Source organism: Asterias rubens, chromosome 9 (genome assembly GCF_902459465.1).
Source record: "Asterias rubens chromosome 9, eAstRub1.3, whole genome shotgun sequence".
Classification (NCBI taxonomy): domain Eukaryota; kingdom Metazoa; phylum Echinodermata; class Asteroidea; order Forcipulatida; family Asteriidae; genus Asterias; species Asterias rubens.
The window spans coordinates 20,280,403-20,351,263 of NC_047070.1; the positions used below are offsets into that span (position 1 = coordinate 20,280,403).

At 39.4% G+C, this 70,861-nt stretch overlaps 5 protein-coding genes across 5 annotated transcripts in view; 2 read left to right on the forward strand and 3 right to left on the reverse strand.

Annotated features, from left to right (window-relative positions):
* Positions 1–572: 572 nt before the first annotated feature.
* Positions 573–3,023, reverse strand: LOC117294375. Its single transcript, XM_033776753.1, has 3 exons — positions 2,579–3,023; positions 2,296–2,409; positions 573–1,764 (listed from the first exon to the last, which is right to left on the reverse strand). The coding sequence occupies exons 1-3, from the start codon at positions 2,610–2,612 to the stop codon at positions 1,439–1,441; spliced, it is 474 nt and encodes a 157-aa protein (XP_033632644.1). The 5' UTR covers positions 2,613–3,023; the 3' UTR covers positions 573–1,438.
* A 2,832-nt stretch (positions 3,024–5,855) lies between these two features.
* Positions 5,856–45,846, forward strand: LOC117294567 (adhesion G protein-coupled receptor A3-like). The gene is made up of 19 exons (XM_033777027.1): positions 5,856–6,139; positions 8,177–8,936; positions 16,080–16,151; positions 22,344–22,415; positions 24,859–24,930; positions 25,046–25,117; positions 25,587–25,750; positions 26,108–26,488; positions 29,392–29,594; positions 30,279–30,425; positions 36,059–36,153; positions 36,824–37,070; positions 39,721–39,901; positions 40,043–40,147; positions 40,985–41,088; positions 41,591–41,721; positions 41,899–42,185; positions 43,098–43,170; positions 43,393–45,846. Exons 2-19 carry the CDS (start codon positions 8,665–8,667, stop codon positions 44,993–44,995), a joined length of 4,281 nt encoding a protein of 1,426 aa, XP_033632918.1. The 5' UTR covers positions 5,856–6,139; positions 8,177–8,664; the 3' UTR covers positions 44,996–45,846.
* A 4,054-nt stretch (positions 45,847–49,900) lies between these two features.
* On the reverse strand, positions 49,901–54,697 carry LOC117295093 (dihydropteridine reductase-like). Its single transcript, XM_033777662.1, has 6 exons — positions 54,595–54,697; positions 53,460–53,649; positions 52,804–52,947; positions 51,827–51,935; positions 51,624–51,707; positions 49,901–51,305 (listed from the first exon to the last, which is right to left on the reverse strand). Exons 1-6 carry the CDS (start codon positions 54,685–54,687, stop codon positions 51,203–51,205), a joined length of 723 nt encoding a protein of 240 aa, XP_033633553.1. The 5' UTR covers positions 54,688–54,697; the 3' UTR covers positions 49,901–51,202.
* Positions 54,698–54,938: 241 nt separating this feature from the next.
* LOC117294531 (E3 ubiquitin-protein ligase KCMF1-like) lies at positions 54,939–63,347 on the forward strand. Its single transcript, XM_033776985.1, has 8 exons — positions 54,939–55,130; positions 56,255–56,422; positions 57,713–57,852; positions 58,910–59,011; positions 59,602–59,767; positions 61,033–61,175; positions 61,794–61,975; positions 62,379–63,347. The coding sequence occupies exons 1-8, from the start codon at positions 55,115–55,117 to the stop codon at positions 62,614–62,616; spliced, it is 1,155 nt and encodes a 384-aa protein (XP_033632876.1). The 5' UTR covers positions 54,939–55,114; the 3' UTR covers positions 62,617–63,347.
* Positions 63,348–66,621: 3,274 nt separating this feature from the next.
* LOC117294532 (probable ATP-dependent RNA helicase DDX56) overlaps positions 66,622–70,861 on the reverse strand; it is a 6,092-nt gene continuing 1,852 nt past the window's right edge. The window contains exons 4-12 of the mRNA XM_033776986.1: positions 70,469–70,542; positions 69,804–70,065; positions 69,268–69,437; positions 68,961–69,143; positions 68,366–68,494; positions 68,092–68,186; positions 67,440–67,709; positions 66,906–67,018; positions 66,622–66,675 (exon numbers count right to left, since the gene is read on the reverse strand). Of these exons, the coding sequence (XP_033632877.1) occupies positions 66,625–66,675; positions 66,906–67,018; positions 67,440–67,709; positions 68,092–68,186; positions 68,366–68,494; positions 68,961–69,143; positions 69,268–69,437; positions 69,804–70,065; positions 70,469–70,542 (1,347 nt within the window). The 3' untranslated portion in view covers positions 66,622–66,624. The remainder of the gene's footprint in view (positions 66,676–66,905; positions 67,019–67,439; positions 67,710–68,091; positions 68,187–68,365; positions 68,495–68,960; positions 69,144–69,267; positions 69,438–69,803; positions 70,066–70,468; positions 70,543–70,861) is intronic.

The following is a 70,861-nucleotide window of genomic DNA, read 5'->3' on the forward strand; positions in this document are numbered from 1 at the left end:
GTAACATTTTCATGACATGTGTAATTTTGTTTTGAACATGGATATGTATCAAACTAGACTCGACACCAGACGAGTGTACGTTGTAAGGTAACGTTGGCATTGTGAAGATTTAGTTTGACAGCAACAATTACTTAGCCTAGTTAAAATTTTACAAGACAGGTCGGTTTGTCTTTCTTTTTTAATCTCTCTTTTATTTCTAACGCTAAAAGTCCTTGCGAGTTTTAACGGTTTTTCCCCACTTAAATTAACAGGAATTGTGTCTGACTTACCCCAAACGAACTCTTGAAGTTCGTCGGAGTTTTGCTGGCTGTAGGGTGTGTAGTGTAGCCTGTCGTGTCTGCCGTGCGTGGCTTGCCGCCTTTTGAAAGAAACTCTGGAAGAGCGTTCGGTCTTCACAGCAAGAGATGGCCATCACGACTGTTGTCGCCCTGCGGACGGAGGGAAAGACAATACATACATGAGTGAATGTGACATGTCATTATTTAGCGTTTGGTTGTTTCATTTTTTTTCCCAGGCAAGGACTCTCCGCAAAGTAAAACACTGTTTTTAGAGGTACCCAGTAGCTACAAATAGGCAGATCACACTATTTTTCAAAGTTCTGCCAATGCCTTCAAAGTTTGTCTCATATGATTTAGCTTGATAAAAGAAACAAAGAACTGAAAAGCAAATTGAAATCCGACATTCGATTCTCTTTTTATGCAAATTTTTGTTTATTGTTTAAAGCACCTGTTTTAACCATTTACGGGCAAAAAGTGGAAAATGCTTTCTTTTCAGTTTTTCCTTTAAGTTTTCATTGTTTTTTCTCAATTTTAAACCCTGTTAGTGTTTCTTTTCTTATAGTACACAGGTCAAACCTACTTGCAAAAGAGAAATGGAGGTTCTATTACATTGAATTTTTTTTTTTACGGTCACCAAAAATGGCATATTATCCAAAATTCCATAACGGGAAACCCCAAAATGTTCCAAAAATGACTAAGTCCAGCTAATTAAATATGCGTGAGGCTCTCCTGGGGTAACTAAAGTAGTTACAGCTATGAAACTTGGCACAATTCTTGTTTGTGTATAGACATTTCTTTTAAAGTGTATATTTCAAAGTTTTACACGCCATTATGCAAATTAGCCTAATTAATTATTCATTTTGTACGCAAAATTACCTAATTTAATATGCGTGAGACTCTCCTGGGATAACTAAAGCAGTTACAGCTATGAAACTTGGCACAATTCTTGTTTGTGTATAGACATTCATTTTAAAGTGTATATTTCAAAGTTTTACACGCCATTATGCAAATAAGCCTAATTTATTATTCATTTTGTACGCAAAATTACCTTATTAAAAATGCGTGAGACTCTCCTGGGTTAACGCAAGCACCTACAACCATGAAACTTGGCACAATGAAAGTTTGTTATTTTACAGTACATTGTAGTTATTTACATGGTTTCATACATCATTCTGAGAATTCCACACAACTGCAAACCAGACCATTATACTGGTGCATCTCATACAGAGAATGAGAAACGTCAACAATTTTGCAAATTCAGGCACTTTTTGGAGGAGGTCTACTGTGGTGTGGGTTCGTTTTGATTTGGCTACATGTCGTTGTACTTTTTGGAGTAGTCCATTTAAGTTGGTACTGGTAGGCAAGTTGAGGTTGAGGGCAGAAAATATTGGTGGGAAATCATGTTTGTAGCTTTTGGTGGTCGAGTGCTCAATACGATATCTGATTGTCTCCAACAATGCTGTGGTCAGAATTCCATTCCAATGATCTGGTGAAAAGAAAAAAAAAAAATAATAATAATAATAATAAAAAATAAATTACATTTTTTGTTTGGGGCATATTTTCTCTTTTCGTGACAGTTAAAAATAGTGAGTGAAAGAGGCACATTCAAAAGGGTTAAATTAATTTTGTTAGGAATATGTAGCCACTTTCCATCACAGAGCTTTATCAATCCATAGAGCAATAAACTAGACTCCATGATCAATCTGAATCAAAACTTTGCAAAATGTAAACAAGCCGACAAACTATTCCCACGACCATACGGAGTACCAGCAATAAATGGAACAGCCTTGATCAAGACAATAGCGACATCCGATTGGTCAACCGCTTGATAAATGTGTCACGTGACATTTTTTTAGACGTTACGTTCACTGTACACCCGCCCTGAATTACTTATTTCTCTTAACTTTCCGAAATTTACTCTCTGATTTTACACAACAAATCTACACAGAGGGTAATTTTATAACGATATTATTAAAATATATTATCTTGAAAATTGAGGAAAGTGTTTATTTCTTACCTGGAACGCTGTATTCCGTAAGCAACAGGTCAATTTCGTCTGATGTCCAGCCAGAGATATGATCAACTTCGCACGCGAACGCTTGGTCATTGAACTCAACTGCTGCCGGAGGCTCTGAATTGACAAAACAAACATGTCCTATTTTAGAGCGCTATTACTGAGTGCAACGGATAACGAAATTCAACAATCTGCACATCATAACAAACTTTAGAATGTCTATTTTCATATTCTAATATAGAAGTATTCATATTTGAGATATATAGGGAAAAAACGGGTGGCTTACCTGCTCGCCGTTTCCCGCTTCTACTGGCCGCCATTTTGGAAATTTCGAGAACGTACGCATCAAGAGTAGAGTTTCCCCATCCTAAAAATAGCTTCACAGGGTCCCTACGTCACCGACTCACTCCGGAATCGTCCATTATAGAAGAGAATAGGGGGGGATTAAGCTGCGAGGTGGTATTTTTTCCCCTCCCACGCGCCGTCGCTGCGCGCCGGACCGACAAACTAAGTAACCCAAAACTACTGTAAAATCTATATTTCTTTACCAATTTGGATCAAATGAGCAGACAAACACAGGGGAAGTCTATATTTTTTAGTAATGTAATTGTTTTCTTTATTGAATTATCCAATTCTCCCTTAAACGACTTTGATCTGTACCAATCTTTTCACATTCGACCGTGCCGACCGTTGTACGTGTGAGAATATGCATGGTCGGCTGAAATGTTTACGCGCAGAGTGATCTGCCTACTACAAACCAAACATGAAAATGAAAAGGAAAACATTAATAAGATAGTAAAAGATAACACCAGGCAAATTAAAGGATACAAGCCAATTTGTAGCAAGATACTCCTTAATTGTTTGACTTTGGCCAACATTTTTTTCGGCAGGCTGACAAGGCGACACGGATTTTTAGTTCCAAACACCTTTTTTTAATAAAAAATCAAAATAAAACACGTAGTTTATTCTTACCTTATGACAAGCGAACACTTCTTGGGGTTTAGGTTGTGAAACAGCTCTCAAAACTAACGGGAAAGTAATTTGAACAAAAATCAAAATTGAACAAAAAATTTCTGCTTCAATAACACGACCGCACCCGTTGAAATCCAGCTGCAAAGTGATTTGCCCGCCCAGGGCGCCCACTCTAGCCCCCAGCAGCATGGGCGGCCGAATAGCAGTAATGGGGTTAATTTGTGCACAAACAAATGCAAATCCGGGATTCCAAGTTAACTTATCCCTCCGCTCCAGACATTTTTTTAGATTTGAGCAATCTTATTTAAAATTTTACCAAGCAAATTATGCCTGAATTATCTTTTTTGATTAAACTATCCAGAATTATCAACATATTCTTCATTCCTGACGACGGTTTATATGATTTCTGAGGTGAATTCACGGTCTAAATTTTGCTCCGCGCAATTTTCCAACCCGAAATGGTCGACCGTGATTGGTCCCGAGTGCAATGACGTCATTTTTTCACAGTTGCAGACGATAAATAAAAAAGATCCGGATTCGCGGGCAAAAAAAGCGGGAAGGAAATTTGGTCTTTCAAAGTTAATCCGAGAACAAAAGGATTTTTGCAAGGTTTGTGCGCAACCAAAACGGTCATGTCACGGACGCGTGGCTGGTACACATTAATGATATGTGTTTGTCCGTGCATCATTATTGAGGGCAGTGCTAATTAAGGTATCATCAATTTTAAAGGCAGTGAACACTTTTGGTAATTACTCAAAATAATTATTAGCATAATACCTTACTTGGTGACAAGTATTGGGGGAAGGTTGGTGGTATAAAACATTGTAAGAAACAGCTCCCTCTGAAGTGACATAGTTTTCGAGAAAGAAGTAGTTTTCCACGAATTTGATTTCGAGACCTAAGATTTAGAATTTGAGGTCTCGAAATCAACCATCTAAAAGCACACAACTTCGTGTGACAAGGGTGTTTTTCCCCTCATTATTATCTCGCAACTGCGACGACCAATTGGGCTAAAATTTTCACAGGTTTGTTATTTTATGCATATGTTGAGATACACCAAGTGAGAAGACTGGTCTTTGACAATTACCAATAGTGTCCAATATCTTTAAGATACAGGTAATCGACCTTTGTGTTGCGCAACGTCACAGCCCGAATTTTGTTTGCAACCGAGGATGGAAACCTATGGAAAGCCATAAATGCAAATCAAAAATACATAGCCATAGTTTGTAGAAATGTTACACCAACATTCATATCATGTTGATTTTGTTGGGAAAAAATCAACAAATTAATCATAAGAGATATTTCATCTCATAAATATTTACAGAAAAAAGAAAGAATTTTGTCTCAATTGTTTTCACGAGTTTGATTGTTTTGCTAACATTCTGTCGGCCATGAATGCCAACCTGTGCAGCAGGCCTACTAGCAAGTAGTATTTTGTGCTTACAAATTTGTGCTTTATTAAATTGGGCCCCGTATGCAGCTATTTGCCGATAAGATTTTTCAATTAAGGTATAGTGTGTGTTGGTGGTCGACCGTGATTGGTCCCGAGTGCAATGACGTCATTTTATCATAGTTGCAGACGATAAATAAAAAAAGATCCGGATTCGCGGGCAAAAAAAGCGGGAAGAAAATTTGGTCTTCCAAAGTTAATCCGAGAACAAAAGGTTTTTTGCAAGGTTTGTGCGCAACCAAAACGGTCATGTCACGGACGCGTGGCTGGTACACATTAATGATTTATGGGTTTGTCCGTGCATCATTATTGAGGGCAGTGTTAATTAAGGTATCAACAATTTTCAAGGCAGTGGACACTTTTGGTAATTACCCAAAATAATTATTAGCATAATACCTTACTTGGTGACAAGTATTGGGGGAAGGTTGGTGGTCAGAACCGAGGATGGAAACCTATGGAAAGCCATAAATGCAAATCAAAAATAGATAGCCATAGTTTGTAGAAATGTTACACAAACATTCATATCATGTTGATTTTGTTGGAAAAACAATCAACAAATTAATCATAAGAGATATTTCATCTCATAAATATTTATTTTGGACAGTAGCCAATCGGAGATTTCTTAGGTATGGTGTGTGTTGGTGGGGGGAGGGGGGGGGGTTAACATAGTCATTGCTCTAAGCTGGGGCAGGGGGTAGGTCTGCCTCAGCTGCGGGGGGTGGCATGCTCTTAGATAATCTGAGAACAAAACTTGTTTTTTCAATGTTTGCAGACCCAGGGGTGCGTTCGTTTAGCTGCCCTGGGTCGACCCTGGTGTGTGGCGTTTTTTTTTCCCAGGACGAACGTGGGCAATTATCTGCGCACGTTCGTCCTGGAAAAAGAAAACGCTACACACCGGGGTCGACCCTGGGAAGCTAATCGAACGCACCCTATAATGAGCCGTTTGTCTGTGTATCAATGGGGAGACCTTACATGTTATTAGACCGGCGGCGATAAACAGATTCGTACCGTTATTTTGAAATAGCGCCCTCTATTCTCAATTGAAGCACTCGTGTGTGTACTGTGTGTGTATTTCTATGGTGTGTAGTGTCGTGTGGCATGCGAAAACACACACTCAGCATGCATTGCGTCTATATATAATACATGGTGTACACAAACGTGAAATCGTCGAACGTTGCTGTTCGGAAGAGCTAACTCTGAAATTTTTGCTCTATTTTCTCATGTTAATGGCCTAATTCCACCCTGTACACGCGATATCAGTATCGCGGTGAATTTCGATAGAAGATCACATGAATGTAGTCGATTTTAAACGCCAGAATTGCTGTTGGGAAGTATCTGAAATTGTGAACGAAATTGGAGGGGCACTCACTCGCACACCAGAATCTGCTGTATTGAAGAGATGTGATAAGTGACCGTGAAAAGCAGGTGAGTTAATGCGTCTTGGTTATTGCATGGAGCAATGGTTTGTGTATGAATTGATGGTGTATGGAGTGACAGCTAGCAAGGCTAGTTAGTAATTGTAGGTATTAAGTTTGGTTTAGATTCCTAGATTATAATTTGTACTGGATCGTATGCAGTTGGGAGTGATCACTTCACTCGGCATGTTCGTGCGCAGTCAGTACCACAAAAAACACATAACAACCAATTGATTTGTATGTACAGTTAGTTAGTTAGGGCTCTCTCAGTCTCATGCCCAGTCTTGATACCTCCGCAATTTATCAAATTATTGTGGGTAAGAGTTCATGAACCTGATAGTTTTTACGTGTGTAGTGCAACCGTAGTTGCGATAACGTGGGTTACGTTATAATCGCAACTGAACTAGTGCAACCATGGCCCAATTTCATAAAGCTGTTACTACTAGTACTCTAGTACTGCTGTAGTGTTACTCACTTACTGAAGTGTTTTATTAAGCACAAAATTACAAATTTGTTTGCTAAGCAAAAATTGAATAGGACGCCAATAAGAACAATGTAAACTTAATGTAATTTTGGCTGGTAAACCGTTTCAGATATATAAAGTAATATTTTTCTGTGCTTAGCTCGTTTTCGTACTTACATGCTTTATGAGGGTAGTGATGATTCACATCAATGATCATGATAAAACTGTTCACAAACTTTTGTCTGCACAGGTTTCGATACTTGTTACAGATTAAATGAATCGTTTTTTTAAAGTACAAATTGTATTTAATAGATGTTAAATTTGCATCGGGATAAAGAATATTAATTTTTGGTTTTACCCATAAACACTGATGTGTGAAGCACTGTATACTCAGTACTTTCCCCGAGTCCTGTGAAAAAAATCACAGGCATTTTACTCGGGTGGGATTCGAACCCACGACCCTTGCAATTCTAGAGCAATGTCATACCAACTAGACAACCAAGATTGCCTGGTAGCTAGAGGCAGTTCGAATCATATGTTTAGCAGCGGGTACTGCGAACGATTTAATAGATGTCAAATTTGCATCGGGATAAAGAATATTAATTTTTGGTTTTACCCATATACACTGATGTGTGTAGCACTGTATACCAGTACTTTCCCCGAGTCCTGTGAAAAAAATCACAGGCATTTTAATCGGGTGGGATTTGAACCCACGATCCTTGCAATTCTAGAGCAATGTCATAGACAGTGCTACACAGAATACAGTGCTACACACATCGGTGTATATGGGTAAAACCAAAAATTAATATACAAATTGTATTGTTTTATGCCCCCACTTTTTATTGTATCAAAGATGAAAATTCCAGTCCTCGTGCTGGCTGTTTACACTACACATGAACCAACTGATAATTTTCTATCGCCCAACAAGTTCAGACACATGAACCTGAGTGCGATGGAGGGCAGAGTTTTTGTGATTGATTTCACATAGTGTGTTTCATATCTTGCAGCGAGGGGATCATACTCCCCAGGGAGCCGAGATGGTTTAATTTAAGGAAATGAAATAAATGGCCCCATTGACAGGGGTTATAATGATGTTTATTGGCTATGAGTGTCATACACGTACTTGGCAGACCTAAGATATGAGTACGAGTGAGCACTGTTTTTATGTCCCTTACATATTATTAGTAGGAAGTATTTGATGTGTGTGCTCTGTCTGTCATCAGGTTTACACAATAGGGCACTGGTATCAGAATACTTTCAGCTTGAAGTAGAAAACCCCAGTCAGGTCTGGAGTTTCATGGAGGCCAAAGCCTCTGCTTAGGGTAGTCTTGGCCTCGGTGTCCCTTTGAACATTTCCCGTACTTAAAAGATCTTCCAATCGGAAGTGCGGTTTGCAAAGTGAAATGGCCTTGCCCTCTCAAAGAGGAAATTCTATTCCTATAGTGTGAGATGTTAAATGTAATGAATATTTGTAATAATTGTGTAAAGTGCATTGAGACATTTGTTGATGTTATGCGCTATTATTTAATATTCTTATAGAATTATTTGTTATTTATTGACACTTTTTTTTGCTTTCCATTTTAGATAAGGGGATCGGTTGGTTGCAACAAGTCAGAGGAGACGTACTGTGGACGAGTTTTTCGCCAGTTTCCAGAATTCTTTTGAGCTTTGTTGACTGAATTGTGACTCCTGCTCAAAATAACTGAGTGGTAAAATAATTACAGTTTGAAGGAAGAAGACGCTTCAATGTGAATAACATTACACTTTGGATCACCCAATGTAAACACATGGAATATTCAGCAGTCCGCGCGAGGAAATACCAGCGTCATAACTGATTAAGCATAGTATGATTCATGCTGCAATCACACTTAACTGCTGAGCTCTCCTACATGGAGAGGATAAACCTGAGTTATTGACGAGGCAGTCGACACACTGTGATGCCGAGTGTGAAGCATCCCTGCACTGCCAATTAGCGCTCAGTTGTCATCCGTTGCCCTTCACCATAACTAAACCATCTGTTTCCTTCTCCTTGGTCGCGTGCATGGCTAAACCGCAATAAAACTGCTTCGAAAATGACCGCCATCTTCTGGATTCGTACGCCGCGCTTCAGCTTTGCCAGCGCCCTGTGTCTTCTTACCCTGGCCGTATCTGTAATCTCTACACTGGTAGTGCATGCTTGCCCCTCTAGCTGCACGTGTAATCTACTGGGTCGACGCAGCGATCGTGAGGGTCGAGATAGGGGTCGGGATGATAGGAGGTCAAGTCGTAGGGAGGTGGTCTGCAGCGGGAAGGGGCTTACAAGCCCAATTGATCCAGCCACAGTGCCACTGGATACTGTACAATTGTAAGTTCTTTAATTTGTTGTCCAGACTAGATTTCTTTTATTGACAAGTATCTATTACGACTAATTATTAATTATTATGTTCAAGAGTTATAGACGATGTGACCTATGTTTACATTCAAACTGCCCTCTGTTGACAAAACACTATATTACGTCATGTTTCGCCGGGCACTGAGTTGCGTAGTCATAGTAAGATTGCGTACACTTTCTAGCTGGCTGCCAAAACACAAAGGTTTTGCCCGGCGGTATGCGCGCGAATCATGTTATGGTTTTCGTGTGACGTCAGAGGTCACATCGTCTATTATAATAAACTATAGGTTTTGCCCTTTAATATTTTTTAGTGACTAGTTTGCAGGAGTCACCAGTTAGGTTACTCCATGGTTTGTCTTTTCACTGGTCTTTCTGCTCTTTCACCAGCCCATGTGTTTTTTATTATATTGTGAAGCTTGTCAACACTGAAGTAGCCAGTAGCAAGCAGCAAGACTCACTTAATTTTGACTGGGTCTATGGTGCTGTAACTGGTATTTGGCCGGCAGACCAGTGTTCAAGGTGTTAAGGGAGAACTTTGTATTGTAAAATATCAAATTGAATTCCTTCACAGATCAGTGTTTTTTGTGGCCTTTTTGTTTTCATTGAAAGACCACGATGACATTTCTACAGCCTGTTTGGTTGTGCAGTGCATGGAATGTTAAAACTAGTAGGTGTGAATTAATAGACCGATCCATTAAGCTCCGCCCCATTTTGATCGACCAATCACAGCGCAACGAAGGTCCGACAAATAAGGTCCGACATGCGTGCGCGTAAGCTTGGCGTGCGCGGCAAATTGTGCAGAAAGGCATTGGAGAGGCTCACATGTTCTTGCTCACACGTGCGTCGTGTGCGGAGCCTAATGGATCGGTCTATTGACATGCAATCAAATTCCCCACAGCAGGGATGCATTATACAGAACAGAACACTGTACATTTCCCTTGAAGATTTGATTAAAGCCTGGTTCATACTCAATGTGAGTGTGATACGAATTTTGCAATGAATAATTTATGTCAGCTCAACTCCTGTGAAACATTCGCTGCGAAAACAGCCCTGTGACGTCGAAATTGGTATCGCATTCACATTTGCTGGAAGTAAAAACCGGGCTTTTTAACTACATGTAGCACAAAGTATGTTCAAAATTGAAACATGCAGCTAAGCCAAGAGTACAGACAATTGTTCTAGACTATTGGTCAGGTTGCCATTCTTAGGTAGTCCCAGTTCCTTGTCGTGATTTACACTTTACATTACGTACTAAAAATCCCCCTGCATTGGTTTTTCCTGAACGCACACAACACGATTTACGACTTTCTGTTAACACTTGGTACAAATAAAGGGCAGTACGGGTTACGCTGAGCACAAAGCTAGCGTAAATGAGTGCATTAGTTGGCCCTGCAATGCCCCGCCTCCTCACCTTATCCCTTGGTATTCATTGAAGGACAGTCAAGCGAAGATCCTTCTAAACTTACTGGAAGTACAATAATCACAGCTACCTGAATCGCTTGAGTGTTATTGTGCATGTAAATGCCTTTTATGTTGATAATAACAACAGTGTGCACTCAAAAAGCTTTTTGCCTAGCATGCCAACTGAAAGTTGGGCAATGGGTGCGTTGCTGCTACACACTCTCAGTTTGAGAAGATTAACAAAAGAAATACCTGGATTATCCCTCAGCGAATGCAAACCCTGTTCACTGAACATTTAGGAGGGGAAAGTACTAAACGTGTACATTAGTATCTTAGGTTTCTTTCTTATTCACTACTACCGACCATCAGTACAAACTACAATGGCTCAAGGGCTCAAATTCTTTTAAACACGTTGCCTTGGATCGGTCGAGTTGGTCTTTGAAAAGCGTATGTAACCGTTTGTTATAGAATGCATATGATTAGAAAGATATTTTTAAAGTAGAACATAATGATCCACACAAGAAATTGCGTGGTTTTCCTTTTACTTTGCGAACTAACGCGATCGACAACCATAAATGGCCGACCGTGTTTGTCGACGAGGTAAAATGAAAACCACGCAATTTCGAGTGATACTTGTGTGGATCATTATATTCTACTTTAAAAAGTGGACCTCTCACTTTTATTTCACAAAACCAGATTTTAAAGCGAGGCAAAATGAGTTGAACAAGCACTTTGAAAAGATCTATTATTTTTAAGTGGACCACTCCTTTTATATTACAAAACCAGAATTTAAAATGAGAGAGATCTTTCCTCAATTTGTAAAAACTACCATAAATTTGAATGAAAGATAGATCTGGAAATCATAAATTTCATTGCAGTTTTCAGAGACTAATCTTTCTGATTGATGACAGGCCACAACCAGCTCTATGTGTGCACAAAAAACCCCCGACCATACAGAAGCCGATAACGATGTAATTAATTACATTGATCTCCATAATTGAACTAATAAATTCTCATTATCATCAACGGTACAAAGTCAAACAGACTTGACACCGGAAGGATGCCACAAAGACAAGTTTTAAAGGTAAAATGTCAGCGTACAGTGTAGGACTTGTGTTGGTTCTACCCCAAAAGAAGTTAATGACAAATAGCTTGTTTTTATTGTAATACAGCCGCCGAAATTCTGTCATTGGAGACTGTGTCATCTCCCTGCAATAATCTCCAAGCATTAATTTATTTTTGAAGTCTGCGATTTGAATTGTCTATTATAAATTTTGTAGAACATTTGCACGCGTCCTTTAACTGGTATCTTGTTTGTTAGTGTGGGAGGGTTGGAGGTGGGAGTTTTTAATGATAGATTACAGACATTGTTCAATGTACATGTAGGACTACATGTATATTTTTAATGTAGAAATATTAGTACTGTGTACATTACATGTGTGTTGTTGTACGCAGTTCATATAGGCCCTAATAATTGAATATTTTTCCCTAGGTTCTCTATTACATGTTGTTAAGGCTGATTTCACTGCAATCAATAATGTTCTATTGTACTGAAACTTAATTGGAAGTGGTGCTGTTCAAGTAAATCAATGAGCAGCAGGGGGAATTGTCAATGCTTGAATTTAATGTAGGGCTGTGGCGTCCCCTCGGCATACTGTTATCATCATTTGGCACGACATAATTTATTCTGCTATAGCAATTTATTTTCTATTCCGACTACCTTTTTCAAGATATTTGACACCTGTGTGCCGCGACCAGAATAATTTTCCAATTTGCAGGGTGTAGTTTTTTCTTTTAATCCAGCTTTGAGTGAGAAATGTCCCTGTGCAATTTTCACCGATGCTGGCGTTGTACCCAGAGGGTAAACTGAGTCATAAACCCCTTTTTCTATCATCAGTCCCTTCTGTCTTAAAAAGAAGAATATTGCTTTCTAAGACATGTTTCTGCTCAGCAGAAAAGAGAAGGATACCATACAAATTGCTCATGTGACATGGTAGTTGTTTTGCTGGTTACCTCATATCCGTAAGCATAATTTTTTTGGGTGCTTAGTTGCTTTTAAGCAAATTGGGCTCTAGCGGTTACATCTCGCTTGCTGTTTACCAGATCTAGACATTTCTCCGCCATTGGTCTTTTAAGTGCACATTGTGGAGGACGTTTCAAAAAACGATTTCAGTTTTAGTTAAAAACAATTATTTTTGTTTGTGAAGATGATTTTCACATCAAGGGGATGCGGCAAACTCTCACAAGGGGATATAAACATCAAGCTGGCAATAGCCATTATCTCTCTTTACAAAAGCAAGTACTTTGTATAATAACTTTGATTTATTTAGTATGTACATGTGTAACTAGACAACATTTCTTTAGAGGCATTTTGGTTTCCGCCAAATGTTCATGTAACTAAACCTTCAGGCACTTGAAAAAGGTATCTGACCATTAAAGGTATATTTTGCTCATTGAAAACAAAAAATACTCAGAGCCTGACCGGAAGGATGCAAGGGCATTTTTGTTGTTAGCAATTTGGTCATGGTCAGTCAGAGCATCTGAGAGTGCGGCCCAAATCCTTCCATTTTCTGGACTCCCATGTCACTATACACCAAGTTATTTAGACTTGGATAAGATTGGAATGCCTGCCTGACCCAGTGATAAACAATGGCTTGTGCCTGAATTTTTAAATGAGAAAACTTGAAACATGCTTGAACAAAGACTATTTTTCTGCGCTAAATCAATTCAGGCCCGTATGCTTCAGTTTTTAAAGGGTGAGGACACCAAGGCATTTTCACCCTATGAAGAAATTGTAAACTTCTACTGTCATTGGAGCATTTCAAGAGCATCATAGCAATGACCCATCGTCTTTATTGCCTCCTTGAAGTATCAAGCATGTAAAATGTGTAGGGCCTACCAAATGCAATGCATTCCATTTATTAATCACACACCAGTGTACTGTATGTAAATAACCTTGGAGGAGCAGCCTAGCTGTGACTCACATAAATATTGCTGCTGGGGCACTTAACATGTCAGTGTGGATAGTGGGGGGAAGAGAGAAGACTCTGTGTTTGTTTGGGACAAAATTTGTCCATCTTGTGATAAATTTGGCTGCCATATTTCAACCTCTCTCTCTCTCTGCTTGTTTGTGTCTGTCTGGGGATTAATCAAACTCACAGGGACTTGGGAGTATTTTTTTTAAATTAGAACTCTGCCATATCTGAAACACACAGTGATGCTGTTATTACAGTTCAAGATCTCCTTTTTTTATTTAATTATAAAATAAATTAATTTTTTAAAGTTTAAACCCCTAAAATGAGGGCGGATGTCAGCACTTTCTGAAATGTTTAATAATGTCTTATAATACAAGACCTTTGTATAAAATACCACCAGACACACTAGCCAGCTCGTATTCCAAGATATCCTAAGCTGGACTCTACCACAAGTCCCAGAGGGGGTGCTAATCAACAGGGGTCTGGAGGGGGCAGGACACAACTCTGCCATCATGTTCAGAATTAAGAAACTTGGGTACATCGTACAATTTCTGTGTAAAAAATATGTACTTGTTTCGGGTAATTAAAAAAAATATTTCTGGTCCAATGACAATTTTTAGAGGTGTTGTCTTCAGGAGATTTGGTTGAAATTCAAGCTCAAAATGTTGGGGATACAATTTTATTGTCTGAAGGTGAACACATTATACGTGTTCCTCTTGTTTGGAGCAACATGAACATGTACCTGGTGATTAGGCCTACTGGTGATAAGATGGAAACTCAAACCACAAGAAGTACATCTTTAAGCCCCGCAGCCAGTTTCAATCCGTCCACGCCCTCTTCCCATTACACTTTTGAAACCAAAATGGCCCATAAATGCAGGCCGTGAAATGTGATCATGAAATTCGAGGTGTTTTGGAAGGAGCCAGGTCTGCTCTGGCGTATTGGAGTAATACCTTGATGGTGTTGTTGTAGTCGGTAACTTCATCAAGATGACAGTAACTGAAGACTGTACCTCTGCAGGCATGAGTGGAGCTGCAGGATCGGCGTAAAACTACAAAGGTTCAGAACCGCGGGGACAAAATCTAAATTTTCGGTGGTTTGTAGTCGGGGTGTGAAGTTCAGAAAATTTAGATGCTGCCCTGAGGGCAACCATTAAGATAATCTCAAGTTGACCGATTGCTACTTAGATTGTTGTCTCCCGACCCATTTAAGGGTTGGCGCAAGCAATTACATTGTGGCTTTCAGACTAATCAATGGTCAAATATATTATAGATTTTGTTTTGCTACATGTATTCACTATTTTGTTTAGTGTAAAAACTTAAACATCATCTACAGTTTTCACTGTATTCGTAAATTGAAGAATAGTTTTAGAAGCTTGAGTATATCACATTCAAGCATACAATTTTCTAGTAATTTTTAATATAAATATTCAATATTTCAACTTAGGTTTGGGCTTCGGGTGGTGGGGGTGGGTAAAAGACACACATTTAATGCCGTATTAAAATTAAGGGACCTATAAATTTATAATCATTGAGAGTGTAAATTTATGTCAATTAAAATTTGATAGGCCTACACCTTGGTTCAAATTTGTCAAAACAATCACAAAACTTGAGCGATACGTATGATAAAGGTTAGAGCAAAATATAAAAACCTCCCCACCCTTCTAGATAACAATGGATACATTTCCAATCAGGTTTTGAAGTTTGTTCCCATGACGCTGAAAGAGGGGGGAAAACTGAAGCAATATCAGCCATGGCTCTTTTTGTTACTACTGTTCACAATAATTCACAATAGAGAGCTACACTTGACTGGTTATTATCGGAATACTTAGGGGCCTCCATTGATGGCAGGGTTAATGCTGGAGTAAGGCAGTGTCCGAAACGGCGACTTCGGCTACAGCTACGGCTAGATTGCGCGCGTCTGCCTATTCTTCAACCCTTGTAGACGCGCTGATCTAGTCGTAGCTGTAGCCGAAGTCGTCGTTTCGGACACGGCCTTAGGTTCCCTTTTTCTCTTGTGTCAACATTCACACCTTTAACAGCCTCCAGGAGCCCTCAGTAAACACTGTACTATTTTTTGTCCCTGGCAGGGGTTGTCCTGTACTGTAGTGGATCAAGCCATTTTGAAATCTCATTCTGGTGTGTAGTACACATGTACTGTCGAGTGCCATGACCTTAAGGGGTCGTTCACAATTATCAACATTTTCATAAGCGTACAAGCCGTAAACTTTTTCCCACACTATACTACAATGTACTTTACGTATAGGCTCCGAAATAACCCACATCAATTGCCTTGGTGCCCTCTGCTTATGCTATGGTGCCCTTCCCTTCCAATACAAATTTACAATTTCCTCATACTGTAGAGTGCCCCTTACCAGAGGGAAATTGCTGTGCCCCTTCAAGAACGAAGGTCAAGGCCTGTATGTGTAAATACTTGAATGTGAACAACACTATGCAAACCCTTATTATCACGAGCACAGATGAACAAATAATAAAGAGCGTACACGTGTTAAACAGATATAAAATGGCATAATTTTCGGAGAACGAAAGCATTCAAACACTGATTTTATAAAGTGTAATGTACATTGTAGCTTCCCTTTAACTTGTGGTATACATGTATTTGCATTATGCAAACACTTAACAGACTTTAACAGATAACAGATGACTAAGTGGTGTGCTGGTCATTTTATCATTGCATTGCTAACATTCTATCACCTTTATTTATTGTCTTTACTCATCAGGGATCTCAGTAATAATCAGATAACTTCCCTTCAACAAAACGCATTCTCTGGGCTGGCTTCCTTGCTACAACTGTAAGTATTTCAACATTTTACCATCCCCCCAAGAATTTTTGTGTAAAAGCAGCAAATGATTTTCCCTGGTACAGCAGAGCAAAATGCTATGCAAAATGTATCAGTTGCTACTCAAAAATCATCACTTGCTACTCAATATTACCATTCAGTGTTCACGAAATAAGTATCCCATGGTAAATGTTGTCTGTGCATAACAAGCATGCTGCATATCAATGGGTCATGCAGGCATTCCAATCTCATCCAATTGCCGAATTGTAATATCTGGAATAAAGGGGAAACCGCTAAAAAAACCGCCAAAAACGTCCACACCTCACAGTTACTCCAGCCATTTTCAGGAATGTAAACAATTGTCAAAACTCATTTGTCACATGCTTCTGTCCAAATATTGTTTTCGCCTGTCCATACAATAATGATAAATTTGACAGTTTTTTTCCTGGAGGAAGTGTGTAGATTAATGAACAAGTTCCAACTGTGGGCATGATCTCAACATTTGCCGTCAAATTGTGTTATCAGAAACCATTTAGGTATGTTTTCTTCACATTTTTTGGAGCTTTATTTACCCAGGGCAACTTTTATTTAACGAAATACCTGCAAGTTGACCCTCCAACATCCAACGAATTTTGTTTTCCCAGTGGCACCAATTCCTAGACTGAAATCCTAGTACTAGCCCCTTCCTTGTATTAAGCGGATTGTCCAACTGTTTACATAACGGCTGTCAGTTCACCTCATATTTCACACAGACGGCGAATTTCCACAATCACACCTTTTCACCTGGCATATGAAAGCCCTTTGTGAGGTTGTCAATGGCGCAGAAAAATGCATCTTTGTACGGAAATTTGTCTGCGGGGCATTTGAATGTTTTGATTTCTGGAGGAGTTTATGTGCACCTCTTGTGCTCTGTCAATAAGTGCTGGGGTGTGCTAATTGCTTGACATAGCCAGTTAGACCCCAAAACGTGTTCCGGTGTGATGCTGCAGTCACTAAGCATAAACTGCGTAAAGCCTGGTTCATACTTCCTGCCATTGCGAAGGTGATTACGAATGTTGACGTCACAAATTCGCAACGAACAAACGTTTAAGTTAAGCTGAACTCCTGCAAAATATTCGGTGTGACGTCGCTCCGAATTGGCATTAGGCAAGAAGTATGTATTGGGCTTTTGTCTCAACCATATGAAACGAGAACCAAACCCAAACGAAAAAGATTGTTTTTTTCTTTTAAAATTCTGTTAAAAAAAACCCCCAAAAACCTCAAAACTCAAAACGGCATGTTAATTTGAAGGTCACAGGTTCAAATCCAGCTTTAGTAAATTTCTTTGGTCACCTCGGAAAGTTATACAAAGTGCTCAAATCCCTTTCAATGTGCTCATGGTTTGAAATGCAAAATAAACAGCAGGAAAAAAAAGAAGGAAAACTGCAAGAATGTGTGGAATAGAACCATGGAGGAAGGAAAAGCTGCACCTTGCTCCATGTTTTTTTCCAGTCCATCCATAAAATTAGCCTTGGTTGATAGATCCATGGCTGGCACTGTTTCCTTTACCACACCCTAGAGAGTTACACCATTGATCATCTTCTTTTAGCTCCTTCCTAATGTCACTCTACACTCCTGGGAGAGCCAATCAAACACAAATTGCACCTAAAACCTAACCACAGTTTACCCCCATCAATTTTTTATGGAGCTTGTAAATTAGACTGGAGGAATTGTCACTGACTTTTTGGTTGGCTCTGAAAGGGCCAATCTGCTGGGGAATGCTCTTAAAGCAGACAGGTGAAGTGTTGCTTTTAACTGCTAGTGACTTATGGGTCTGCAAATGCTATTGGACTCAGGATGTGTAAAATATGGTGAGCCCTATTGCCCTGAGCACCGTTGGCTATTACAGGCCTGTGTGCTTTGTTAGAAAGGGCAAGGGCACCAAGGCATTTTCTCCTTGGAAAAGAGCAAAAGGCCAATCTGCTGGGAATGCTCTTAAATAGACGGGTGAAGTGGTGCTTATAACTGCCAGTGACTTATGGGTCTGCGATTGCTAATGGACTCATTATGTGGGAAACATGGTGAGCCCTATTGCCCTGAGCACCTTTGGCTAACAAACAGGCCTGTATGCTTTGTTTTTGAAAGGGCAAGGGCACCAAGGCATTTTCTTTGTGGTTAAGGGCACCCTATGAGGAAATTGTAAACTTCTACTGGGAGAGCATTTCAAGGGAAGGGCACCAAGGCAATGACCAGGGAGCTTGGAGGCAATCGCCTAGTTGTTGCCTCAGTGATGTATCAGGCCTGGGTTAAGAAGACCCAGCCTTGCTACCATCCAGCGCACTGAATCGATACCTCTTGCCAGCCACTAGTGTGTGACGAGGCCATTAGATGCTTAATAAATTAGGTCATTTCATTCTTGTATTTTAGTCATGAAATCAGTTGGCAATTACACAAATTATTATTCACACGTCGGCACTTGAATGTCATTTGTACTTGGAACTTTGCTGATGTTCACAGGTCTAAACGTTTTTAATTTTGCAGCTAAGAACTGCACTTGACAAAAAAAAAATTAAAAAAAATACAAGTAATTTGAGCTCCACTGGTTTAGTTATAATTTCGAATTTACTTATACCTGTTTATGTAGCCTTCTGTAAGGACTCTACTATCGTCAGATATGGTCGCTATTTTTTGCATTTAGAACACACCTGACTTACACAGAGTTGTAATTTGTTTATTTATTTTTTTAACCAAATGTACTTCAAAAATTAATCCATTATTCAAGATCCTAGAATATTATCCGCCATCCAATGTTGGTCTCTAATTTTTATTATTCTAATGAAGTCATATCAAAACAAGAGGAAAAAGGAAGACGAATGAAAAATTCAACTGCATTAAATCACATATGCACTTTAAGACATTTCTCGTCTGTCAGCCCTAGTAGAGCAGACGGCTGTACATTAATGTATTTAAGACTCTGACCAGTCTGCCGTCTCTAATTAGATCTTGAGGGGTCCGTACACAAAAAGATGGAAAATGGAAATAGAGCGTGACTCGAGCAAGAATCCAAATGTATATTTGGCAGCCTCTAAATCTTCATGCATCCCGAAGCATTTTTTGTTCATCAGGTCTCAGGGAGGGTTGGTGTTGAAAGAAACTGCTTTGTTTCTCAGGAGAAAGGTAAAAAAGAAAATCATCTCTCCAGACTACTCCTCTAATTTAGAATTGATGGAAATCTCATGTGTGGATTAGGAATAATGTGATGTACAATTTGCTGATCGGGATGACGATAAGCGATTGCTCATTGCTGGGGCTGCACTTGTGTCTTGGTTTTACATGATTGAAACTGCCTCTAGCTGCCGGGCAAACTCTACATTATGTAGGTGGTCTAGTTGGTAAGACACTGCTCTAGAATTAAAGGACATGGGTTTGAATCCAATTCTGTGCCTCTTTTGTAAACACAAGTCTGCACTTCAGCTGTTGTGAATTTAAAAAGGGAAAAATGCAAGAAATAAATATATTTAAAAATGAGTGCTTTATAGCTCGTATACATTAAAATGAATGCACTTGGGCAGTAACTGGGTGCAACTGAGCTAAGAATCTGTGAGAAAGGGAGAACTTTTTTTGTGTGCGGACGGAAATTACAACTCAGCGAACCCTGCCATGGCATGCTCCAAGCTTTGGGTAATCCTGCCCCTGACAATCGCCAGGGCACAACAAAAAATGAAACTGGTAATTGGAGTGCCAAAAGCATTAAACCAAACAGCGGACAAAAGACCAGAGTGTGAAACCTCCACTCACTGGACACAAATGCAATCTTTTGAAAGTTGCCGACCTGTGACGGGCGTTCGAGGAGGTTTTTTTTTTTTAGGAGAAAGTTTTTCAGGAATTTGTCTTCATTGTCAGTGTAGTTGAGGTCTACTGTAATGGTTGGTTTGTAAAATTTACAATGTCATGTTTTGTAGTTTTTATGTTGTTGGCTTGAAGCGACAAGATAGTAATGCAAACATGTTTTTTTTTTGGCTTGCTCTGATGTGTGCGTAAATATAGTGTGCATGCAAATGCAACTGTATTTGTATGCATGTTACATACTTAGTTTACATAATGCCTACATTATACTAGTGACAGCTTACACAGTTTATACAGTGACAGTTCACACCATTTTGAAACTGGGTTTAGTGGTTTCTCCTTATCCCATTTTCCTAAGGATCTATCTATTGGAAAATAAGTGGATCCCAGAACTGACATTGACCTTAGAGCCCCTCTTTAATGTGGATGCTCTTTAAAAGAAAATGTGCCTTTTTTGAAAGCGGTTTTTCATCACTGATACTGAACTTGGGGTTAGAGACTTGTTTGTATTTTTTTCACTGCCATCTTCATGAGGACTCTTTCGAAAATGAGTGGATCACAAAGCTGAACTTAACCTTATAATCCCCCTTTATCATGGATTTTCTTCTAAATAAAATGCCTTATTGAATGCGGTTATTCATCACTGATACTGGACATGTCATCGTAGACAATCGTGTGTGACTGCAAATGACATCACTGAAGTGTACTAAAATCAGTGCCTGTGTTTCATCAATGGTGGCTTATCACAGTGTACGACAGACGGATGGACGAATAGGTTAGGAAGACTGAGTGTAGTTGTGTACCCCGATGCCGTATTTAATCAAAAACCCATGCCTGTCAAGCATGAACCAATTTCTAATATGACCACTTTCCCCTCGACTGGAGCAGTGTCTCCGTACGACGTATTGACACAAGGCTGCTGGGCAATCCGCGTTGTGCCTGGTTAGAGGAGGGGGAGGCATAGAACCCCCACGCCCATCGACGCTCCTCCACTTACAGGCACACGCCATGTGTTATTATGATATGCCAGTCGGCCATGCTTGCCTCATGGTTTGCCCATTTACCACTGGTGAACTTAGAGATGACACAAATTATAGCGGACTGTCTAATTTGGATTTGGGAATGGCTAAGTAAACATGGTATGGCTACTGAGCCAGGGACTGGCTTGGAAATTTTGTTGATGGGATAAATATTTTTACTAAGAAATTATGCAGTCACTGAAACATGTAGTTCGAGGAATTGTGTAATATTATGTGGATGCGTGGATTTAAGTTAAAGTAGGCAAGTATGTATCTGCACACAGCGCTATAACTTAATCAATTATAGCATTGTATACGTTTTTATGCCTTGCCTTGGTAATACCATAATTTAAAGGTTGTAAACTGTAATATTGGTAAGGCTAAAATATTATTTAATTTTAATCTGAATGCTTACTGATTATGAAGTTCGTAAGAACCATTTTTTTCCTGGTGAAATAATTCCCTCTGAAATAATGACACATTTAAGAAAACACTCTGAAAACCTAAATAAAATCAGAATAGCTAAATTGAATTGAGTTTATTCTGACTAGTGTTTCCCCTAGGTGGTACAAATTTAAATTGGTTTTGAAGGAACATTAACACAGCTTGCAAAATGACAAGAATGCAGCGCTCACTCAGATGTACAATAATTCCATCTACACAACCAAATAGCGAGATCTTCAAGACACAGTGTGTGTAGGTCAAGGAAAGAGCTCATAAATTATGCAAAATGAACAACTTTTGATGATTATTTCCTTCTTTCAGTAAGATGGTGACATTGGCCAACAAAATAGCTAGGTGGTCCATTGGAACTACTGATGTAGGCAGTAGGTTTAATGGGCAGGTGAAAACACCAGTTCTGCAAGCCTTGAGTAGTGAGGAAGTCGTTTTTGCTTTCATGCCCAAAAGGAATTCATTGAACAAATCTTGACGTCTGTGTGAGCTTTTAAAGGCCATGGATAATGATAATAACATTTAGTCTTGTACAGCGCATATTACAGTACAAAAAAGGTGCTCTATGCGCTTGGACAGACGAACATTTTGAAACTGTTAAAAAAAAAGCTATATTGAATCATCTTGCCCAAGGACACAAGTGCCATGACCAGGCTTGAATCCACACTCTTAAAATGCCTGTGAATAGCCTGTACAATCAAATAGTGACTAAAAACTGTAATAAGGGTCTGAGCCAATCCCACCCAAGGTACCAGATGGGGGTTGTTTATACCCCAGGATCCCCTGTTTAGAGGTTACTAATATACCCACATTGGGAGAAGATACCCTGAAGGAGATAGTTTGTACACAACAGTGATCTTGTGGACATTCATAACCCTAAATTTCTTTTTCTCTTTTAACATTGCAGGAACCTAAGTGGGAATCACATTGTGTACATCGAACCGAGAGCTTTTGATGGACTTGACTCTCTCCAGAAATTGTAAGTTGCCAGACATTATTTCATTCTGCACTGGGCCAGCGTTGTTATTGTGTTATAATTCCAAGTCTTATGGATGTTTGTGTTTTGAAGATTTATAACTCATCAAGTCATGAGTGGGATTATAACCCACACCCTGATAACTTGAGTCCGGTGCTTGACTGGACTACAATTCCTGGAATTAACATGCAGGCCATGTGGCATTTTTTGCCCTGGTCTTGGCCTTGGTTCCCCTTCAAAAGTGTCTTAAAGACTATTGGATGCGATTGAGTGCATATCGCAGAGTTATAATGGCAATGACGCTTGGAAGCATCCAATAATAATCCATATAGGACTCCAATTGTAGAATACAAGTCTCAGCAGGAAATACAATTGTTTATGGATGGCAAAATAATGGATCGCCCGCGTGTTCCAATGGTCAAATGACAGGGATCTGTGTGTGTGATTGAATATTAATAGGTGGAGGTATAGATAATACCCTGTGACTACTTAGGTGCAAATTGTTGAAGATTAGGTATCTCTGCTCGGCCATACCACCGATCGCATCTTTCCATTTTCGCTGCAGTTGGTATACATTAGGCAAGCGTGTCCCGCGCCACATTCATGCTGCAACCCAATCCATGGATGCTACACAGTGTACTGGGTGGTCAGCTAGCGGCGAAGAGGTTATTAATTTGTTGCATTCGAGAGAAATTGTTCATAATCAGATGCTGGGGCGACGTCGCTAATCAGGAATTTACGCCATGCGGCAAGAGGGCTTGGTTGTCAAGTGGCGGTTGTTAAAGGGATGGATAGGGTGCTTGCAATCAGGCGATTCTTGCTACTTCGCCAAAAGATAAAATTGTAAAAGAGGCAAAACTATTTTGTCTTTACCAGTATGTTCCAAAGCTGTCCCAAAATTACAAATTAATCAGTGACCTTAAGAAGTTACAAGGTCACTGGACTATACAGTCCATTTATTTCTTTTAGTAAAAAAAAAAATTCATATCTGCAAGTGAATTAATTTACTTTAATTAAAAGTGTAGGCCTACTGTTTGTGAAATTTTGAAATGTCAAAAAAATTGACAGTGAACAATTTAAGTATGGACTGTTGCTTGTCGCTGAATTTTACAGACTTAATATTTCATGATTCATGTATTATCCATGCCTGGAATTTGACTCTCGAAGGGTCAAGTTCAAGGCCTCCTGTCATTCCACATTGTAAAAAGAGCACTTCAGTAAGAAAATTATGTGAAAGTCTTCTGGCAACAGGACGCCAAGGCCAAGATCATGACCATGGAAACGATAGCAATGTCCTCTGTAAAATTTCAAACCTGAGTCTGTTTTTCTGGCATTCTCGTTGAACACCTTCCCTCTTCCTTGGTGTCCATTTGCGAATGCTGCGGACAAAGATGCAGTTGGTAATGGACCAAATGTCCTTTCTCAAATAAATACTGCATTCAGCTGAATCTTTCACATTTGAATCTTTCTTTATAACTTTGCCAGTAAACCGTCACGCGATGGTCGCACGACGGAAATCTTGCGCGCAATCCTAAGACTGAGGCCTAAAAACCGTGTCTTTTTATGATCGCGCGCCAAGATTTCCGACGCCCGACCATCGCGCGACCGGCCTTAACAGTGACAAAACCACACGTGTACCTTCCCTTTAAAACACCTACATGTACTTGCTTGTGAGTGCGTTCACATGTTGTATAGAAACCTGTGCTTCGGTATAAGTGTATTAATTCTTCTGGAGCTCCCTGCGCTACATGTTTACACAGACCTGCTAAATCAACCTCTAAGGATTCCTGCTGTACCAGTATTTCTTTTTCTTTGCCTTCTTCTCTGGGGAAGTAGGGGAGACACGAGACAGTGGTTTAAATAGTGGACTACATCCAGGTGTTATTGTTCACAGTTCTCAGTAGGGAAATTACCTATTGATTTCTTAGTGTTTCTGGGGGTTTTCTGTGGCTAGCTGGTGCCCCTTTTTTTTTCTTTTGCCGAAGTGAAAGAGTGTTGGAATAATATGCTGTTAAAGGAGGTGTTAAAATGACTTTTGAAGCGCATATAAAATGCCAGTATTACGCACTAAATGTATTGATTGTGCTGTATTATTTATCAAGCTCTTGCTGTTCTTGTTAGACCTGTATGCTTCATTTTTAAAAGGGCAAGGGCACCATGGCATTTTCTCATTGGTGAAACTGAGGAAATTGTAATTTTCTACTGGAGCATTTCAAGGGCACCAAGGCAATGACCAGCGGGCATGGAGGCGATCACCTTCGTTGCCTTGAGTCAGGTGTCCGTAAAGTATCGGGCCTGCTTTGTCTTTACCCTGAGGTTGTCATGACAGTGATACAATTTATTTTCCTTTTTGTGCGGAAAGGAAAATAAATTGTACAATTACCTGACTATCATCTGAAACAAAAGCTCCTCATTTTTTTTTTTTTGCTTTCATCTTATTTTTCAGAGACTTGTCAAGGAATCGTCTTGGGAGTGTTAACAACAGTATGTTTGTGGGTCTATCTAGTCTTCGAAGTTTGTAAGTAGCCATTGTACTGTACCTTCAAGAATAATACAAACTTTTTTGATTTGTTTGCTGTGTTCTTGCATCTTTGTAAAATTTTCTACTTGATTTTTCCTTTCTCTGCCTTCAGGAGTCTTTCCTCCAATCAGATCTCAACCATAGCGGCAGCCAGTTTTGATCGACTTCCAGACATTGTCAATCTGTAAGTAAATTGGTCATCCGTAGAATGTTGAGTGGGCGAGTCATTTTGTACTGAGGGCCACAGATTGCTGTCTTGGACAAATCAAGTCAAAGGAAACTCAATGATCAAGATCGTTTCCATGCACTTGTTCAATTTCCATATATTGGAGTTATTATGGATTTATTTCTTTTTACATGTGTAGTCGCCTTCCTGCAGTGGGTTTTAGGCTAGGTGCAGGTCTCAAATCGACAATACTGCATGGCTGGTAGCTCAAATATACAACAATTGAAAGATACGATTACAAATAAGAAGATTACAAATCAGCAGCTTTACACAAATGAGTTTTTAACATCGACTTAAAACATAGCCTGGCGAATATGCTCAGAAAGGCTATTCCAATGGCTGTTTCCAGAATTCTCAAAATTTTCAATGGAGAAATTTGAACAATTCCATTTTTAACCCTCTTTTCAATAAAAACCATTTTGTGCAGGGACTTTGCATCTAATTATCTGGTTTGCGATTGTCAGCTGACGTGGATTGTCCAATGGATGAAGTCTAACAAAGTACGGATAGCGAGCAACACGGTGTGTGCCTACCCAAAGGCCATGAGGGAGGAACAAGTCAAACAACTCAAGAAGAAAGATCTTCATTGCAGTGAGTATTGCACCTTGGTCTAATTCGGGTGTGATAATCTTCCTACTGTAGTCTGATTTACGCTTTATTTAGACCTGGGAAAATCTGACTAAAAAGGCATCCTACGTAATTATCAAAGAAACTAGCTGATGTTTGAAACATTGCAGGGTGGTTTTGTTCTCCTTCTCCTGAAGACGAGCAGAGTATTTTGTTTGAAATTTCGAGACCAAACAGGCCTTTTCAGAGCCATCACTCGCTCAAAAGAGAATTACACATGGTTGTACCCGCAAATTTACTATTACTTATAGTTTATTCTTATCAAAGAAACTGTATAAAAAAACAGATTTAAAGTAAGGAATCTTGATTTACTTGTTACAGACTGGCCGCTGGAACTACCCATGTTCGAACTGGAACCCGCAGACAGCCAAGTCGTCTTCAAGGGGGACACCATCCCTATTGAATGTCGGGCGACGTATCTGAAACAGTCCAACGTGCAGATCATGTGGTTCAAGAACGGCCGCCCCATAGAGACCAACGTGACCGCGGGGATTAACGTGACCACAACCATCCTCCACGAGCAGGCCCGGATACGCAGCACGCTTCTGCTGTATAAGATACAGATGGACGGCACCAGTGTGTGGGAGATCGAATGTCGGGTTGTGACATCCCGGGGCAACATGAGGAAGAGTGTGACGGTTATTATATTAGATAACAACGATAATAAGTACTGCCCCGCTGTGACGACATCAGACAATAAAGGTAAGGCACTAGCTTTGGAATTGTATTATATCAACAAGCTGTCTGAACATGCTAATAGTAAAAGCAGAGTATACTTTCGGTCATTGTCAAAGACCAGTTTCCTCGCTGGGTGTATCCTGCATAAAACAAAAAATCTGTGAAAGCGCACAACTTCGTGTGACAAGGGTGTTTTTTCTTGTATAGTTATCTCGCAACACCAAGTGAGAAGACTGGTCTTTGACAATTACCAAAGGTGTCCCGTGTCTTTAAAGGGTTACAGACACTTTTTGTAGACCAACTTGTTCGATCCACGGCAACGTGTTCCTTTAAATTCAACTTATTCTCACATATCAGTTGTAGGGTGTGTTAGTTGAAAAACTGGAGGAAGGGAACGGTCTACTCTTTCAAAAGACAAGGCAATTACCCTTTAATTACTCATTAAAAAACCTTCCTTGTTAATGATACATGTATCCTTCTAATTATATCTGATATGCTGTCATTGTTGATAAACCATTAAATGTGGAGTGAAGATTAATTGGGTCTAGAATTCCCATGAGGGTTCAGTCATTAATTTAATAGAACCGAGTCATGCATTGATCTATTTCTGGAGTTGTGATCATAACTCCATTCACTTAGAAATATTTGTCGTGTTTTTGAATGTCAGTAATCCACCATTAAAAATTATACTAAACTCTGCAGATTTTTAGATGGAATTGGTTTATGAATGTTTTTGTCCGGCTGTCTTTTACATTATTTTTGGGGGAATGGTCTTTCTTGGAAGCACAGATGTATGAGATGCAATTTTTCACAGCGGGAGGATTTTAACCCACATTGTGTGGAAGTGTCGTGGTCGAGCGGTTCAGAGTTCAAACTCTAGTGTTTCTGATCAGCAGAGTGTTGGTTTCGATTCCCCAGCTGTGACACATGTATCCTTAAGCAAGACACTTAGCCATTGCTTAGTCCTTCGGATGGGACGTAAAGCTGTTGGTCCAATGTGTTGTGTAATGCATGTAAAAGAACCCAGTGCGCTTATCGAAAAGAGAAGGGTTTTGCCCCGGTGTTCTTTGCATTTTCAAATTGTTTAAACTTTTGTACGTAAGGGAGTGACTGTCAATCTATAAACAAGGAGGTTTTTAAAACAAGTCATGACAAATTTATGTATTTAAGGGCAAGAAACTCAAGTGTCAGAGAGCAGTTATATTTCTTGGTTTTTATTTGAAATACAGGTACAAATTTGTTAATTTGTTTTTTTAAAGTTTGTACCTAACCTGCAACGAGACACTGTTATCTATTAACTTTTTGCCTAGGAGGTTTATAAAAAGGTTCATGGACAAATTTTAGTTTTGAGGGCAAGGAACTTGTCAGAGAGCAGTTGTATTTCTCAGTTGTATTTTATTTGAAATACATGGACACGTAAAATGTTTACAGGTGTAAAAACCATCTGTGTCATTGATACAGCGTTGATCATGAAGGATTTCAAACCCAAGTGGCAATTATGTCATTTTTTTATATAAAAGGAGCACCGGTATCTGGGTCAAATTGTCCATGTCTGTTCCACACTGATAAACACTGAGAGATAAGCTCCTAACATCCCCACAACAGCTGTCACAGGGTGGAAAATAATTAATTTATGCTTCAAGGTGTCATTCTAGAGTTCCTTAAAAATCATCAAAATGCTGATGGAAATGCCCATCAAATGCTGTCTGAAATCTTTCAACTTGATAATTCTGTTTCTTGAAGGATGTGCACAATATTTGTCTGATTGAAAACATGAATCTTCGAAGATTTGCACTAAACTTTTGCATGGTTTGAAGGATTGTCGTGGACAGAAACTTGTCTCGAAAGAATTTTTCTTGTAATAGTTCAGTTCTTTTATTCAAGATATTTTATTAATTTTAGTTCAATAGCATTTTGATTTCTTTTGCAGTGACATTTTCACAGTTATTATTTATTATAGTGTAGTAATATAATTTAAAGGAAAAAAAATTGGGAGAAATTTCTTCCATGTACAATCTGACATCTTTAAGAAAGGCCGCCACAGGATTAGAAAACATTCCAAGGAAATTGCTGCCTAGTGGAAGCGTCTATGGTTTCAGCTGTTCTGGTCATTAACTATTAACATCTGAACCTAACAAAGCTTGACAATATACCAGTGGGATTGAAACCATAGCTGCTGGGAAACTCTAGGGACTGCCATGTTATTTGGTCATATTCCTTCCACAGCAATTCATCATTCTTGTTGGCAGTGGAGTAGCACATGACTCCATTATTATTGTTACTGATAAAGTTCAAATGAGGTTTTAAAAAGGGTGTCATTTGGAAACAAAATTATGCAAGTTGGCCCCAAACAAGGCCACGCTAGGTATGGGGCTATGAGGAGGGAAATTTAAAGGTTGTATGTGGGACAGATATCCCCAAACATAGCACATCAATTACAGAGAGCCAAACTTTGTGGCTGATGTTGGGAAGGGAAGTATTGGGAAGTATAAAAAACATAATTGTTTGATTGTAGTCTGAAAGCTTACCGATTTCATACTAGTACAGTTTATTTCCCTGTGAAATATTTCCCTCTGAGATAAAGTCATAAACAAGTAAGTTTGATCTGAAAACCCCAAAACATTACAGCTGATTTTGGTTGTTACACCTAAATTTAAGAACAATGTGTTTTAAGCTGAACATTTTGGTTAACAAAATTTTCTTCTAACTAACACAATGGACTAAGCCTAATGTAGGCCCTATATGGTTGATCACGCAAAACAAGTTGGGATACACCTTGTAAACCAAGCACGGATACTGGATGTTTGACAATTACCTTAAGTATACCCTGCCTTTAATGGGTTAACAGAGAAATTCTCACACAGATCAAGTTGGCCATCCAAACAATCAACACTAATCACTGCATTTTTATTCCCTTGATTATCCAGGCACTTTCAACTGGCCCAGGACAATCTCAGGCATCAAAGAGTCCCTCCTCTGTCCCCATGGTGCGGGTACCAGCCACATCGGTTCCTCTACACGGGCAATGTCCATGAGGAAATGTACCCTACGGGGCACCTGGGATGACCCGGATACCAGTGAGTGTGAGTACGCCAACGAGCTAACACGTCGGTTGGAGTCGGCGTCATTGGTGAGTGTTAGGTTCGGGAGAGACGGCTTTCTTTGTTATCTGTGAGTCATCGCCAAGAGAAAAAAAAACGGGTCTAGAGTTTCGTTTGGCACCGTCGCAATGTGTGACACCTCATGTTTATTTCATACTACGTTCTTGAAGCTTGTGTTATTGTGCCCTTCCCCTTGCACTTTTAGACCCCCTTCTATATACAGTCGACTATCGTTAAAACAAGGACGCTGTGACCGGCCTAATTACCTCTTTATGACAGGAACGTTGTTGTAAGAGGACAGCAAAACAAAGAAACACAAAGCAGAAATGAGATTTGGGAATTCAAAATGTATATAAGCAAAACCTCTTTATTACAGTGCTCTCTATTAGGAGAGCCAACTGCTTATAAATTTATATTTTTAATTTTGTTTCCCACTAGAGTTTTGATTAAGTTTTGGTGCATGGAAATAATCGCCATTCCTTGTCAAATTTGGTTGGTGATTTTGATTTTCACAAATCAATTGTGATTCAGTAACTAAACAACAATAGTAGTCTAGTAATTGTTAAATCAGCAATTAACCTGGCCAGATTCGAACACACAGCTTTGTGATTGCAAGTCCTGCAGTCTAACAACTTGACCATCCTATAAAATGAACTTAAGAGTTAGTTACTATAAACTCAAGTCAAACATTTATTTCTGTTTAATCTTTGTAGATGAGTTACAGTAATGCCACTGCAGCGCTGCCAATAGCCATTGAGCTGGACAGCACCATCTCTAACCCTCAAGTAGTCCAAGACAAAATGGACATTGCATTCATCGCTCGGACATTGCAGAAGTTTGGCACTCTCCAAAGCAAAGAGGTGAGTTCCAGATGATGTTTTACAGCTGTAGCATAATTTATTTACTTTGATTGAACAATCTTTCAATCCTAGGCGCTGATGTTTTTTTTTAGTAGGCCGCTTTTTTTTTAATGGACTCTCCTAGATAGGCTATAGAGGGCGCTCTGGGTTATTTATTGTGCTTGTGTGTAATCTAAACATAGTGATTCTATTTATGTGCATATATGTATTCAGTTTAAATGGTGTGTGTGTGTGTATATTGTGTATCTACTTTAAACCATACATGTACATGTACAGGTATGTTCAGGAAGTTGCAAAATTAGCATATTTTGTTATTCTTGACAACATTGGAAAGATTGAAAATACAAACTTTGTTAGATTTGCCCATAATTTACATGGTGTAAAGATAATCATGTTGAAAAACTTCCCTTCAAGTATTTTTGCTTGTTAAATGCTTTAATTTGTTAGGTTGCTTTTCTATAAATAAAACTTGATTCCTGATAGGGTTTAGATGCACTCGCTGATGCTTTTCATTCACCCTCCCTTGGAATGTCAAAGCTTTTAGGTTTTCCCTCCTGAGGTATGGAACTGGGAACATGTATCCTTGGCACTTTCAGAATTACAAACAATATCTAAATGAATAGCTTTCTCCAGCTTTCTCTAGAAGACGATCACAGCATACTGATCAGAAACGCTGAGTTGAAACCAACAATTCTTTTCAAAACCACCCCAACTCAATTAGAGATTATCAATACATGGTGTTACCGCAAGCCTTTACTATACTATAGTATCTATATGTAGATGGTGAATAGGTATTTGGAGAAAATGTTGATTGGAACATGTTCCCATTATCATTCTACTTTCCAGTGTAAAATTCTGAAACATCCAGTTTTGAACAGAACTTTTAGCAACTCATAAATTACTAGCAAGTCCTATATCCTGGGCTGTAATATTTCAGCCATCACTTATCAATTGGTATTGAACTGAGGACATGTATGTGGCACTTTCAAAATTAAATTTTTTTGATAAATGGTGAACAGATTTTTTGAAGCAAATGTTCATTGGAGCATGTTCCCATTTCATTCCAGTGTAGAATTCTGAAACCTTCATTCAGCGTAACAGAACGTTTTGCGATTCATAAATTACAAGGAAGCCTATCCTCAGCTGTAATATTTCAGCCACCACTCCTCAATCAACCCGCAAAAATAAAAAAGCGTCAAGCCATCTGCTCAGCCACACTCCTGATAGAAACATTGCCCTAGCTCCACACTCCAGTAACTCACCCTTAGGGATTGTCAATGCTCAGGAGTGATGGGCCATGCTTAAAGGCACTGGATACTTTTGGTAAATTACTCAACATAATTATTAGCATAAAAACAAGCAATGGAGAGCTGTTGATAGCATAAAACATTGTGAGAAACAACTCCCTCTGAAGTAACATAGTTTTTGAGAAAGAGTAATTTGAGAAAAAGTAATTAGGTAATTTCTCACTCAAATAATAAAAGACTTCAGCTGAAGCCTTTTAGTATGCATATGAAAGCACACAAAGAAATGCAACAAGGGTGTATTTTCTTTCATTATTCTCTTGCAACTTTGATGACTAATTGAGCCAAAATGTTAACATATTTTTTATTTGATGCATATATGCCGGGATACACCAAGTGAGAATACTGGTCTCGGACAATTACCAAATGTGTCCAGTGCCTTTAAGTAGGCTGCTTTCTTCAGTGTGTGGAAAAAAGCCTTGGCCAGCCCCCTTTTTCGGAGCTTGTAGGGGGTTCGCTCATGTTGCCCTTTTGGGGTCACCCCTGGGTCTTTGGGGAGCTTATTAAAGGATTTACGTCCAGCGGTGGATTGCCGCTCCCAGGATGTTTGTGTTTTGCATCAGTCACTTTAAACTTGATGTCTGGGAGCGGTGTGCTGGAGTTGCTTAGCTTGAAATAAAAAAAATGCTTAACATTTTTCTGCTTAGCAGAAATAAGCAGGATATCAGCCACAAATTTAAACACACGACAAGGTGCTTATAGCTGGTAAACATAATTTTGTTGTGCTAAGCTATCTTAAAGACACAGGATACTATTGGTAATTGTCAAAGACCAGTCTTCACACTTGGTGTATCTCAACATATGCATACAATTACAAACCTGTGAAAATTTGACCTCAATTGGTCGTCGAAGTTGCGAGATAATAATGAAAGAAAAAAACACCATTGTTACACAAAGTTGTGTGCTTTTAAATGGTTGGTTTCTAGACCTCAATTTCTAAACCTGAGGTCTCAAAATCAAATTCGTGGAAAGTAACTTCTTTCTCGAAAACTATGTCACTTCAGAGGGAGCCGTTTCGCACAATGTTTTATACTATCAACCTCTCCCCATTACTCGTCACCAAGTAAGGTTTTATGCTAATAATTATTTTGAGTAATTACCAATAGTGTCCACTGCCTTTAAGCAGCTCTATGAAATTAGACCCTGGTCTTCAAGTACACACACAGAATCCGTTTGACTGAAAGTAAGAATGTCCGTTGTACAATTTAGACCAATGCTCATAGGATTGGTATTCCCAGCATCTGTTCCTACTGAATCAGAAATAACGGTTCCTGCGCATTGTCAGCTTGCATTGATTATATCCAAGTTATTTCTGAAGGTCATGAGTTTGTTGTTTTGTCTCACTGGTCGTTTGGCCTCGTTGCATTTTTGAAGAGCTTAGTCATGACCTGTCTTGGGTCAGTCTGTAGTGGCAGGTCAACACTAATGGGTATATCAAAGTGACATGGAAGGGGAAAATGGGATAGTTATAAGGAAATGAAGTATGTCGTCATCAGTGTTGTAGCCATGGTTGGTGGTGCTGGCCGGGTTTGCGCAGAAATAAAACATTTCTGCCAGCACTCTGAGCAAAGTGAACTGTGCTGCCCAGCACAGATTTCCCACAGATTGCACATTGATAACTTTGTTAAACCGCTCGCCCTTGGCGGACTGAATGGCATTTAGAGCCCACCCCTAAATTTGGTCTGAATTATTCTGAAAATCAAATTCTATAAATAAATCACCTTAATGATAATGTACCAATTCTCCCATAATCCGGATTTCACAAACAATTTCACTGTGATCCGTGTGTCGCAGAAATTTTCCTTGCAACTTAATTAAAAAAATATATATATAGTGTAGGGACCTGACTCGGTTGTCATTGATGCAGACCCAATCCTAAATGTGCAATTTCCTATCACCAATACAAGCAATTGACATCCGAAGTGAAGTAGTTGGTCTATAGTCGGCAGTGGTGGTATCCTGAGGGGTATATACTATTATTGTATGAAGAAACCTATGTGATTATGAGCGGCAGTAGGGCTCTGTTATTGACCAACCCCCATGGGAAGGAAACAGTGAGAGAGGGAGAGGGAGAGTGTGCTCTGCTTGGCTCTGCTTAGCTGTGGACCATTCCAGGACATTGACCTTCACCATTTACCTGTACACTCGGGGATGACATGTGGTAGTCCAAGGCCTTGTGTATCAATCAGGGACGGGCTCAATTGCTTTATTGACTAGAGCTACATTGGCATTGAAAGCCGTGTGGGGCAGCCATGGTTGTGTAGCATGAAATTTTGTATAGTGTTTTGTATAGCAGTGCTGTATTATTTGTCTGTGCAGTGTCTTCCTTAGATTATGAACTGAGCGTGGTGGTACAAATTCAAATTGATAATTCAGGATTGTAAAGAGAAATGTACACACTTTGCAAACAGAAAGGACGCAGCGCTAACACAAATGCACAATGATTTCATCTGCAATTTATAATTGTGATTGCTTTGATAAAGGCCAAAAAAAAAACCCACTAATAATAAAAATAAAAAAAATTAAAAAATTGTTTCCACAAATAATAAAAGTCATACTAATTCAGTTTGTGGTTCTTACAAAGATAACATATCCACAGTAGCTTGATCAAGGGGCTGTATCACATTATGATTAAAAGAGGGTATTTTTTTAATATTTAAAAATATGGTATTTTGTAAATAAAAATGACAAATATATCTTATGTTTTATTTTGGCAATTTCTTTGACTGTTAAATAACATCAAAAAGGGTTTATATTTAGCGATGTAAGAAAATAAGATATTTTTTTCAAGGTTTTGAATAGGAGCATTGGCACAACATTCCAGTACACACTGCCTCATAGTCTTGGTGCAAGACGCTTCTCGTTTCCCTTTCATTCACAGCGCGGCCAACTCACCAACAGCATTGACTCACCTAAAGTCAGGTGAGTCAGTGCGTGCGCTGTTGGTGAGTTGGCCACGCTGTGTGAGAAAGGAAAACGAGAAGCGTCTTGCATCGAGACTAACTGCCTCAATGAGCAAGGAACAGATTCTTGCTCTATGATCAATCTGAATCCAACCATTAATAAATCCAGGATTTCTGTCGTTGATGACCTGTCATCCACTCAAGCCATAATGACCCCCATCTGCACTTCCCTTCATCCTCAGCTTCCCCCATCCACCATCATCAACAATGACCTGATACAGGGTCATGTTACCATACAGGGTGACTTGCACTGTACCCAATAGTCACTAACACACCCGATGGTTTTGTTGGGCTCCAGCATACTGACTGTCATAGTCAGAGCAATGATGCAAGAGGTTGGGCCCAATTACCAGCTCTATCATCAGTGCCCATATGTTTGGGGTTTGTTTTTATGGTTAATATGGCGGTTGAAGTATCCCATAAGAGTCTTTTACAGATGTTTTCATGGTAAATGTTCCACCACCCTCCTCTCACTTGGTTCCTTCCAGCAAGGTGTTGGAGCGTGACACCCGGCTTTCTGCAAGTTCTCACCCTTTACAGCCTTGTGGTACATCTTCATGTTGCTAGGGTAGGGTAGTCCAACAGCTTCTTCCCACATGCTGCATCTCTTTGGGGATTCTTTTCTTGTCTGTTTCCCTCCATCTTACAATCCAGACTGTTTCAAGAAATATGATGCCTTTAGCTTTCCTGGGTCTTGTTTTTCTTTTACTGCCTTGTCCTGTTTAACCTTGACCATGACTTGCTTACACTACAGAGAATTTGCATAAGTAAATAACTTATCAGAAGTGATAATTGCACCGAATTAAAGACTATTTATTATCTATACTTGTAAATCTTTAATCTTGATCCTCATGTAATTATTACATCCAAAACTTAAATATTACTCAAATTTATGTTTCACTTTTCAAATGTGCAAATTTAAGATGGTTCCATTTTCAAATTGTGATGTATAATTGTCTAGGATTAGAAATTACAATGTACAAGAAATGATATTATTGAAACACATCACTATCCTCTGCGGATTGAGTGCATCTTGAGGGATAACAAATCTCCAGAAATAGATAGAAAGAACAAGAAATGTCACAGCACTATGTATTGACCCTCTGGGCCAAACTTACCCAGAATTGAATTTAATTTCTCTCATTTTCCTCGTCTCTGTCCCCGATAACACACACTCAAGAAAATCTCCAGAATGTTGTTTATAAACCCAAATGTCGAGGTGATGAATAGATTTCAGGACTGATCTACACTCTCCAAACAGCTGTGCATGTGCACACGCTTCAGAGTAAATCATATCACACAAACAACAACATGACCTCCATCTGTTTTTGCATGTGTTTGATTTTTTGTCTTTCTTTCCGCGCAGTTGGGGAGAGTGATGATCGACATTGCGAGCAATCTGATGGAAGTGCACCCAGAGGTCTTGAGGCAGAGTGAATCTTATGAGCGATCATGCAGCAAGTAAGTGAACAGACTCATTAACATATTACTGCATATATGGGTCAAATATGGGGTATGGACCCAAGGGGGTTATAGGTCAAGCAGGGTCAAAGGTCAACAAACTTTGGAGTCTTGTTAGAGCATCAATAATACTGCTGACAAAACACATCCACCATATGCTTAAAGGCATGACAGCAGTTTTATCATTTAAGTAAATATATTGGCCTACCCTGGTAAAAAAGAGATGGCCTATTAGCCTATACTTACTCTGCAAAACAAACAGATCAATTTCTCTTAGTGGTGTTCAAATCAAATTAAAACAGTTAAGTACATTCTTTTCTTATTTTGATTTTGGTTGTGTACAAAGAATTCTGGTCCAGTAAAACTTCTTTATTTTCACAAAAATTAAAACCCTGGGTACTACGGAGAGTGGTTTGCATGACCACCATGTGAAAATCCCTTTTGAGTAGTGTTGGATCTGAAATGAACCGATTGTTAACAACTGGTACTTTTTAGAACCAACATTACTTAAAAGAGATCATTTTCAGAGCCAACACAACTCAAAAGAGATTTTCACAATGTGTCCTACTGTAAACTCACTTAGCTACACCTACACAATTCAAAGTATCAAATCCTACCCTGGATACTAAACACTAAAATATATATATTTTAAATTTTCCATCTTCCAAAGGATTGTACAAACCCTGGAGAAGCTTGCGGAAGAGGTCCTACGTACCCGGGGCCAGGTGTTCAACCACAAGGCAACCAACATAGCCATGGATGTCTTCAATTTTGACACTGAGACGTTCACCGGCATGGCCTGCGCCTCGCTGGCGGGCAGCACGGACCAGGCACAGGGGGAGGTCGAGATACAAGATTTCAAGTGCTTCATGGGCAATACTAACTCAACAACAGCCAAGCTCAAGCAAGAGAAATCGGTAAGGGGTCATTTTGCCAGGGGGCTTTGATCTGAATAAGTTGTTTGATGGACCTCGCGGTAAACCTATAATTTTAATTTTTTATTTTTATGAAAATCCTGAAGGTACTTTTTGTGGTAAAATACCAATGTGACATTGTATCAATTTCATATTGGAAACCCTTTTTGGGGGGTCGCTGCCATTTTGTAAAGAAAATTTAAAAATGAATGTTAAATTTTGAGATTCATTTAAAAAGGCGATGGAGCGTTGGACAAGATTGCCAGTCTGATGAGGCTCCTATCTTAGGAGCAAAAAGTAACTAAAATAACAAGGTGCTATTTACTTTTAAGTTCATAATGATAATAAAAATGATTATTTTTACTAAATAAGGCGTTGCCTCATCATAACTGGGTAACTAGGACAATGACAGTACATGAAATTTAACTTGCAAGATAACATTACAAGTACATGTACATACACATAGTATGCTTGACGCGCTGGTTGAGACGTGAGGGGATTGCAGTCTGTTTTCCACTCATCGTGAATGGGGAAGCAAATTATCTCAGGGGAGATAAGCTGGCCTCTTTTTTTTATCTACAATCATGTACAAGCATGCAGCCGGGAATACCACCCAAGATTGCCTGTGGTCAAAATCATTCTCATTAGTGTCCCCTCGTTATGTTTCATTTTTATAAATAGCTTTGTTTTTCACCGAGATCGTCAGCCTCATCGTCTGCTACACCCAGTGGGTGGAATTTGGGAATTGGTTGTCAATGTGTCAAAAGATTCATGTAGAAAGGAGAAAATAGAATTAGCTGTTGCAATCTGCTTACCAACCAACAGAACCTATGGTAACGTAGTTAACTGGCTGCGATTGGACCCTCAGAGTCTTTCTCAAATACTAAAAGATAGAAATGAGGATGGGTAGGGGGGATCTGGGGACTGACATGATGTGCAAAATTGTTTAACATCCCGATGTGATTCTCCCGCGAGCGCATCTTGTTTTTCACTTGCACATTATCCCAGCTGTTCTGCCTGGGTACACGTCCAAATCATCTGCCATTACTGCCATAATCAATAAGCGGCTGATGCCCATTAGTCCAACGACCATGTGTGTGACCTTATGAGAGATTAGGCATGCTTCTTTGGTATGTTGGTTAGTAGTGCTAGTTGAGGCTCGTTGTCATCAGAAGTGCAGATGCTGTACTCTAGTTCTAAGGCATGAGAAATGTCGGGCTCTAAACTGAAAAAAAATCAAAATAAAAAATCAATGGTCTGACGTTTCGACCCCAGCAGAGTCTTTTTGGTATTCGAGAAAAACCCTGCCTGGGCTACCAGAGCATTTGGTTTGAAATATTTCTAAGACCCATTTATTTACATAATGCAATGGGAAAAGGAAAACCATTTAATCTTGAGGCATATTTGTGTGGATCTTAATATTCTACTGTTAAACTGTGTTCATTTCATAACGAACGCTCTTCATGTGCTTTTATAGCCTAAATCGCCCAATCCAAGGTAAGGTATATGTATACCATCCCTTTACGAGCAGATGCTTTCATCAGCTATGTCCTAAATAAGATTTATATTAATTTTTGAAGTAAAGATTCAGTGCAACATATCTTTAATGTCAGCATTGTTCTGGTCTAAAAAAAAATACACGATGCGTCACAAATTGAACAATGCTCTTTGCCCCAGCCGGTCTTTGCTCATTCAGGTCTTGGTTGTCCCAGAGTCTCAAATTTGTGGAAGACTGTAATAGAATTAAGCGTCTGCAAAAAGATCAGCAATCCCATATTGAGCCAATGAGTCATAGGGATGATACTGGATTACCACGCAATAAGGCCGCTAGTGGTAAGGCCGGGAATGCCCCTATGCTTCAAGGCAATCAGTGCTGAATTTGTCATCAATTTTGAATTAAGCTCATTTAGCGGCAAGAATGTATTAATTTTGAAGAAATTTAATCCAATTTTGTTTTAGAGGTTGGATGGAGTAATGTGAAGTCCTCATACTGCAGAAGCTCTTCAAGGAGCATTTTTTGTCCAATGTGCATTAATCCAGGGCTGATATGCAAAAATTTCCAAAGTCATAAATACACTGTCTTAAATTTAATTATTTTTTAGAGTGGACCTCAAATTGAATGGTGATTGTAATTAATTTAGTGTCAAGTTGTTGGTTTTACCCTAGAAATGGATACTTTGTGCTTTTTTTAAGTTCTGCAAAAGAAAACCATAAAAAGTTCCATATTTTTGTAAAATATTTCACTTCTCTGGCTTGCAGCCTTTGCAAATTGACACCAACCCTCAGACATCTGAGAAATGACTCATGCATGATTATTTCTCAGGTTCAAATATTTTGGGTTGAAAACAAAAATGATCCAAACCATTTTACTTTGAAGGGAATCTTTTCTCAAAACAGCTCATACTATTAATAACTGCAGTGCTCCTCATCAAGTAAGTTTGTATGGTGATTTTGTTTTGAGAGCTTACCAATCTATGGAAGCCTCGGTGACTAGGTGACTAGTTGCGAATTTGCGACTGTTTAAAGCGCTATTAAGGGAGTAGTAAATTTCACTAGTTGCCCCGGCCTACTATGACCTTACTTTTACAAATTATTCAGAGAATATTTGTTGTTTTTGATTTGATAATGAAAATGATTTGTTTACAATCCCCAGATCCAAGCTTCTATTCAGCTCCCTGGAGCAGTGGTGACGAAGATGATGTTACCATATTTCAAACTTCAGTTCTTCGTCTACAAGAACAGCCGACTGTTTCCTAGCCTCATCAACTCCTCTATGACTGCAGAGGACCGTGGAAGGAGACAGGTTACCAGCCAGGTCATCTCAAGCAAGATTGGTCAGTCAATTTTCACAGTTTTTCAGAGAAATAAACTTCCTGCGAATGCAATACAAATTTTGATGTCACATCTTTGTGGGCCTAGGTACTTCATTTTAGAATCATTTATTTCATCATGTGTTATGTTTGTTTATTTGACAGCTGGATTTAGCGTAAGGAACCTGAGCAGCCCTATTGTTCTGAACTTCAGGACAACAAGCCAAGGTCATGACCCTGTCCCAGGGTTCTGGAACTTCAATGCAATGTGTACGTAAGAACTACCAGTAGCAGATTAGTTCATTAACCCTTATCACAGCAATGCAATTCAATTCAATTTAATTAGAGACAATGGACACTATTGGTAAATGTCAAAGACCAGTTTTCTGACTTGGTGTGTCTCAACATATGCATAAAATAACAAACCTGTGAAAATTTGAGCCTGATTGGTCGTCGGAGTTTCGAAATAACTTTGACAGGAAAAAACACCCTTGTCACACGAAGTTGTGTGCTTTCAGATGCTTGATTTTGAGACCTCAAATTCTAAGTCCGAGGTCTCAAAAACTACGTCATTTCAGAGGGAGCTGTTTCTCACAATGTTTTATTTTATTGATCTCTCCCCATTACTCATTACCAAGTGAGGTTTTTGCTGATTATTATTTTGAGGAGTTACCAATAGTGTCCACTGCCTTTAAACAAACTGTATTTACTTTTAACATGCAATTTCTTTAGTTGGCCAGCTCCATATAAAAACAATAACAGTTAACGCTAGAAATGGACAATATACAATTATTTAAAATATAGGCTCACCTGTAACACTAGCACAGCGTACATTGTTTTGTAAAAACTGCTTCTCAACTTGCCCTGTGGGCTACAAACATTGGTGACTTTATTTGACTGCACTTCCCCCCCCCCCCCTGTCCTTACCATAGGCAACATTATTTCACCAAGATACTCACAAAAACACTCGAGTCTTAAAAGAACACACAACAACACCAATTTGTTATAAACCTGTTGTTTTGTCCATGTTCCCCTCTATAGTCGTGTTTTATGTCTCGCTCACAATTGATTTATGAATAAAATACATTGTTTCATGACTTCTTATAGATTCCAAGGGCGCGTGGAAAAGTGATGGCTGTAATATCGTACGACAGACGACTAATGCGACTGTTGTCCACTGTAACCATCTGACTAACTTTGCACTCCTTAAGGTAAGAGCAAGTCTTTTTTAAACATAATGAAGACAACAACGAAGGTCTCAAATGTCAGAATGGCAGAAATGTTCTTATGTGATCAGATAATTTTTTCAGCGCATGCTCATGGATAATTCTGTTGGACAGCTGGAGCGTTTTCAAAAGACTAATGCGCATATTCCCATTTGTAGGACTGCTCTCGTAATTTGGCACAAAGATCGGGACATTCTGGCAAACCAATTGATTACTGGTGGTGCCCATGGAACGTTCACCTAGAATGTGCCCGACGTAACACTCTCTGTTTGACCATCCTTTCTCCATGGTTTGACATTGTCCAGACGCTCTGTTAGAGAATGTAGATTTTCCTCCAGTTTGCTTATAAATCTCTCCTGAGGTAAACAAAGTTGACAAATAACACTTCTTGTTAGAACAGTTCTACACAGTAGAGTAGAAACTATCAAATGGTGTAACCACAAACCGAATAATCATTATTTCTTTTACCCAATTTTTTGCTGTGTAGGATGTGTCTGTGACAGAGGGCCAGTTGACCTACCATAACATTGATTTATTGCATCCTGCCATCTACGTAGGGAGCCTTATCTTTGTGGTGTTCATCTTCATGACCATGGTCAGCTACATCTGCTTCAATAGGTAAGACCTGGCAGCCATGTTGGCTGATGCATTGTGGTACCAGCTGAAAAGGGTACTATATGGTGCACCCTCACTCACATTGTAATAATTATTATTATTATTATTATTATTATTATTATTGATACCTCACAATGCAATGCCAAACATCCCATCTACTATTATTATTATTATTCACAGTAATATTCGCCTGAAGCGTAAATGTCGCCACGCCCTGATGAACATGTGCTTTGGTTTCTTGAACCTGGTCATGTTCTTCGCTGGCGGGATCAACCGCACCGAGCCGCAGATCCTGTGCCGCATTGTTGGCATTGGGATCCACTACTTCAGCATTTGCTGCTTGCTGTGGATGGGGATCAACGTTCGGAACTTATATAAGGGTATGAGCAGGAAGGAACGCAGCTTGCCACCGGGGGAGCCCATTCCACCACCTCGACCAATCCTGAGGTTCTACTTTGTTGGATGGGGTAAGAGATCTGAGCCTGGTCATGTTGTTTGTGTATCTTCTCTTTGTTTGTTTGTTTGTTTGCTTATGGGTTTTTTATGTTTGTTATGGGTGTTTGTGTACTTGTTGGTGTGCCACAGTTTGTTTAATGTGGGTGTTTGTGTACTTGTTGGTGTGCCACAGTTCATTTAATGTGGGTGTCAGTTTGTTTGCTTATGGGTTTTTTATGTTTGTTATGGGTGTTTGTGTACTTGTTGGTGTGCCACAGTTTGTTTAATGTGGGTGTTTGTGTACTTGTTGGTGTGCCACAGTTTGTTTAATGTGGGTGTTTGTGTACTTGTTGGTGTGCCACAGTTTGTTTAATGTGGGTGTCAGTTTGTTTGCTTTTGGGGGTTTTATGTTTGTTATGGGTGTTTGTGTACTTGTTGGTGTGCCACAGTTCGTTTAATGTGGGTGTCAGTTTGTTTGCTTTTGGGGTTTTTATGTTTGTTATGGGTGTTTGTGTACTTGTTGGTGTGCCACAGTTCGTTTAATGTGGGTGTCAGTTTGTTTGCTTTTGGGGTTTTTATGTTTGTTATGGGTGTTTGTGTACTTGTTGGTTTGCCACAGTTTGTTTAATGTGGGTGTCAGTTTGTTTGCTTTTGGGGTTTTTATGTTTGTTATGGGTGTTTGTGTACTTGTTGGTGTGCCACAGTTTGTTTAATGTGGGTGTTTGTGTACTTGTTGGTGTGCCACGTTTTGTTTAATGTGGGTGTCAGTTCACTTTTTTTTATTGATTTATTGTGTAACTGTAATTTACACCTTATTTATATTTTATTTTTATTACATAGTTTTATCTGTTGGATATCACAGTTATAAATAAATAAAACAAAAATGTTTTTTATTTTGCTATCCTCCCTAAATCGATCATATTTGTTTCCTTTCTGAACTGCAGGTATTCCGATGATTGTTGTTGGCATCACAGCAGCAGCAGCTGCAAATATCGGTAACTATGGAGGAGAGGAAATGTAAGAAACCCTTCAAATTCAGTTTAGCTTGAAACAGGGATTGTTGTTTATTCTTGATCAGAGTAATTAAGTATTATTTTTATTGAAGTGAAAGAAAACAAAAATCCTATTTTATATTAAAAATTAACCCCACACTCAGAAAAAGTAAAGACCCGATAGTTTAAATGAGCAGATTTTATGTTTTCCTCTGTAATTTGAATTCATTTCTCCATTTTGTTGCAGCTGTTGGATGAACTTTGACATTAGCCTAGCAGCATGCTTCGGTGTCGCTGGCTTCTTTGTCTTCGTCACATGCATCATGTTCATCGCCATCATCATCCGCATAGGCTGCTCTAACGCCAAGGAATCCAAAGCTAGCAGACCAGCACCAGGGGACCCTGACCAGCAGCTCAATGTAGACAGCGAGTCTGTGGTCACCCATCGAACAGGGCTGTCTAACGTCTCAAGCATCCTGGACGGGGAGTACACCTACTGCAAGCAGCTCAAGGCGGCCGTAGTGTTGCTGTTTGGCTTCCTGGCGACGTGGACCCTGGCAGCCATGGCCATCACTCAGAAGGGATTCTTGGCGATGCTCTTCAGTTACCTCTACGGTTGCGCCGTCGCAGCGCTGGGATTATTCATCTTTGTGTACAACTGCATCATGAGATGTGACGTGATGTACAATTGGAGGCGGACATGTGGCTGTAGCAAAACGCGGAATGCATATGCTGTGGCGCTGTCGGGCTCCCAGGCTGGCTCCCAAGCTGGTTCCCAGGCCATGACCCCTGGAAATGGCCATGTGGTACAGCGCTGCCAATCAGCAAGCAGTGTGGATTCCAACGCGACCAATCGCTCTGCCAACACAAACCAATCCAATCACTCATTGAAGTCTGGCTCACGTAAGACCTCGAAGTGTAACTACGTTCCGTCGCACACTAACACCGGGACAGATGCCTCGATCGATAGCAGTACTCAGGACACCGTCAGCAGACCACACATGTACGAGAAAGCCCGCGGGAACGGATATGCCCATCGGTATCACCACAAGGGCAGGAATAGGCCCAAGGGATATAAGCACTCCAGGTACTCTCAACTGACCAGAGATACCTCTGATGCGGGTGCTACACCGGACATGAGCAGTGCTGTACCAGCCAGTGGTTATGCAGACAGCGTGTCGAGTGGTTCAGTCATGGCTCGCTTGCCAGCGGCAGGGCTGAGCAGCGCTCAGGATAGGAGCTTTGTTGGACTCCCACCCCAGGCCGTCAGCATGCAAAGTATGCGTAGCGGCTCCAGTGTCACTCAGCCTCCGAGGCCGCAGTGGTCTGCTGTGAATGCAGCTTCCTTGCACAACTCACATCCTAAGAGTATGCCGCAGGTGTCAGCTACGCACAGCAGTAACAGCAACGGCAGCATCAGCAAGAATCCCCTGGATGCCCATCGCCAAGCCATCCCCCAAACAGCCTCTCTGGACCGCCAGGAAGGTAACGCGTTCCGGCGCCGCTCTTCGCGCGAAGACACTAAACCAAACTCTTCAAAGAGCAAGAACTCTAAACAGAGCAAAGCCAGTTCCAAGGACAGAGCCACCCCCAAGGAAGACACCTCTCACAGGAGGGAGGAAGTGCCTTTACTTGAAAAGCATCCCTCTCTGTCGAGCCCTCCTGCGTATGATGAGGTAGTGCACCAACCACCGGAGAGTAGTGCTGCAGATGTTCCTCCCCCTGAACCAGAACCTAGAGACAGCGGTGAAGGGTCTGACTTGGATGGAGCTGCGGTAGAGATGGACTCTCTGAGCCAAGCTGGCCATAGTGACCAGGAAGGATCAGATAAACGGGAGACTAGTGTATAGCAGGAAGTAGAGATATAGCGAGAAACAGGCATTAAAGACAAGTGAAGATGCATACTTAAATACAAAATCTTACAGGCCTGACCTCTATGAGGGAAAATCTGCACAAGGGGCATCAAGGCATGGAGACGATTGCCTCTGTGAAGTATCAGGCCTGCATATACTCCTACTGTATGCTGTATTTAGAATTTAGATATTTCTGCAATCACTACCTTGCTACAATCACCATTGTACTGATTATCACCATTCTTATCTGATTATCATTATTATTTACAGCCATTCATCATATGTTGGCGTCTGGCAAAAAACTCAAAGCTTGTTTTTGTCATTGCAAAGTTTTGATTGTCGATATTTTACATGCTCAGACTGGTATTAGTAGATGTAGCGTGTACTGCAGTATTATTCAGTGACTGTCACACAAGTGGCAATTCCCCAAATGGCCAAACGTATTCATGCTGGTCAGATGTTCAGGTATTTTAAAGCTTTGAAGCTGACTCAAAATTGGGTTTAATTCAACCTAAATTTCCTTGTGATTCCAATGACAAAACTTACATTTGTAGTGAGGCCTCTGGCTTTTCAAGATCAAATTGGAAGGCAAATCTAGATCAGGCCTGGAATTTCGTCTTTGAGAGGACAAAGATGCCATTTTTTCATTTTGCAAAAGGCACAGAGGCCGGACTTGCGACCTGTTTTTAAAATATTGCTAAGATTACCTTAAGCGTGAATCTATCTTAATTGCTAAGCAAAGTGGGATGCCACAATGCAAGTCACATTGGTAATGCTGACAACTCATCTTAAAGGAACATGTTGCCTTGAATCGGACGAGTCGGTCTATAAAATACCTTTGAAACCATTTGTTATGAAATGCATATGGTTAGAAAGATGTTTTAAAATTAGAATATAGGCCTAATGATCCGCACAAGTATCACTCAAAATTGCCCGGTTTTCTTTTTACGTCGCAATCTATCCTGAGCGACCATTTATGTGAGTGTAATTTTTCCTCCCATAAATGGTCGACTCTGTTATTGGACGAGGTAAAAAGAAAACCACACAATTTCGAGGCATATTTGTGTAGACCATTGTATTCTACTTTTACAACATCTTTCTAACCATATGCATTTTATAACAAATGGTTACAAAACGCTGTTCAAAGACAAACTCGACCGATCCAAGGCAACGTGTTCCTTTAAGATAAATCGTAGTGCTTAGTGAAATCAAGCCTTTGTGTATAGCAAAACAGAGGTTCATGGCCTCTTTGCAAATTCCATGCCTGGCGAGTTATTTCCAAGCTTGACAAGATTCCCACAAGCTTCTGATCATTTTCAGATGGGCATATTTTATGATGGAATTAAAACTTGCCTCCAGAATAGGTCCTCGATTCTTAGCTGTTTGTCTCCAAGGTTCTTGGGACCAATTTATGAACAATGTGGAGGTTGCCAAAGTCCAACAAAACAAAACAATACAAAATATTTGGTTTTTCAATACTATAAGAACTCGCGCCGGTTTACTCACACACATTCATACTGAAATGATTTTTGTAATGGTATTTTTATTAGTATATCCTTCTCTTTGTTGAGATAACTTTTTTTATTTAAAAGGTACTTTAGATCTACAAGAGTGTACCAATTGTTTTATTTTGTAAAAAGTTTTTATAAGTTAAACCTAAGTCTGTTCGTCAATTTCAAACAGAAACTACACAGCACTAGCACTGACCCTCTCAGTTGGACAATGTAAATAGCCGTTTTAATTCTGATGATAACAAAGATTGTACATTATATTGTATGGAAAGATGTATGTTTTAAAGTTGTTGAACGCCAGTTCTGTTTTATATCTGCATAGTTTAAAGCCTTGTATGTATTCAGTTAGATCAGGTACTTGCGTCTCGTATTCTTTCAGTTAAAAGCAAAATTGTTTAAAACAAAATTTACAAAGAAAAGCTTCCAGAGTTTTGCAAGAATTAAAGGGAAGGTACACGTTTGGGTTTTGCAAGAATTAAAGGGAAGGTACACGTTTGGTAATCGTCAAAGACGAGTCTCTCACTTGGTGTATCCCAACATAGGCATAAAATAACAAGCTACTTCAGAGGGAGCCGTTTCCCACATTATTTTATACTATCGACAGCTCTACAATGCTCGTTACCAAGTCAGTTTTTAAGTTAATATTTGTTTTGAGTAATTACCAAACGTGTACCTTCCCTTTTGGTAAAAGGCTGGGCCCAATTTCATAGAGCTGTTGAAATGCTGCAGTAACCATTGGAATCTACATGCACACACCAACTGACTGTTTAAAAAAGTTGGGTGTAAAACAGTGCGTTATTTGGTGTGGGAAAATTTGTGCTTGTGCGCATGCTTAAATCATGTAATTAAACACTCAGCTAGCATGGAAATTTGATGCTTACTCTTTTAAGCAGAGAATGATGACATTAAAGTGAGTGCAGAATTCCGCGGTAACAAAGCCATGAAATTGTGGCCCGAAATTACAGTTTTTAAGTTTGTTAATGTTATGTTGAGGTTGTTAAAAACAAGTATACACATTATGTCCTTATACTTTTAATAATGTATTTACCAATATGTTAAAACTTGTTTCTATTTTTTCAGTTACTCCAAAACAAAACAAACTAACATTTACTCCTTTTTCTATTTGAAACAGTTTAAAACATTTAGATCTGCCAGCTTGAAAGTACTTTTTCTTATATTTATTATCTTCAAATTTTTTTAAAGGGACCCACAAGTTTTGAAAGAGCTATGAGCAAATTTAAGTATTTTAAAATGGTCTAAAGACTGTGTTAGTCTTGTGCGTATTAAAAATAAGAAAACAACTCGAATGAAGACTATATTTTTCTATAAAATCAATTCTTCTTTTTTAAATATTCTTGGAAATTACAAACACCACATAGCAAGTTGTTATCAATTCAATTTCAACTTCCACATAGTCAAACACATCATTTGAATTATCATCAAATCAAAGTTTAAAAAACTTAGGACAATGATGTTATTCTTTTTAGAAACCCCAATTGCAAATCATGCCCCAATTTGTGCGACAACTACATAGGCTTAATGATAACTTGAACATTAGTTGGGCAAAATTCTTAATTTTTCACAAGTACCTGGATCTGCCTCTCAGATTGTTCATGGTTGTTTTTAAAATTTATTTTACTGACCTGACCAATATTATGGTATAATATTTTATAGACAGAAACTAGGTAAGTAGAGACAGAATCATGCACAAGTAAAATTCAATTTGGTTGGCACCAACTTGGCCGTGGAAGGTTTGAATACACACAAATTTTGCACAGTCTTTTGCAATTTAGATATTTGAAAGTTCTTATTACAATTTTACAAATGTATTCATTGAGAACTGTTTGGAGGTATTCACTTTTTACTACTGAACAACTACGCAAGAGCTTTCCCTTGATTACAGATCACTATTTGTTTTCTGAAAAATTCATAATAAAGAAATTGAGTGCTGAACTTATCCAATATGGCACCAAAATTAAATATTCATAAATAATTCTCAAACACATGTTTAGACTGAGCCCAACCTCGGTGAGCTGCTGATACAGGACAAAAAGTAGCTAAGCACAACAAAATTATGCTTAGCAGAATAGGGTTGCCAGCTAAACTACCTTGTAACATGTAGCATATGTGACTGGTATCCTTCTTGTAAGCAATATATTGGGTGCGTTCGTTTAGCTTCCCTGGGTCGACCCTGGTGTGTGGCGGTTTTTTTTCCCCAGGACGACCGTGGGTAATTATCTGCACACATTCGTCCTGGAAAAAAAAAGCTCAGGTCTTAGAATTTTTGCACACAAATGAAACACCCTGATGATTCAACGTAGACCCCTTGCATTGTGACCCATCAAACTGAAACAGCGCCCTCACTTGGTCAAAGGAAAGTCTTTCATTGGTATTCACATGCACACAATTCATTGTTTAAATTCACTGGATGCTGCCTATGTAGGGGTCTATACATAAATGCAATGATCCAAATAATTATGTTTTCAAAGTTTGTTAAAGTTGTTAACTGCCAAATGTAAATTCTAATGAGTACAAAGTTGTGCGTAACTTTTAGAAGAGTTTTGTTTTTGGTTTAGATGAATTTAGTGTAATGTATCATGTACATAGTTGCGCTCTGAAAATGCCAACTACATGCAGTATGGCGTTTTTTTTGTAATAAAATAAATGACCAGCTTTTAAAAGCACTAAATGAATGTCTGAAAGTTGTTCAACTACCTCCTAAACTTAACAATCCTTGTCGAGCTGAGGGATGTGTTGAAAACCCCATTGGTTTGTTTGTTTAGATGATCTTCCCATCAAGGGAACTCGGCAAACTCTCACAGGGGGATATAAACACCAAGCTGGCAACAACGAATCTGTGGCTCCTGATAGTGACTGATTTGCATACATGCTTTTTAAAATTGTTCAAGCCGCTTGTGGCGTGGATAGGGCGCTTGTACGATGCTTGCATGCGCTCGTCAAATGGTTGTTAATAATAGGATTTTGATGCAATCAAGGGTGTTTTTTCTTTCATCTTTTCCTTCCAACTCCGATGACCAATTGAGCTCAAATGTTCACGGGGTTGTTATTTTATGCATATGTTGAGATACACCAAGTGAGAAGACTGGTCTTTAACAATTACCTTGGTCTTTGTATTCTGTTGTGTTTTTCTCAAGAGCGCTTAGCGGCATGTTTGATTTCTATGTGTTATGCGCTATATAAGAATGGTTAATTATTATTAACCAATAGTGTACCTTCCGGGTGACCAATCCTTGAAGCTCAAACATGTTTCTTGTTAGGGTCGTCCAAGCATTTATTCCACTGTTGTGGTGTAATGAGTTGTGGGTTGGTTGTCTCAAGAAACACACTAATAGTAGGAGGGTTAACACACAATAACACACTTGACCAAGAGTTGATATGTCAATGCTGGTGGGTTTATTGCTTGACTGTAATGATAAACATTGGCTTAAGGGTTTGAATACTTTACAGTTATTGTCTGCAGTTTAAAACATTTTGGAAAATAAACTCATAACTTTAACATAGGGAATCCTTATAAGGAAATTCTATAAATTAGAATAAAAATACTTTGGCAGGTCATACCTTTAATAATAAAAATCTGAATAATCAGATTATTTGGGAGAAGATATAAAAGGCAGCAGACTAAGGGTTAATCAAATGCTCTTAAACTTATTTTCATGCTTATAATGGCATACAGAATGGGCCATGTTCGGACAGGGACCGGACATTGCCTAGTACCTGACACACAAGTACCAAGCTAGATGACAAATAGTTGCTGTGCAAACATGGCCTTGGAAACCTGCTCAATACATCTGCTGCCACCTAGTGTCCCAAATCCTCCAGGTTGTAATTATTAACGCCAACAGGCAGGCAAGTTTCACTTAATTTATTTGATAGGCCCATTACTGTTTGATTAGTTTAGAGGGCATCACATGATATGTTTTTGTTACTAGAAGACCCTGCGACCATGACGTGCTATACACCCAGCAACCAGTGAACTATACCCATAGCAACATTACCTTCTTGATACCTAGACGTCTAGGCACAATACATGTATAGGGTGTTAATGCATAAGGTCCCTGATGGTAGCACGATCAAAATCAGCTGCTTTCATAATTGGAAATCAGTACTGTGTTTTTAAAACAAAATGATTCCTTCATTGAAAAAAACAATTCACTAATTGAAGCTAGACGGTAAAATATATTCTAAAAATGAATACTTAAATTGTATTTTTTTAAGTTCTCTACATACATTACTTGACACAATATTTCAACATATTCTTCTTTCTAATCATGACGTACAACTACTTCAAAACATGTTCTCTCGATTTCCAAGACTTGGCCGAGACGCCTGGCAATTTGTTCTTAGAGTTTTCTAAACAGGGACAGTCTTTGGTTGTTTTCAAAAAGAAGGGAAGTCCTCAAATCAGGAAAAAATGATTGCATAATTTGTTGTCCGAGGCATAATTTGTTGTCCGAGGCACTATGCCAGGAACTATTAAGTATGTACTAAGTACAGAAATGATTACATACTGTCAACTCTAAATGTTTGTACTTCCTCATTATTCACCCATTCACAAATACTACAGCCAACTGAGTACCATTTGCACCAACACAGTCACCACATCCAATAATAAAGCACCTTGTGCTACTTTAAACTACTCAGAACCAGATTGAACCAGATTGAGCCGGTTATATCAGGCAGTAACCAGATCTGTCTTGCCTTCTTTGGTAATAAGCTGCACTAAGCTGCCACTGGCTGGCCTTGCCTGTGCCCCAGTCACCCAGTCAAACAGCAACCTGTGTTCAAGACAGAAAGCAAAAAATAAGATTGGCCTGAAATACAAACTCCTATTGATCAAAGGTTCCTTGAGATATTATTTTCTAATGACATCTTCCACAGTGAGAGACTCATGGTCCTTCATATTACTGCTGCAATGTGGATGGCTCGTATGTGATTAAGTCAATGAACATTCAAGTTCTTGGTTGTGGTATCTGGCACGGGCAGTGTACAGAAAACCAATATCTGGTCAAAATATTCAAATCATCTATGTCTGTAATTGAGTCGATTTATACACAAATTGTTGTTGATGGGTTTAAAATCTTATTTGTACTTACGATGCGACAAACTCCAGGGAAGTCCATGAAGAGAAATCGGCGTCTTGCATAAACTTGCGATTCATTGGAGTGTCAAGAGTCACTCTGAAAGCAAATAATGCCAAGAACAGATTATTAACAATTATTTATGTTGTTTCCCTTAGAGGTAGGGTCATAGATCAGTACTGATTTTTTTAATGAGATAAGTTATTCTGATTTCTTACGGGCAAATTGCTAAAGCTGTAGCATTGGCTGGTAGTCCGCTCCCGTCCATCCCTAGACCACGCACTAGCTGGTGCACAGCTGCTTTAGCAAGACCATATCCGAGCATGCCTGGAAATACACAAACAAATGAATGAGTAAATGATGGTTGAAAATGTTCAACAATTGTTTTTCCCCAAAATTAACATTTATTATTGAAATATTATTTAAAGGCAGTGGACACTATTGGTAATTGTCAAAGACTAGCCTTCACAGTTGGTGTATCTCAAAATATGCATAAAATAACAAACCTGTGAAAATTTGAGCTCAATCTGTCATCGAACTTGCGAGGTAATAATGAAAGAAAAAAAACCATCCTTGTCACACGAAGTTGTGTACGTTTAGATGGTTGATTTTCTAGACCTCAAGTTCTAAATCTGAGGTTTTGAAATCAAATTCGTGGAAAGTTACTTCTTTCTCGAAAACTACCTCACTTCAGAGGGAGCCGGTTCTCACAATGTTTTAAGCACCAGGGGCAATGAGTTAGATTGCATGTGAGAGATCAAACAGAACTATTGCAGGGTTGTAGGGATAGGGTCATTCCTCGGGAGAAAAGCACATTAGAAACTTAGACTGTGTACAGGATTTGACCTTACCTACTTGCCAATTGTCAGTGAAAGCCATGATGGGTCATCATAATCATGACATTTCTCACTTCCAAAACTCCCTTAAAACACATCTTTTCAGACTGGCCTTTGAACACATTTGAGATTTTCTTTTATTGACCTGGACCGGCGCCTTTGAATGTTTTTACAGAGATAGTGCGCCTCACAAATGCCGTGTCTAATTATTATTATTATTGTAATACTATTTGGGTGAGATACCCTTGCCTTTTCAAAAACAAAGCATCAGGACTGCATAATAGTGTTATATTAGTAAATAGAATGGCCTGTTTAGTTATACACTAGGATGCAGGGATGACTTTTAATCTTGATCTCACCTGGTGTACCTCCATCCAAAGCTGCCTTTGCCCCCGTCAACTGAAGGAGACCTCCTTCCTTCAGGTACTTAGCGGCGATCCCAGCGGACAGAACCGATGTCCATACACTCTGCTTGCACATCAGGTCACTGTTCTTCACCAGAGCTAAGGTGATGAACAAAATAAATGAGAAAGAACTAGGGCTTGAATTTCAAGACAATCTTTTAGTCTGCTTTGTTTAGTAATTACTTTTCCTTCTTCCCACCTTGTTTGTGTACTTTTTTCACCAACCCCTTGTAGTTAGTTAAACCAGCCCCTTCCCTCTACCCACACTCCCATTTGTCTCCTTCACTTTTCATTCCTTTTTCTGTGTGCTTTCTGCTTCATTCTCTTTTCATTTCTTTTTCCACTGGACCTCAGTCACACCAATATATATGTACATGTACCTGTACCTGTGTATTTTGTTGTCATTTATACTTCGAGAAAGACTCTGCTAGGGTCAAAACACTGCCATAAACTGTTCTTTTGCAAATATGTGTTAGGATACACAATTGTTGGCTGAGACATACAAGATAATTTCCAGTTGTGGAAGACTTTAGAGCATGCAAGTTTCCAAGAAGAATGGATTGAGCCCCAAAGTCCACTCCCTCCTAGCGTCTCTAACAGTCTCCAATTACCTTTTGCAGCAGCATTACCGCCTGCCCATCCTCCTGCGACACACAATATGGCATCCAGTTTCTCCCCTGCTAGTGTCTCCTCCACTTTAGTCAAGATGGATGATTCTTGGTCGGTCCAAGACAAGGCAGGATCCACTATAAGGTTTACCTGAGCTTCTTCATTTGGGAATAGGTCCACAGAACATACCCACTGCATGAAAAATGATATTTATTACAAGTTCAATCTCCTGTTATAAAATTACTTCAATTTGTTACAAATGCCAAACCAAAATCAGTAAATTATGCATATGCTCTCCATAAACAGTCGCCATCCTACATATCTGACTTACTGCAGCTGCAACCACAACGCAGACAGCTTATATCATCCACATCTTCCCATCAATTGATCGTGCCCAGAACCCATGCTGTGTCATTTGCAGATGGCTCACTCTCCTGTTTTGGACCAAAAGAATGGAACACTCTGCCTAACCACATCAAGGATGCTAACACTCTGCCTAACCACATCAAGGATGCCAACACTATTCACATTTTTAAGAAACTCCTCAAATGTTTCCTATTCCAACAAGTGTATCACAATTAATTTCATCCAACTATCTTGAGCGCCATTGAACAACCTTGCCCTTGGTTGATTTTGGCGCTATATAAATTCCCTCCGATTGGATTGATTGATATCCGCTGAGATGTTTTTTCTTACAGGCATGATATTTGGTCCTTTGAAATTAGGGTAATTTCATTGAGCACATGTTCAGATTAGAGAGAAACATTTATTGAAGTTTTACAAATAAAATAAAGTTTAACTTAAATAATTTAAAAATAATGAGTTGCTCGAGTCTTTGAGACTTTGAGTTTGAGGACACAAAAGATTCAAGTCCATTTCATTACAAGCCTAAGTCTTTTCTTAGGTGTTGATTAGATTGCCCAAATTTATCTGTGTTTGTGCAGGTACCTAGTAATATTAAAATCAGTAAGAGTGTGTTTACCGTTAAAAGGGAAGGGCGCCCCCATGAGTTAGAAAGTCATTAATTAGTAAACGTTAAACGTTTGGTAGGTTGACTACAATTTTTGGAGACGCCAATAAAATTTAAGATTTTTTATTTGAAACATATACACTCATATACGTCTTAGCAATCCATACCCAGCCTTTCGACTTGAAAAAGTTGACAACTGTGCTACCCAATGCTCCTTTTCCTCCATACACAAGCGCACGGTTTACACTTGAAGCCGCCATCTTTTTGCAAGTCTCGTTTCTTATTATCTCACGAGAAAATGATTTCCCCAAGCTACCAATTATATTGCACTGCCCGTTTTTTTTAATTATTCAATTTCTTTTTCGTGAGTAATCATTGTTGAACAGCTAAATATGTGTAGTGTTTGTTGTTAAATGTTTTTTTAAAGTTAAATATGAATAAAGATAGTGGTTCAGAGAAAAGGAAACCACGTTCAAGGCGAGAAAATGACGTCACTCGATTTCTTCTGATCCAGCTCGTTGCCTGAAAATCTGTGTGTCGGGATGGAATTCTTTGCCGGAAGATAACTATAAATTATGACTTATTAGAATCAGATACAACCTCAAGAAGGCTCATATGATAAGAGTGAATCTAGTGTAGATCGAGGAACTGTTGGTGGTCGCTGGAGGCCCACTTTGGATATATACGATGTCCCGACATGAAGGTGGGAGAGGCGTTCCATTGAGTTACATTCAATACAGTTTGATTTAACATGTTAAAAAATATGACAAAATTTCAATATGTTTCTTGGCTGCCATGTTAACATGTGACTTGCAAAAGATGGATCAGTGTTGAATTTTACGATGAACTTGGCAGCCAAGGGTTGAAGCTTGTTAAAAGTACCAAACATTGTTACCTGCAAGTTGTCCGAAATGATACTTGATAATGAAAGGCCTTCTTAAAATTTGTTAAAAATAATCTGCACTGACCGAAGTTAGCTGGTTCCTGTGTGTGTGGTGGGCAGGGCTCAGGAAATTCTGTCCACTCAAAGATTTTGTCCCCCATACAACGAATTATGCAAGACATTTCATCTGGTACTTGTTAGTGCCTTCTTGAATGAACTTTTCCTTTGATAATGACAATTTATCGTGGGGTTACACACCAGGCACTTTGGACAATACGGCAGCTTATTTTGAGTGGGTAAAATTAAAGAATTAAATTTAAATGCAACGAAAATTGAGCTTGCGCGCATGTCATGCCGCGCCTTATCACCTACGTTTGATATGGCTTTTAAAAAAGGTTGATAATTTTGTGTGAAAAAAAGAAAAACGTGCCACAGGAATAGCATTTGCAATTTGCTTGTGGCTTAACAAGTGGATTGTTTCTCCTTATTTGGTGCTGGATGTGGATGAAATACTTGGTAATTTAATACCAATAATGACGGTATTGCTGGCTACTTGTTGTATGTGTTCACGTCAAAGACGAAAGAGGATGCTATGTGATATGCGGGGAACTTGAAAAAAAAAGCGTGATCCGGCAAAATATATACTAACACTCAGTCACCCATGGAAAATTTATATCGCTCACTATACGGCCCACTCAAATGCCTTCTGTTTTCAAACAGTCAACAATTTTTTTCAATGTATCGTTGATATTTGAAAAGGAAGAAACATGGGCATTACAAACAAGTAGTTTGCACAGTTTTTAGTAGTCCACAGTTTGCACTAGCACGACATGTTGCTGTTTTTACTAGACATTGTACATCAGGTTGGTCTTAAGGGAGAGTCCTGACATTCATTTTGATTGATTATCACTTATAATGTTTTATATTTTCATTTTCCACCACAGCTGTTAGTTGTGACTCCTGTCTAAAGGGTAACTTCAGAGGGCGCCGCTACAAGTGTCTTATCTGCTACGATTATGATTTGTGTGCAGTCTGCTTTGAGAACGGTGCGACAACAACACGTCATACAGCAGAGCATCCCATGCAGTGCATACTTACTCGGTCAGATTTTGGTAAGACCCAGTCAACCCTTGAACCCTGTCCCTTGTTCTGTTCGGTACTGCACACACAAAGTCCACTATCGGGATATCAATGGTGCAGGCGCGTGGTGGCTAGTAGTGGATTAGTAGTGGGCCCCCCGAATAAAGGTAGACGTACGCATGTCATTTAATCTAGTCTTGAATGTGTCTAAAGTAGAGGATTGGCAAACGTTTATTGGGAGAAGGTTCCATTCGGCCATGGTTCTTGGTAAGAATGAGACTTTATAACAGTCCTTTCTTTGTTGCGGGGTGAAGAAATGAGGTTGCGGAGGATTTCCTTGTTTGAATTCCTGCTATGTTGCGACAATTGTAACCCTTGATCCTTCCAACGGTTGTAGACTGGAGGGTTCTGACAAATCATGGTTAAATTAAAAAGACTTTTTTAGAAACATTGTTTATGTTCCAAATTGGTTTGCCATTATAACATGAGTTAATGCTAGCATTTTTTGTGGTGTCATCAAGTTTCTTCCCAGGTATTGAGCTCTTTACTTCACGACCTGTGTACTCTTATAACCTGTCCCAAATGAGAACGCAACATGAGTGGTCATCTTTCTACTTTTTTATTTTCTCTTCTGTTAAAAATCTTCTTCCCTTTTTAAGTCTCTACCTTGAGCGGCCGGTTTTTACTCACTTGTGACTGGGAACCTCTTCCCCCAAAAAGAATAAAAAAAAAATATAACAGTAAAAGAAAAGTACGCACCCACATTTTAGAGTGTTCAAACGTTACAGTTCTGTTGCTGCTCATAGTGTCTGCGTACTCTTAGGGGACTAAGGGGACCGATTTTTAAAATTTTTATGTTTGGGTGATGTGGTACTAGTCTGACTCATTTTCCAGCCCACATTTTTATACATGGTCCTTTGTAGCTCTATGGTCTTAGGGAGGTGCTTTTATCTCGGCTCCCTTATCCCGTGCTAAATGCAACCAGATCTAACAATGATGCAAACATTTAATTGGTTCTTGACAGGGCAAAAGACATGTAGGTGCAGCACGAGCTGATCAGTTCTTGGTTGATGCACTACAAATATATTTTTGCTGCATTCTGCTGAATGCTTGTTCAATGCACAATAAGGAATTGCCCAAGTGTATTGTTTGGGACAACCAGGGATAAACTAAAAAGAATGTACTGTTTTGAAGTTGATTTTAAGTACCCCCTCCCCCTCCTAGCAAAAACCAAAACCTGACAATGGACAAATTACATTAGTATTTTAAAGCTCTTGCACACCTGTAAATTTGTTTGTAATGGATGTTGTTTTTCTCTTTAGATTTGTATTATGGAGGTGAAGCTGTCACATTAGAGCAGCCGCAGTCATTTACTTGCCCATTCTGTGGCAAAATGGGCTACACAGAGTCCACGCTACAAGAACACGTCACATCGGAGCATTCCGAATCCTTACTGGAAGTGGTAAGTCTGTTATACAGCATTTGTGGCAGTGTCATGGCCGAGCGGTGAAGAGCACCGGACTCAAGCGCTGGTGTTTGGTCAGCAGGGTGTGGGTTCGGATCCGGGTCGTGACACTTGATGCATAAAATTGGGGAGGTAGGCCTAGTGCTTTCTGCTCTACCGGCTAGGCTTCGAATTGATGATACCCAAGCCTACATTCATATGGACTGTAAAAGGGGTAACCCTGTTTCAGCTCTAGGAGGAGGTGGCAACGGCCTCTGGAAAAAATAATTGTAGCCCACACCTTAAAGTGGCCTTCAGGCCTTGTGTGTCAGGCGACTTGCATAAACAACAAAATAAATTCCCCTTAACAGTGGTCTGCCGGCCAAATGCCTGTCAAAATTGTTTCCAAGTGGACTGGCTGGCCAGTTCAGTATTTAAAAGTATGCCTATGTGAACTCGGTGATAAAGCTACATTGTACCCTTCAGGCCTGATACTTCACGGAGGCAACGCAGGCGATTGCCTCCGTTGCCCCTTGCCATTGCATTGGTGCCCTTGAAATGCTCCAGTAGAAATTTACAATTTCCTCATAGGGTGCCTTTTGCCAGAGAGAAAACGCCTTGGTGCCCTTGCCCTTTCAAAAACAAAGCATACAGGCCTGTAACTTTTCATCCTTAGAGGACTTATTATCCCATTCTTTCGCATTGTTCTGAAAGCGCACTCTATCATAAATTAAACTCAGTGAGACAACAAAGACTACCAATATATAAATGATTGGAAAAAATGTGATTGCTTGTTTGTCTGTTATTGTGTACATTGTAACTGCAATATGGTCTATAAATCGCAGCACTTTCTAGTGAATTTTGTTGACAACTATCCAAACGGGGTAACTCATGATTGGCAGGTTTGCTGTTTAACTGGCACAGGTTTACGTACAACTTTTCATTATTATTTTTTGTTTACCCGATTCAATTAGTAAGCACTTGTTTTGTGTGAAAGGTACTTTTCTCTTGTTTGTGATACAAAACAGCTGAACCATGCAAAGTGTAGAATTCTGCTGCTTGTTTGTTTCTCTAGGTATGTCCAGTTTGTGCCGCCTCGACAGGAGGGGATCCCAATCATGTCACTGATGACTTTGCAGCTCATCTGACACTCGAACACAGATCACCAAGAGATCTAATATCCTTTTTATTTTTAACTTAGATTTGTTAGCGCTCAGTGTATTACTTTATGCCTACTGGAAGTTACCAGGTGTATCATCCAAATAGAAGACTTGATAATTTGTAGTTACTTTAATTATTATAATTATTTCGTTTTGTGTGGTTAAATTTTTTGATTTTTTTTTTTTCTTGTTGTAAAGCGCCTGGGAGCATTTTTAATGGATTTGGCGCTATATAAATGTTTTTTTATTATTTTTTAATTTTTTATTATTAAGATTGTTATTGATTTTAAGAAATGTACATCATCTCGGTGTAGGGTTAAAACGCATGTTACTAAGGGCTTTTGACAACACTTGGCTTAGGCTCTGACTCTGGCTTCCGTTTGATGTTGGAAACACTGTGTAAAGTTTACACTGCTCCAAAATGTGTGATGGAGCCCAAACCAGAGCTGGAGCTCAAGCTGAGGTTTGAGAAAGACACAAAGAATCTGCCCAAGTTCTTTCATGAATGACTGAAATATTTCCTCTTTTTTATGCCATTTTTGCAATGGATAACCCTGTAAATTCTCAAAGGTCTAGCATTTGTTTTCCTTAACTGTAAGGAGTCCACGATGAAACAGGTAATGTTAGGCACCTACGTAGAATGTTCCACCCTGGCCGGGGTATTGGTCAGAGGACGAGGAGACCCAACATGCACTTCAGCGGGAGCAGCGGGTTATCCTCAGGTCAGAGTTCAAGCTCACCGAGCAGTAGGGAAACCATGGATCCTATTGCTGGTAAGTAGATTTCTTGCCGAGAAATGATGACATTCTTAAATCTGTCTGTTTTATGGTTTAAATATTGTAGTGTTTTTGTTTTATACTGTTTGAATTACAGTTTTAATTTCCCGAGTGTGGGATAACAAAGTTCCTATCTTAAATTAAGATATTGCTTCTCAGTCGTTTATGTGATTCAAGCTTGTCTGGCTCTGGGAGACTTTTGAGACGCAGACAGTAGCAGACGTGACGCTCTTTGCTGCTCTGAGCGCCGTGCACATGCTCAGTATTGCGAGTAGGTCTGAGCCCTACTGATGAGAACTGTGAAAAAAGACCTCCCAAAAGTCTCTCATTGAAAAACTGACATTAAGAGAGGGCCTTGAACTTTCGGGCAAAGTTGTGCCGATGGGGCTCACTGCTGCATTCTATTCAAGTTTAATGCATATTATAAACTCAACCTGAAGTAGAATGTATACATGTACTAGTGAAATGGCAAGCTTACCTTCACAGCAGTTTGGTGAACCTTACAGTTCAAAGGGAACTTGTTTTACTCCATGGTGTGTATTATATGATTCATAACAATAGTTTCACCAATTGGAAACTTTGTACTCCTCCCCGCAGGCCTTGAGTGAAATCTTTCAGAGGGAGGGGCCATTTTCATTTTGCAAAAGGCACGCCCATTGACCTACTTCCATTGGAAGATTCTGTGGCAAAGTTTGCATAAGGCCAAGATCAGGGCAATAGAGGAAAAGGTCTCGGTGGCTTTGTGTAATTCAACGCTTTGAGCGCAATGCTTGTATTTATGAAGTGCTCTTTCTTTATTTTTGTGTAATTCATTCCGTAACCAGATTTTATGTGGTTTACCCTGTACCACTACCATTATAGAACCTGATAATGTTACTGTATTATGATTGATTGATTGATTGAACTATTTGTTTATATATGTATCTGTTTTCATATTGTTTCTCTTGATGTATTGATTGATTGATTTTTATATTTTTATATGTGTATCTGTTTTCATATTGTTGTTCTATTGATCTATTGATTTATTTTGTATATGTATGTAATCGTTATTAATTATTTTTCTTAGGCCTATCTAACTGTAATTCTTAACAGTTACGTAGATCCTATTTTATACATCTATATTTAAATATTTGTTTAATTTTGTTTTAGATTTCTGTTATTGGCGGTTCATCCGCTATTGGTTTGGACAATACGTGTAAATAAACTGTGCCAATTCACACCTTGATTGATGTAAGCATGTTCTGGCTTGTTCTCTTTTGCAGAACTGCTGTCACAGCTGTCAGGAACACGGCGAGCAGCGGGTCACGACTCCACAGCATCTCAGCTACAGCAGCTTCAAATTATGCAGCTGCAGCTAGAAAGACAGCAGCAGCAGCAAAGCCAGCAAGGCACTGCAAGGCAGCAGGTAAGCACATCAATTAGAATAAATAACAGACACTTATTTAGCACCGGTATTCATGGTATCTGCAAGTGTTTTACGCTCATAGCGCATGATTATTTTTATTACGGGTCTCTGGCCCATAAATTTCATTCTCTAAACTGCATTACTCACTGCTGGACTTGTCCAGTCACAAGTTTACAGGCTCGTCACGTAAACTACTGACATTTGGTCTGTGGTCTAGTGTAAAATTTGCACCAACATCTACAAAAACTCTTTTTTTCCCAAGAATGACCCCTGCATGTAACAATCTTCCACTGCCTGTTGTCACTGCCCGCTCTCCCAGTTCAAATCCACTCTTAATCTACCCTAGTTGCTGCATCGGTCTTGCGCGTGCGTAATCTTGGCGTGATATCCCATCATGGGACTTTGCCGAGTAGTGAAGTAGAAGTAGAAGTAGAAGCCAAGCTCCATGTTAAGAAAATAGTTGTGGCTCGGGTTACAAATGTCTGATTTTTGAGTGATGTATTTGTTTTTTGTTTAAGGTTGAGCCATGCCTCAATGTTGAGCAATTATCCACCTGTTATAGGAGGGCTAGAGTTAGAATTGTTGATTTTTGAGTGATTTTTTTGTTTGTTGTTTTAGGTTGAAAGGTTAGCGGTACCTAGACGGCAAACCAATGCAGCGACAGCGGCGTCTGCAGCAGCTGCTGCTGCATCTAGTAATAGTAATCCAGGCCACGGTGCATCATCGTCTTCATTAGGGGTAGCTGAAAGTAGCATGTCATCCTCATCGTTACAAAAAGACTCACAGTTTCTCTTATCAAGGTAAGAATTCGTCCAACGAAATATTCAGAAATATTTTTTAGAATAATGGTATCCCGTTTAGAGACCATTACTTAGTTTTGTCCATGATTAGTTTTAGTTTAGTCCACGTAGGAAGAATAATTTGTAATTGGAATGAACAATCTGAGCAACATTTCTGATAGTAACGTTTCTCAAGTTCTAAGTTTGGGGGATAAAAACTTACATCTTTTTCCATAACCACATTGCTGATTCTCAAAATAATTTATACTATCGAAAGCTACTGTACTTCTTACTAAGTATTTGTTATTGCCATTTATTAAATGTCTACCTTCCCTTATCACTGAGTGCTTTTTCACATCATTTCAAAAGAAATTTTAAGTTTTTGACTGCCATTGTAAGTCTGTATTTTGTTTTCTCTCTGTAGAATACAAGAGCCAGTTCTAACCGAGACTGAACAACAATCGCTAGAGGTGGATAACGCAGACCGAAGCTTCTTTCTTCAGGACCTGATACTCTCCACCCTTAACGACGATTACTACACTGAGGAGCCCGACGAAACGGTTATAGAGGGCGCTATAGGGGGCACAATTGAATTTGAACCAGCCGAAACGTTACTGCAGCTAGAATCTTTGCATATAAAAGACAAGGAGAGGCCTGTATAGCAGACAACCAGGGGGTACCACACCTTATTAAAAGAAGTTACATAAAACATAACACAACACACACAAAATGTCTTATAGCTTAGCTGTGTATAACAACAAATCTATCTGTGTAAATTATATATGAAAAATATGCTTATTTAGATCCAGAATTAACCAATTGAGAGATAACAAACGTGTTTTTCATCTGCTGGTGTCGTGCAGATCTTGTATTACATGAATCGTGTTGCACAGGTTGCCTTCTTCAAATGACATGTAAATGTTGACGATATTTAAGATTTAACAGTGTAGCTTTTTATGCACTGTGTGCAATCCATTTTCCTTCTCCCCCCCCCCCCTCCTCCCATTTCCCCCCTCTTCTTTGTCAACGACCGACCAACAAAGACAGAGATGTGCTGCCCTTGTTCAATCCTAAGTCAACCTTTTTATTGTTACAGGATTATGACCACGGCATATTGAGCAAAGCAGTTTGGTTTTTAAAATAGCAAGGATTTGTTGGCGGTGGAGTCATTTTTTTTCGGTAGAACTTTTTAAAGTATATAATTCTTGCATCCATGATTATTGAATTTGCCCTGTACTGTTGGTCTTGCTGTTGAAGATGAGGGTCATATAATTATTGGTTTTGTCATCGTAATGCTGAATCGAGGGGAAATTATAATGAAAGATACAATAAAATGCATGTAAGAAAGTTTCAGCTGAATTCTATGTCTACTGTCTACTTGCTGAGAAAATGGCAAAAAACTGTCACAGTATTTTCACAAAAACGTCAAATTAATATTTGTTTTTAGCGAGGTGACAGTTAGTACCAACCGCATCTCTTGCCGCAGCATTCGCAAACAGACACCAACCCTTGGAAATCTTAAAAAACTGCTCGTCACAAATTCAACAATTATTGGTTGAAGAATTATCCAACCATATAACCTTGAAAGGGATTTCATGTAGTTTTGTTTATACTATCAGTTGTAGTCTTGAAGTCGAGACGGTTATTGTTAACGCAGTGTAGTTACAGCACGGTGTAGCTACGGTACACTTATCCTCAATCTCAGTAGGTGTGTGTGAGTCAGTGGCAAGAGCTGCCACGCGCTACCTGCGACCGTTGCATGTGTATAATCATCGCACTGTGACTGTTGCATGAACGGCAGACAAATAGGCAGGGCCTAACGACTTGTCATCAAGTTGAGGGCAATCTCTCCAAGAATATGAACACATGGTCGAAGATTCAAATCCAACTGGGGTTGGCTGTTGATTTTGTGCCACAGGCGCTTGTGAGCCAAAATCGGTTTTACGCCGTTTAAGAACACATGTTTTGCGAGTTCAAATCATCCCCCCCCCCCTTCACAGATATATTTATCAGGAAATTTTTGCCTTCTTGTCCTCACAACGAACTGATGGATATAAGTTTTTAAAATAATTTCTGTTACGTTTGTAAATATCTCAGATTATTATTATTTTGAAGAACAAAAAAAAGAGTCACCATTACAAATGATATTCAATCAACAATTTTCAACTTGTATTAATTTGTGCGATTGTGGTAATAGAGTGCAAGTTTTGAAAACCGTGTAACATATAGATTAATCAGTGAACCAACCAGCACTGGAAACTGTACGAAACACAGCCTTACTCCTTAAAGCCAGTAACCAGAAAATGTTCATACCAAAACGCTTCACAATGTTGGATAAAAACGGCTGTTCAAAAATCAAAAGTTGCTCCGAGCTTGAAAATTGCATCTGCTTCATTAAGTTTGTCCCCTTATTGCAGCAAAAACACGTCATCAGACATAAAGCGTTAAAGAGTTGTGTGAAGTTGACCTTAATCTAATACCATTTAATTATTCGGCTACAAAAACTAATAAATGTATTTAAAAAAGAAGACCCAACCATTCCCAGAATTTGTTCAATTTTTCTGTAAACAACACTAGAAAAGTTTTTAATCTATCAGGAGTCGGTATCAAGAGATGATCTTGGTTATTGTTCATATGATTTTGAGGATAAAGCAAACTGTTGAAAGTTTAAGCCGTAATTATTGCATGTGGTTGAGAGTTTCAAGCTATAGTTTGGATCCAAAATGGAGGCAAAACCAAGGATTCAGAGAACTTTACGAAGAGTTATGTGCATCATCGACCATATGGTGGACATATTTCTAGGGCACCGTTTGGTTTGGGTAAATTTGTGTACACACCACAAAAAAAAACCACATGTTACCAGCAAATGTTTGATTGACTGATAGGCGGAGAAATTCAGTGTGGACTCGGTTACTAGAGATAGAACTTGGAGAGGCTTGGTGTGTAGTTTCTGTGTGTCTGCTTTGAGGAAATTCAAGCGTGCTGACATTTTAGTTGTATGGCAAGTTGCAGCTTTCCAATTGGTTGATCAGGTTGATCTTGTTCAGAAATGTCGGTCAGAAGTCATACAACCGTTAGCTGCCATGTAACAAGGGATGACACCCAAATGTTAATACAAGCTGGGAAGCGTTAGCCAAGACATCACCTGAAGGGGATGCAACTTTTTTATTTATCTTTTGTGCTGTTTGAATGGGTCCGAGATCTCTCTACGAAAAGTTTTAATGAAGATTTTCAAATAATCATCACTGAAGTTTTTTTCCTACGCCAGTCGGGGTGACATCTTTTGCTTTATTTTATTCTCTGAAGTGATTGTTCTTTAGGCACGACCCTGTGTAGTTATGTTTGTGAATACAATTTAAAAAAATATGAAGACATTTGTTGTCACAGCTATTCGACACATGCAGTTGGTGTCAAGTCCGACGACACTCCATAATATTAATTGTTGGTACCGCCCAACTCCATGTTGGTTTCAGTGTTTATTATGAAGATTGTATTAAGTATTGTTTTTATATTATCTTTTTATGATTGATATCCCCCCTCATCCCTTACTCCCTCCCCTTCCCGTTATTTGCTCAGTTGTTCATGTTCATAGCACACCCACCTTGGAACTGGCTGTACCATAAATATTAACTGAGATGTTTATTGTATGCTGTAATTAAACTCAAGGGAGATAGCAAATGAAAGAAATCGATCCATGGTCACTATGAAGTGTTTTTATTTACAGTATGGTTTAATAATAACTTGTTCTTATATATTTGATACAATAACGGAATAATGCGCTTTACATTAGTGCATTGGTCATTGGGTCGCTAAAATCTGATTCATGTTGCTGCATACTGCTAAGGAGTAGCAGCGGTTTCAGGTGGAATCACAGTGTTCAGAAATGGTGTTAGTAGCTTTGGGGTCTATTTCTCTTGGGAAAAATGATATAATAAAGATTGCGGTAACACCATGTAATGATAATCTCTTAAAGAGTTGTGGTTGTTCTGAAAAGAATCATTTTTTCATGGTTTCAACTCAAAAGTGCAAAAGTGCATAGTAAATTTATGGAGGCTAGTCTACCATTCCTTAAATAACTTATCCTCGACAAATATGTATTCTCTTCTCTGGTTAAGATTTAATGCACATTTCATGAAAAATCTGTGATGATACAATTTCTCTTGCTTCCAGTTGACATGTTTGAGCATAGTTTCAACTTCCAATACCACAGGCCAGTTTGTTTGAGAGTGATTACAATCACTTAAAAAAGATATTTGGCAAAATGATACCATGCAACACGCAAATGCTCCGTGCAAACATGTTGAATCTCGGCACAAACTTCATTAACTTAAAAAACCTAAACCTGTCTTAAAATAATGACAAGCGCTTTGAGACACCCTTAGAGCTACTTTAAAACTAGTTGGTTCTTGTGATTGATTTAGCTTGGTGTGCTACATATTTGGCAGCACAGGAGGTATACTCCCCAGGGAGCTCAGACAGTTAAAGGAATTAAATAAATGGCCCAGTGACCAGGGTAATGCTGGAGCGCCTTGCATTTGAAGCCGCTGTTTTTGAAGCCACTTATTGTGTGTTCTATGGGAGATCTCATAGTCAAGCAGGTGAGGGTTTGTAATGGAGTGGACCAAAGTCCAGGTGATGGCAGAGATGGTTTTGATGGATTTTTCTGGCGATCAGGATTTCTTGAATTTGAAGCTTTTCAGAGGGTCTGCTGCATTTCTTCGCTGCAATCAAAAAAAGAAAACAAACAGTCAGGGTTGTGTCTCAGTGTTTGAGCAAAAAATCATCAGATCAGACCACCAAAGTTTGCTCTTGAAATTGTTCAGGTGTTGTTGGAGTCTGGGTTCGATCCTGCTTCTAGCACTGGAGTGACCTTGAGCAAACTATTATCATACACAGACACCAAAGTTAACAGTGAGAATTTTACCCTCATCAAGTAAATTCAAGAGCTTACCTTTTTCTTAGCAAATCTGGATTCTCGTGGACCTTTGTGTTTCGATTTCCGTTTCTTTGCCTCAGGTGCGCTGAAGCTTGCTCCTTGCGCCTTGTTTTTTAACGCCTTCGGCACTGAGAAGAAAAAACAAAACAGGAAGAATGGAAATTAAAAACTTGTTTTCATCTGTGACATGCATTGGTTTGCATGGTTTGCATGGTTTGCAATGACGGGAGGGGTGTAAGCTGAGGAGTCTGAGTTGGCACGCATGCTCTGTGGTCACAGACACGTGAATTATGCTGGCTGCCAAAGGTGCCTTTACATACATGTCGGCTACCAAATGTGCCTTTACAGATATGTCGTTTGACAATGCTGAAGCCACGCCCTTTGCAACTCAGCTTAACAGCTGCTGGATGAGTAGTCTCCCAAAATATTATTATTATAACTATTAATATTGTAATTTTTGCTGGTTCTCTGGTGTTTTAGTCTGCCAATAGCCAGTGGATAATAATCAAGGGAGGGCGCTGCGCTTCGTTAACAGGGAGAGATATTTACCTAGATACTCGGGAACATGCCTCAGATCAGAGTGGACTTTCGCAGGATGAAGTATTTTGTCGTGTCTGAGGAGCTGCATGTCTCGTGGGTTTTCATCAAAGTACGTCTTGAGCGTCTTGGAGTTGAAGATCTCCCTCTTGATCTCCATCACGCGTGCCTCTCGTACGGCAACCCGCGTCACGGCTCGCATGGCGTCCGTGCAACGGTAGCGGAAACCCTCTATCTCTGACATCTTGAACTGGTAGGGTTTAATGACTGAGCTGCCATCATCTGTTATTAAACCAATTGAAACAAATAAGATTAGTCTTCTCAAGATAGAATTGACAAGAGAATTAGAGCTTGAAGCTTTCAGCCCTGCATATGTCACATGTCAACATGTGATCTTTCGTATACAAGCACGATATTTGGTCCTTGGGAAAAAAAGTAGAAAAACATTTTCGAGCCTATCTACTTCTTCATATCGTGCAGAATTTTGAAAGACGTTTCATGCTATTCTAATTTTTTTAAGGCCAGCACCTTTTTTTAGTATCATGAACAAATTTAAAGTTTGCTTGGGCTTTAACCTTCAACCTTACAACTGCAAGATCTTCCCTGTGTACCACTGTGTGGTACCACCACTGGACATATTGACATGACGGAAACCACAACTTACCTTTGACGAGGTACTTTTCAACCTTGGCTAATGGCTCCATTTCCTTCTCGCTGACGAGAGAGAGGGCAGATCCACTAGTGTCACCGCGGGCAGTCCTGCGTATCATAAGAACAGCTTCGTTATAACCCCAATTTGTTAAAATGATGAACAACCACGAAGTATTCAGAAATAGAGTTTGAATTTGTGAAAACGTTACTGTTCAATATACTCCTACCCTCTGTCATACATTCTATAGATTCCCACTTATCATTTTTATCAAACTTAGCATCGTTACCTTCCCACTCTGTGGATGTAAGCTTTGACGGTTGGAGGAAAGTCAAAGTTGATGATGTTCATCACGTTCTGGAAATCGATCCCTCGAGACACACCGTATTCTCTGCCTTTACCCTTTGATGATTTCGATCTGATGAGAGAAAACAATGAACTATAAATATCTTGGCAAATAAAAACGGAAGACAACACAAAAGTAAGCACTAGAAGGATGGAGTTGGTTCTGGAAGGTACACAGCTGTCTCATAGCACTTGATACTTGAATACTACTTGAGTACCATTGTGAAGGTTCATACTCGTATTTGCTAGCGAAGCACTCATAGTATAATGTCCCAATAACCCAATCTTGAGTACTAGACTAGTCGGACACCTTTGTACTCAGCAGTACCTGGTACTTGGCCAAAAAGTACCCGACTACAACTGGCAAGGAAATACCAATGTTATTTGGATGATGGCTTTACAATCAGTGCATCTTGGCTTTGTTGACATATGGGGCAGTGGGCGACAACTAAAGAGGTGGCACAGAACACAGAAATGTTCAACTGTAACATTACTGGACCTAGTCCGTTAAACAAAGATGCAGTATCCCTTGAGCTTACTTTTTCTGTTTTTTCTTTCCTACTCCTTTTTTGTCTGTGGCCAGAGAGGTCTCGTCTGAAGCGACAACGATGTCGTACAAGCCGGTGTTGAACTGATCCACGATGTGAGTTCTCGTGTTAACGGGAAGTTCCGAGTTGAGGGCACAAGATGGTATCGAAAACTGCTCTAAAAAAAGTTTTAATCTGCAAGACAAAGACAGTGGAGAGGTTTAATGATTTGTGCTTGTGAAATATGGATCCATCACATGGCTCAAGGGAGACAATTTTTTTTTAATCACATGAGTCGGGGGAGACAAGTTTTTCTTACCTGTAACATCTATCAATATCATTGACAAAGATGATGGTTTTGCCTCTGACGAGTCGGAGTTTGAGTAATGTGAAGAGAAGAAGAAACTTATCCGCCTCGGTGCATTTAACGTGATACTGCGTCAGCTGATCTACATCTGGAAGCTGCGATTCCTCAAGTTTTAACGTTACCTGGAGACAGAGATAGGCATATTTAGTTACACACATGCATACTTCAAGATGCCTCAAAATCTCTCATAAGCGTTGCACAAATTGGTGAACTATACTACACCGCAACACATTTTTTCTTCTTTGTATTTATATGCCATAGTGCCACTGTACAAATTTACCAGGAGAGGACCTTGCTTCCACCCTGTCTACAATGCACATACAAATGTCTGAAACTTCTGATCCATGAAGATTGAAGTGCAACATTGTAACATTAATCGACTCAAATTGACATATATCTTCCCAACAAATTACTCCATGAATGCCTGAATTTTGGGGCACTCCTAAGAGTCATTGCCAACTTGTGAAAGGACCGTGGACTAAACTTACTGGATTGTGTAGGACTAGTTTCTTCAGTGCAAACACCTCATCGCTCAAGGTTGCCGACATGAGGAAAGCTTGGTAGATCTTGGGCAGGAAAGTCAGGAGTGATTTCAGGTCATTCTCATAGCCGTAGGAGAAGACAAGGTCTGCCTCATCGATAACTAGCACCTCCAGGGTGTCCTTCAGGGTGAGGTTCTGAGCCTTGAGGTGGGCGAGAAGGCGACTTGGGGTACCCACAACGATGTCTGGTTTCTCCATCAGAAGTGGTCTGTCAAAATATAAGCATTTTTGGCGGTATGATTGACTGTCTGTGGAATCAGTTGTTATTTCTAAGATTTGTGAACTGGCATCTGTTAGGTGGCAAGCTTGGCTTGCAGTGTGTTTTGTTTAAAGGTAGCAAAGGTTTATAATATCTATTTTCATTAGGTGACCATCTAACTAACTTTAAAACCAAGTTGCTTTTGAATGGACCCTTTGCATATTGCATTGACATCACACCAACATCTTTTACATAAAATGATGATGAAACAAAAGAAAAGTCACATTAATGGTACGAGCAACATACAGGATTGGGCTAATAAGCAACCTTTATTTGCCCTCTAACCGAGGGTGCCCTACTCAAATGACATCATGCGCAAAAGGTCTTTAGACACAGGAAGAAACCTACGCACCTCTGAGCGTCCAGGTCCGCCTGTACTGATACATCTGCACACTTGACTTCCCATGAACAGCTGCTTGTAAGCTCCTTCAAAACAAAAACAAATAGCACAATTTTTTATTTCTTAGTTAAGATGGCAAAATATAAACTTTTTCCTTCCATAATTGAATCCAGGGATGAGATTTGCCGAATGTAAACATAACTAAATATAATGATTCAATAAAATGTCCCTTAAAATTGTGTGTTTTTTGTGCAACTTCATGACAGAACACGGTCCGCTATTTTGAGAAAAAGAATTTCTTGTTTGACCATCTTGTTCCACTGGTTGTGTTCCAAGAGGCAAATGTAGGTTTTTTGAATCACTACTCTCTAATTTACTAAACACTATTGATCTTTTTGTGCATAA

What these genes read in the sequence shown, in the direction of transcription:
- LOC117294375 (XM_033776753.1), bottom strand. Translation starts at nt 2,612, where the DNA reads ATGGCGGCCAGTAGAAGCGGGAAACGGCGAGCAG. An exon ending in AAGCGGGAAACGGCGAGCAG is followed by an intron (nt 2,410 to 2,578) that starts GTAAGCCACCCG and finishes TTGTCAATTCAG; the next exon opens with AGCCTCCGGCAGCAGTTGAG. An exon ending in TACGGAATACAGCGTTCCAG is followed by an intron (nt 1,765 to 2,295) that starts GTAAGAAATAAA and finishes TCTTTTCACCAG; the next exon opens with ATCATTGGAATGGAATTCTG.
- LOC117294567 (XM_033777027.1), top strand. Translation starts at nt 8,665, where the DNA reads ATGACCGCCATCTTCTGGATTCGTACGCCGCGCTTCAGCTTTGCCAGC. An exon ending in CCACTGGATACTGTACAATT is followed by an intron (nt 8,937 to 16,079) that starts GTAAGTTCTTTA and finishes TTTACTCATCAG; the next exon opens with GGATCTCAGTAATAATCAGA. An exon ending in GACGACATCAGACAATAAAG is followed by an intron (nt 26,489 to 29,391) that starts GTAAGGCACTAG and finishes TTGATTATCCAG; the next exon opens with GCACTTTCAACTGGCCCAGG.
- LOC117295093 (XM_033777662.1), bottom strand. Translation starts at nt 54,687, where the DNA reads ATGGCGGCTTCAAGTGTAAACCGTGCGCTTGTGTATGGAGGAAAAGGA. An exon ending in CGGTAATGCTGCTGCAAAAG is followed by an intron (nt 52,948 to 53,459) that starts GTAATTGGAGAC and finishes TCATCACCTTAG; the next exon opens with CTCTGGTGAAGAACAGTGAC. An exon ending in TCCCTGGAGTTTGTCGCATC is followed by an intron (nt 51,306 to 51,623) that starts GTAAGTACAAAT and finishes TCTTGAACACAG; the next exon opens with GTTGCTGTTTGACTGGGTGA.
- LOC117294531 (XM_033776985.1), top strand. An exon ending in ACAGATCACCAAGAGATCTA is followed by an intron (nt 59,012 to 59,601) that starts ATATCCTTTTTA and finishes TAAGGAGTCCAC; the next exon opens with GATGAAACAGGTAATGTTAG. An exon ending in AAGGCACTGCAAGGCAGCAG is followed by an intron (nt 61,176 to 61,793) that starts GTAAGCACATCA and finishes TTGTTGTTTTAG; the next exon opens with GTTGAAAGGTTAGCGGTACC.